Source organism: Microcebus murinus, chromosome 4, assembly GCF_040939455.1.
Source record: "Microcebus murinus isolate Inina chromosome 4, M.murinus_Inina_mat1.0, whole genome shotgun sequence".
Taxonomy (NCBI): domain Eukaryota; kingdom Metazoa; phylum Chordata; class Mammalia; order Primates; family Cheirogaleidae; genus Microcebus; species Microcebus murinus.
Window position 1 is genome coordinate 57,145,961 of NC_134107.1, and position 60,948 is coordinate 57,206,908.

At 41.3% G+C, this 60,948-nt stretch overlaps 4 protein-coding genes across 4 annotated transcripts; 2 read left to right on the top strand and 2 right to left on the bottom strand.

Annotated features, from left to right (window-relative positions):
• Positions 1-5,029: 5,029 nt before the first annotated feature.
• LOC105871389 (olfactory receptor 52K1-like) lies at positions 5,030-5,974 on the bottom strand. Its single transcript, XM_012764691.3, has one exon. The coding sequence runs from the start codon at positions 5,972-5,974 to the stop codon at positions 5,030-5,032; it is 945 nt and encodes a 314-aa protein (XP_012620145.2).
• A 19,327-nt stretch (positions 5,975-25,301) lies between these two features.
• Positions 25,302-26,249, top strand: LOC105871378 (olfactory receptor 52P1-like). The gene has a single exon (XM_012764682.2). The coding sequence runs from the start codon at positions 25,302-25,304 to the stop codon at positions 26,247-26,249; it is 948 nt and encodes a 315-aa protein (XP_012620136.2).
• A 9,015-nt stretch (positions 26,250-35,264) lies between these two features.
• LOC105871381 (olfactory receptor 51A4-like) lies at positions 35,265-36,218 on the bottom strand. Its single transcript, XM_012764685.2, has one exon. The coding sequence runs from the start codon at positions 36,216-36,218 to the stop codon at positions 35,265-35,267; it is 954 nt and encodes a 317-aa protein (XP_012620139.1).
• A 13,911-nt stretch (positions 36,219-50,129) lies between these two features.
• Positions 50,130-57,770, top strand: TRIM21 (tripartite motif containing 21). The gene is made up of 7 exons (XM_012764680.3): positions 50,130-50,211; positions 51,208-51,656; positions 51,942-52,037; positions 53,274-53,504; positions 55,562-55,584; positions 56,261-56,361; positions 56,714-57,770. Exons 2-7 carry the CDS (start codon positions 51,246-51,248, stop codon positions 57,280-57,282), a joined length of 1,431 nt encoding a protein of 476 aa, XP_012620134.2. The 5' UTR covers positions 50,130-50,211; positions 51,208-51,245; the 3' UTR covers positions 57,283-57,770.
• Positions 57,771-60,948: the final 3,178 nt, after the last annotated feature.

The following is a 60,948-nucleotide window of genomic DNA, read 5'->3' on the forward strand; positions in this document are numbered from 1 at the left end:
ACCCAACAAGAAAAGATGGTCACTTAACCAAGATGCTTCAAGACTCTGGTTCTGGTAGAAAAACATAAAAGAAATGTATTTCTGACCTTTCCCTGCTATCTTTCTAGCTCGGACCTCTTATTTTTTCCCTCCTGTCTAATGCAGAAGCCTTTTAACTGGGGTGAGCACACTGGTAGGAGTTAGGGAAAGCACTGACAGGAGGTGAGAAGTGACAGGATTCCACCTGGAGTAATCAGCTAAGACTTCCTGGAGATGGCCCAGGGTGTCTGGCATAGAAAGGGGGGAGGCATCCGTGGTGGTGGGAGCAGGTATGAGATTGATGCAGGAGGCAGTAGGTGGGACTATAAATGCTCTGCTCCCATGATCAAAGGGCAAAGAAAGGCAATACAGGGTTTGAACAGAGAACAGGGAGCTGATGTATAAGATCAGAACTGGCTGTGGGAAGTAGCTGAGGGTGCCCCACCTTTCACGCTCACCACAGCTGTGTTACCTCTGCCTATTCCCCTGAGTCCTGGCTCTGTCCACAGTCTTCAGTCTGTGAAGTACAATTCTGGGCCCCTTCCATGAGCTTTATCCTGCTGCAGTGTAGCCTTCCTCTCCAAGCAAAGGAGTTTAGGAAGGAGGGACCTAGGAGGTTGTAGCTGGCTTTATACTCACAAACCTCTGCCCTTCTCCCAAAAGGATGTAAAAGCAGACACTTGCACTTCAGGGCAGTCCTTGGGGATTCATGGAAGGCTTTGGCTTCATCTCTTGGGGTTGATTTAAAAAAAAACAAACAAACAAACAAAAAAACAACCCTGACCCAGGGGTTGCATGCCAAGTTTTCCTATAGTCCATACCCTCGCTGTTTTGGGGCACTAAGTCATGCCTCCCAGGGGTGGTGCCTTATGTTCCAGAGGCTGTGAGCCCTTCAGGTGGAGACGGCTTGTGTTTGGTCTTTGTTGTGCATCTCCTACACTTACCATCGTTCTTGCAATGTCTAAGACAGACAGCCCCATTACAACTTGTAGACTGCAGCCTACTCCTGTGAGTGTGACTTGGAAGGGCAGAAGTTCCAGACTAAATAAGCCAAGGTCATCGATTAGGTGTCTTATTTGCATTTATATTACATATTGGCCTGAGTTATGCATTAACATCTACTTGTGACCTTGGTATGGCACATCTAATTCTTATCTCTAAAGTAGAATAATCTTCACAATTTTTCCAAAAAAGTATTGGATGGGGGAATATCTAAGTACATAATTGAGAGGCCCCTGTGAATGTGATTACTTATTGATAATTACCAATCATCTATAAATAAGGGCAATCTCTCTACCTACAATTGACTTTAATGGTAGCTGTTTTCAAGGACATAAAAAGGAAGCTACTTTTCACCAGGGTTCCCCATGGATTTTGCATGCCCCAATTCCCTATAATACTATTAAAAAGTAATCATAGACCCCTGTGTCTCAGTCCCACTTCCTTCCCACAGAGAGATCCTGGACCTAAAATCAACTTCCCTAACTGTTGGCCCTCAGAGGTGTGCACTCAGCCCTTTCCCATGGTAAGGCTGAACTGCTGAGCTGCTGGGATGCATGGAATTCCTACAAATAGTACCTTTAAAGTTGCAGCCTAAATTAACCATGCATAGCCACACCAAAAGAAAACAATCTATTCAAAAAGCACCTCGCCAAAACCTCAAGCGGCCAAAGTTGGCATCAGGAGCAAAAACAAACAAGACAGAGAAAAATCGGCCTTAGATGGAAGGAAGCCTATGATGGAATAGAGGATACTTCAGTGATACAGGCTGGATGAGTGCATACAGCTTGGAGTCAAAGAACCCCAGACAGAAGCCAGATGCAGCAGCAGGAATCAAAGCGCCTTCCTTTGCCCCCAACTCCATCCTGAGGGGATACAGCTAATGCCATGGGAGCAGGGATGAAAGAACATGGTGTGGCCAGTGCCCATGGCCCAGACGGCTGATAACTGTTGGGATTTTAGACACTTCAGTTTTGTTTGTCCTTGACACCCCCTACATACCATCTTTCCATTTCTTTTTATACAGTCAATATTTTATATTTACATATTTACCTTCTCTGGTATTCATTCCTTCCTACTTTTCCATGTTTTTATCTGGATGATTGTCTTTCTGCCTAAAGGACTATTTTTATTTTTTTTTTTTTATTTTAGCATATTATGGGGGTACTAGTGTTAAGGTCACATATATTGCCCATGCCCCACCTCCCCCCTTGAGTAAGAGCTTCAAGCGTGTCCATCCACCAAACGTTGCACATCTTACTCGTTTCGTTGTATATACCCATCCCCTCTTCCCCACCCCACCCTCCTGACACCCGATAAATGTTACTCCTATATGTCCACTTAGGTGTTGATCCGTTATTTTAGCTTTGCTTTTATTGCAGGGCTAATAGTGACACATTCCATAAATATTTGACTGTTTTAGTCATTTCCATTTGTGAAATATTTTCATTAGGAGTAGAATTCTAGATAGTCATTTTCTTTCAATATTTAAACATATTCCATTTCATCCTATCTTCCCTTCTGCTGAAGTAAGCTGTAAGTCTAACCTGTGGTCCCTTAAGGGTAATGTGTCCCTGCCCCCAATGTGGGCTGCTGGAAAGATTTTTTTCTTTCACTTTTGCACTTTTACTATTTGTCTAGGTATAGTCCTGTTTATGTTCATACTGCTTGGGGCTAGCTGAGGCTCTTGATCACACAGGCCCTTGTAGACCATTGTTAAAAACTTTGCAAGGTTCCTTGTTCCTCTCAGAGTAAAAACTCAAGTTTTGAGCAACGAAGTAAAATAATTTGACATTTTTAAAAGTTCTTTGGCTTCCATGAAAACATTTACACAAAGAGGTTGAGGGTAAAAGAGGAGGAAAGATTAAAGAGTCTATTGGATTAGTGCAAAGAAGGGAGAATAGTGTCACTGACTCAAGATGGTAGCAGAGTAGAAGTGAGAGTGATCAGTTTTTGCATTTATTTTTAAAAGGTGTCAGTGGGTTTCTCATAAGAGTATATACAGGGTGTGAGAGAAAAGATTCAAAGAAAACAAGACTTCTGGCTTGAGCAACAGTCCTAGGAAGGTGTTGTGGGGCTCACTAAGTAGAACATGATCCTACACTCAAGCACTGTTCCTGCTCCTTCATAGATGACATGCAGCTATGTGTCCTAGCTTGCAATATTGGGATGTCCTAGTTATTGGATGCTTAGAAATACTGGAGCCAAGCCAAGCCTACTGAACCAAGTGTTCTGTATTCTAATTTTGTGTTTTTGTATGAGGGTAAAATTCTATATGCCTATAGGCTATTCGTATTTCTTGCTTTGTGTACCAAACTCAAATGAGCTAATGGGGACAATAAATTTCACTTTGTTTGTGACTAATCCTTGTGCTGATGTTAGATACCTTGCCTGTCTATAGGATCTTTGTAGTGCTAAACTTGTACTGGGATCAAAACTATTTCTTCACTGGGGGATAGTTACAACCTGAGGATGTCATTCCTTGTGTAAGTCAACAGAAGAATAATCAGATCTCTTGTTAGAAATAGCTTCGCTTAATGCAAGCTATTCTGTAAGGGTTAGTATCTAATGTTATTATTTTAGCTTCCTGCCTTCCCTAGCTATGCTCAGAGGAAACGATCAAGGTATTCACTACATTGGAACTAAACTTAGTACATCATTTCTCTTGTATTTGTTTTTGTGTCAGAGGGATTTATGGGAGCATAGGTCAAAAATAAGGTGAATTAGGACTCTGGAGTTTTGCTACACACTCCACTCTTAGACAATTTCCAACCTTCTACACCCCACCTGACACAGGCTTGGAGATTTTCTCACAAAGCAAAGTACTGTAGATAGACTGATAAATAGCAACAGAAAATAGACAGGTATAGAAATAGAAATGGAAATATACAATTTCTCAACATTTCTAAGGAGGTAAGGGGGTCATAAGATAAAAGTCGGAAAAATGCATTTTGGATGATGCATTTGTATTAAGTGTGTGAGGCCTTGTCTGAGAAGTCCGGTTGTGTTATCAGATTAACAGGGAGTTATCTAGCATGTAAGTTTGCATGGGTCAAGGCAAACGAGTAAGAAATACAAATCACTAATCTCACCTCTTATTTGCTTTGTTCTTGCTCATATTTCTTCCACTATGGTGGGCCTTGGGATGGGGAGTTCAGAGAACAGAATCTATCATCATTATTCTCTCCTTTGTCTTAGGACTATGTTTAGGCATAAGTTGGGTATCTCTACCTTAACAATATATGTATCCCCAGCCACTATCACAGACTTGGCTGAATTACTAAATAAATGAGTAATTCACATACTTATTGTAAACATAAGCTACGTCTATGCACAAAAAAATTGTGTGTTGTATAAAGAAAAGTCAGAAGACGTGTCCCATTCAAATTGTGTAATGAGAGGAATTGACTTTGAGGATGGATTGGCAAAAAGTCAATATATAGACTGGCTTAGTCAGAAAAAATTAGGGTAATCAGATCTGTCTCACATGGAACCAGCAGCCCTGGAATGTTGCAAACTACTCAACTCTTGAGAGTGTTTAATCAGAAGCTGGACACTACCTTTCAGAATGACTGAGGAAAGATTCCTACGTTAAACGTACTATCCGTCCTCACATGGGTCCTGAGTGGGATAGTTCACCAAAATCCCAATGACTTAGGATAGAAACTCAGATTTTTCAGTCTTGTCTTTAGCAAATGAACTTGGAGCAGTTTAGTGTCTTTAGGTGAAGTCACCAGGAGGCCAGTGGATCCAAGACTGTGTCAAATTACTGCTAGAAGTTGAGAAATCTGTGAAGGGTTGGTAAAATCAGCACTGCGTCTAGAGGCTATCAGAAGACAGACGCATGAATTCTAAATACATTAGTGGCACTGAGTTTCAGAACATCATTATTTTTTTCATTATGCCAGGAAAAACCTAAACATGGAGATTCTCGTAGCCCGTCACTGCCTCATACCCTACCCAAACTGCAGCATGCAACCCACCCAGTTCTTTCTCCACCCATCCCTGTCTCTTACACATCCTTTCTCAGGAACAGTTCTAAGACTCGCTCACGAATCTGCTTGGTCTTGACACCGTAGATGATGGGATTGATCATAGGTGGGAAGAGCATATAGAAATTGGCAAGAAGAATGTGGACATGTGGAGCAGCCCGGCGGGCCACACGGTGCATGACTGAGGAGATGACCACAGGTGTATAGAAGGCTAAGATGGCACCGATGTGAGACACACATGTCCCAAATGCTTTGTAGCGTGCTTCCTGAGAGGCAAGCTGTAGAACTGCCCGAAGGATAAACACATAAGACAGGATAACAAAGAGCAGGTCCAACACTCCAATAAACATGGCCACAGCAATGCCATAGATGTTGTTGAAGCGAGTGTCCCCACATGCCAGTCTCACCACTGCCATGTGTTCACAGTAGCAGTGGGCAATCGCTGAACCTCGGCAGTAGTGGAAGCGTCTCAGCAGAAAGGGAAGTGGAGTCATTAGTGTCACGGCCCTGGCCACAGCAGCCATGCCAATCTTGGTGATCAGGGGCCCGGTCAGGACCGTGGTGTAGTGCAGTGGCTTGCAGATGGCCACGTAGCGGTCAAAGGCCATGGCCAGTAGCACTGCTGACTCCATGATGGAGAAGGAGTGAAGAAAGAACATCTGGACCAGACAGGCATAGAAGTTGATCTCTTGATCTTTGAACCAGAATAAAGCAAGCATTTTGGGCACTGTTGAAGAGGAAAGGACCAGGTCAATGGTTGCCAGCATGGCCAGAAAGAGGTACATGGGCTCATGGAGAGCTGCATCAGCCTGAATGATGAAGAGAAGGGTGCAGTTTCCAAGCAGGGCCAATGTATAGGCTGAGCAGAAGGGGATAGAGATCCAGAGGTGCAGGTGCTCCAGGCCCGGGATCCCCATCAACAAGAAGAACGCTGGATGGGTGGCGGTGATGTTGACAGCTGACATGGCCACTAGGAGTTCTCTTTCTCCTTATCTGCTTCCACAGGACCCTTCCAGAGCATATCCAGTATCAAAATTACACTGCTGAAATGTGGGAAGATTAGCCCTTCCCAGCCCTTCTTTTAGACCTTAAAAGAAATTGGAGAATAATCCTAATGTGCATGATAAAACATTATGTGTGGTCCTTGCCTTCAAAGTGCTGGTAAAATCACTGGATTGGCAGGACATTTAATACCAACAGAGCAGCCTTATTTGAGGAATCAAGTAGAGGAAGATCTGTGATCTGCATATGGTCAAGGCAGCTTTGTAATAGACGTAGATTCCTGCTTAATTCAAATCTTACCCCAAAACATTCACTATTTTTTATTGCTTCCTATTTTCCCCCAACTCAACCTACACTAATTATGAAAGGAGAATTTCTGTCCTGAAATGTGAAACTTGGCTATAGGAAAAATAAGTACAGTTAACATGTTCTAATAATTTACGCCCTACAATATAGATATTTTTCTAGTGGGGGGGGGGTCCTTTGACACTCAGAAATCTCTCCAACTAAAGCCTTAAGTCCAGCTAACTTGAGAACAATGAAAATCCCTTTTGTTGCTCCCCTTCACCTAACTTCAGTTTAACTTCTAGCCCCACGTGCTGCTCCTTTCACCCACTCTCCTCCCCAGCCTTCAAGACATGCAGAAGAAGGGATGGTCCCACCCCTTCTTTTTTACAAGACTGACCTCTGCCTTAATTCTATTCTTTTTTCTCCCTATCATTGTCATTTCCACTGAAAATATTTAAACATTTGTTTCCCAAAATTTTGACTTGTGCCCATTCTCCCTGTTTTCTCACTTCCTGCCTAAAATGTTTCTTTTGAGAATTTTGAGATTTTTTTGAAACACTTAGCACAAATGTGAAACTGCATAGGAAATGCCCAGAAAATGTGGATGCTTTTTAAAAATTAAAGTGAAAGATTAAGTGCCTTAGTGACAATCACAATGGTTGAAAAATATCAAAATTTAAACTTCAATCTTGAGAACTCTAGTTTCTTGCTTTCAGGTCCAATGTCTTAAATCACTATTCTGCTTCTTTTGTTGCTCCATAAACAGTTTAAATCCAACGTATTCAAATTACAGAAATATAACTCAAACTCATTACCAAGGTATAGGGAAAAGTTTTAGAATCTAAAGTCTTGGGTTTTTTTTTTTTTTTTTTTTTTTTTTGAGACAGAGTCTCGCTTTGTTGTTCAGGCTAGAGTGAGTGTCGTGGCGTCAGCCTAGCTCACAGCAACCTCACACTCCTGGGCTCGAGCGATCCTCCTGCCTCAGCCTCCCGAGTAGCTGGGACTACAAGCATGCGCCACCATGCCCGGCTAATTTTTTATATACATATCAGTTGGCCAATTAATTTCTTTCTATTTATAGTAGAGACGGGGTCTCACTCTTGCTCAGGCTGGTTTTGAACTCCTGACCTTGAGCAATCCGCCCGCCTTGGCCTCCCAAGAGCTAGGATTACAGGCATGAGCCACCGTGCCCGGCCTAAAGTCTTGGGTTTTAAGTAATGATTGTGCCATTCTACCCGCAGGAACTAATATTAATCACTGATATTTTTAAGGTTTTAACTTCCTCACCCATAGATAATAAACCTCCTATGATCTTCTTTCTGAGTTTGTGAGGAAAGATAAAGTAATACATGAGAATAGTCCTCATAAACTATAAAGCATCATAAAAATACTATTTATGATCTTGTCTCCCACACAAATCTGCCCCCTTTTTCTAAAATGTTTATCTTGACTAACATCAGCACAATCCTGCATTTCTCAGACTTATCTCTTTCCATCTAATACCCCTCAAATCTGAGTCATTCTCTAATTCATCTGTTAATTTTCAATCCCTTCCAATCAAGCTTCCATCTCAACTGTTCCCCTTTATGCTGCTCTTGTCATTGCTTCTTTATTCCCCTCTTTCTCCTTTTTCTCTCCTTTTATTCTCATTTTTCTCTAGGTGCTCTTTGATTTCTCTTAGGATTTTAAGCATCTATGTTCAGAGAATTCTCAAATGTATAGCTTCTACTGAAGTAGCACATCCTGCTTATTGGATATCTCTACTTAGACATCTCACAAGTGTCTCAAAATACAGCCAAAACAAATCTTATCTCCCCATAAACTGTTTCTTCTCCATGCCTTGCCCAGCTGGGTATCTATTACTACCACCCATCCCATAGCTAGGTCAGAAACCCAGGGGTAATCCTTGATTAAGTCTCTTTCCTTTTTCTTCATATCTAATTTAAAAGGGAAAGTGTGGTCAATGTACAATCCCTGCTCTTCTCTTTTCACCCTGGAAGCACTCTTATTTAAATCACTGTCTATTATCTAGACCACACAAGACTCCTAACTAATCTCTGGGGTATGAATCTTGGACCCTCTGTAATAATCCATTTTCTGAATTGCAGCCAAAGATGACTTAAAAAGGCAAATTCTATCATTGTAGGCCATGGCTAAACCTTCATGGGTGACCATTGCACTTAGCATGGAATCCGCACTCTACCTCCACCTTACAAGGCCCTTGAGAGAGGAGAGACCACCCACTTTTCAGCCTCAACTTCTTCCATGTCTCCCTCCATTATGCTTCTGACAGACGCTGGAGCTTACAGAGCGCTCTCCTACTCAGTGATGGTAGTCTCGATCCTGTGCCTGAACTCTCTCTCCCATTCTCTTCTCCTCTACATGCCCTGTGTCTCCCCTAGTTTATGTCTTTGTCTCTTTCTCTCTTTCCGATGTCACTATAAAGACGTGCTCACCCCATCCACATATTGTGGCTAACCACACATTTTATTTCCCTGCTGAAAAGCACTTAAGGGATATCATTGCTACAAGAAAAATAAAAACCACTAAACACACTTTCAAACTACTTCCTGCCTGAACTGTTGGCCTCACTCCTTCCATTCCCCTAAATAATCATCCTAGGTTCAATCACATTGGATTATCTGACATTTCCTGAAAGAGTCATGCTTACAGCTTATACCACTTACCCAGAATGCTTTCCTCTGCCCCTTGTCTTACCTGGCCAAGATCCTGCCACCTTCCTGGGGACGTCTTCTCAGACTCCTGCAGGCAAATTTTCTCAGTCATTTCAACAAAGACTTGATAATACACTGAACCAAGTAACACAATGAGAGTATGATCTGCAGTGTCTTTGCATGTGGCTGTCCATTCACTGGGATATGAGTGCTTTGAATACAGGACTGTGACTTACTCCTTTCTATATTTACAGACTCTTTTGAACAAGGTTGGTGCTCAGTAAGAATTTTTTTAAATGAATGCATGAAAGACTTCTTTCCTGGAAAAATTTTCCCTTCCCCTGCCATTGTATAATACATCATATCCAAACTAAGACTTACCTCTACAGATTGAAATTCTATGGAATCCCCCATTGATTTTTTTTTTTTTTACTACCTAGAACAGAATAAAAGCCCTATTTCTATTAGAAACCTTGCCTCAAAGTCCTAATGTATATCAGTGTATTTTCCCCACTATGACTTATATTTGGGATAGACAATGTAGAAGCCCCAGGACAAAAAAGCTGTTTACTATTTACTGCCACTATATCCATGATTCCTATATAGGTACCTGGGAGCTACTTCTTGATAGAATGAAAGAATGGCCACTTGTACATGTTGTTGCCCTATCCTAAGTGAATATCCCAGGGAGGCTACTCCTCCCTGAGTAGCCACCTCTCTCCCTCACTTCCTTTGTGCTCAGTTGGCCACTTGATGTTCCAGTATATTTGCCCTCAATCTCACATCTTGCCTATTCTGTTTAAAATGCCTGATAATCGTATCAGCAAAGAGTGAGAGTTTGATCTCTTCTGCCCCTATTTGGATGCCCTTAATTCCACTCTCTTGTCTGATTGCTATAGCAAGGACTTCTAGCACTATGTTGAATAGAAGTAGAGATAGTGAGAAACCTTGCCTTAATCCAGTTCTAAGTGGGAATGCTTTCAATTGTTCCTCATTCAGTATGATGGTGGCTGTGGATTTGTCATATATGGCTTGTATCATTTTTAGGTAAACCCTGTCTATGCCTATTTTGTTAAGCATTCTTATCATAAAAGGGTGTTGAATTTTGTCAAATGCTTTTTCTGTGGATATTTGAGAGGATCATATGGTCTTTGTTTTTGCTTCTGTTTATGTGGTGAATTACATTTATAGATTTGTGTATGTTGAATCATCCCTGCATCTCTGGGATGAAGCCCACTTGGTGGTCATGGATTATTTCTTGATAAGCACCTGGATTCGGTTAGCTAGGATTATGTTGAGAATTTTTGCATCTATATTCATAAGGGATATTGGTCTGTCGTTTTCTTTTTTTATTGCATCCTTTCCTGGTTTTGGTATTAGGGTGTTATGTTGGCTTCATAAAATTCATCCTTCTCGATGTTGTGGAATAATTTCTGCAGAATAGGCACCAGTTCTTTGTAGATGTGGTAAAATTTGGGTGTGAAACCATCTGGTCCAGGACTTTTCTTTTTAGGAAGGATTTTGTTGCTGTTTCAATTTCAGTACTTGATATTGGTCTGTTCAGGAATTCTATTTCTACCTGGTTGAGCCTAGCTGTGTTTCTAAGAATTTGTCCATTTCCTCCATATTTTCCAGTTTGTGTGCATAGATGTTTTTGTTTTTGTAGTATTCATAAATTACATCTTGTATCTCTGGCATCAGTTGTAATTTCTCCTTTATTGTTCCTGATGGAGCTTATTAGGGATTTTTATCTAGAAAACTCTAAGGATTCAACCAAGGGATTCCCTGAATTGATAAATGAATTCAGTAAAGTCTCCAGATACAAAATCAATACACACAAATCAGAGGCATTCATATATGCCAATAACAGTAAAAGTGATAACCAAATCAGACTCAATTCCCTTCAAATAGCAACAAAGAAAATAAAGTACCTAGGAATATATTTAAGGAGGTGAAAGGACCTCTACAGGGAGAACTGTGAAACACTGAGAAAGGAAATGGCAGAGGACGTAAACAGGTAGAAGACCAGATCATACTCATGGGTCAGCAGAATCAACATTGTTACAATGTCTATGCTACCCAAAGTGATCTACAGAGTCAATGCAATCCCTATTAAAATGCCATTATTTTTTACAGATACAGAAAAAATAATTTTATGCTACGTATGGAACCAGGGAAGACTCTGTATAGCAGCAAAAGCAATCCTAGGCAATAAAAACAAAATGGGAGGTATCAATTTACCAGATTTCAAACTATACTATAAGGCTATAGTAATTAAAACAGCTTTTGACTGGCACGAGAACAGGGACACTGACCAGTGGAACAGAGAACCCAGACATAAAACCATCCTCATATACCTATCTAATCTTTGACAAAGCAGACAAAAACATACACTGGAGAAAAGAATCCTTATTCAATAAATGGGAAAACTGGATAGCCACATGTGGAAGACTGAAACAGGATCCACACCTTTCACCTCACAAATCAACTCACGCTGGGTGTAACAGACTTGAACCTTAGGTGTGAAACTATTAGAATTCTAGAGGAAAATGTTGGAAATACTCTTCTTAGACATTGGCCTAGGCAAAAAATTTATGAAGAAGACCCCAAAGGCAATCACAGCAGCAACAAAAATAAATAAATGGGACCTGATCAAATTAAAAAGCTTCTACACAGCCAGAGAAACTGTCATGAGAGCAAACAGACAACATACAGAATGGGAGAAATTTTTCACAAGCTACACATTTGATAAAGTGCTGATAACTAGAATCAATTTAGAACTCAGGAAAATCAGCAAGGAAAAATCAACCCTATCAAAAAGTGGGCAAAGGACATGAACAGAAATTTTTCAAAAGACAGAATAATGGCCAACAAACATATGAAAAAATGTTTAATATCGCTAATCATCAGAGAAATCAAAACCACAATGAGATATCACTTATCTCCAGTGAGAATGGCCTTTATTAAAAATTCCCCAAACAATAAATGTTGTCATGAAGAGAGATAAGAACACTCCTACATTGCTGGTGGGACTGCAAACTAGTTCAACCTCTGTGGAAAGCAATATGGAGATACCTTAAAGCAATACAAGTAGATCTACCATTTGATCTAGTAATCCCATTACTGGGCATATACCCAAAAGAACAAAAGTCACTCTATAAAAAAGACACCTGCACTCAAATATTTACAGCCGCACATTCACAATTGTAAAGATATGGAAACTGAAGTGCCCATCAATACATGAGTGGCTAATAAAATGGGTATATGTATACCATGGAGTACTATTCATCTCTAAGAAACAATGGTGATATAGCACCTCTTGTATTTTCCTGGATAGAGCTGGAACCCATACTACTAAGTGAAGTATCCCAAGAATGGAAAAATAAGACCACGTGTACTCACTAGCAAACTGGCATTAACTGATCAACACCTAAGTGGACATATAGGAATAACATTTATCAGGCATTGGGCAGATGGGAGAGGGGAGAAGGGGATGAGTATACACATACATAATGAGTACAATAAGCACCATCTGGGAAATGGACATGCTTAAAAGCTCTGACTCCGATGGGGGGTTGAAGGGGTGGAAAGGCGACACATGTAACCTAAACATTTGTACCCCCATAATCTGAAATTAAAAAAAAAAAACTGATAACCAACCTTCCCTCTTTCCAGCTTCATCTGAAACATACTTCTGGTTCCATTCACAATATTACTCTGCTTATCTGGTCTTCTGCCCAACACCCTTACCTGCTTGGCATGAGTGCATTGTCCAGTTTTCACATGTCATTGTCCTGTATTTTCTCCTGCCAAGATGTCAGAAAATAACAAAAGGAAACCCAAGTTATTCTTTGTCTTCCCCAAAAGTTCATGGGGCTCCATACCTAGAAAGTATGTAGTCAGTGCTTTTATCTATGTGACATGGTATACCTTAGTCCTGAGAAGACCTTACAATGATGTTTGGGAAACTGAGTCCCCAAATGGTCATGGAGGAAGTAAGCAGCAGATCTAAGGCTATTTCATATCTTCTGACTCCTCCAGGATTCCAGGATTTTTTCTATAAGACCATGCTGCAAAAATATAGCTAATTGTTGCCAAAATCTTTAGTAAGGAGTGGGTAGGACAGGTGCATTTTTGCTAATTTCAGCTTTCTGGGTTTTTTTCCTGGACTATTACAGCAGCTACAACAGAGCTATGGCCGTAAGTGGGGTAGGAAGGCAATGAATAGCATGGGCAAGAGGAGGGATGTGATTAATATGGCCTGGGGTTATTTAAGGTTTTCTAATATATTACACAAAAGGGAGCACAGGCCTGAGAGAGAGGAAAGGGTTTTTTTGTTTTGTTTTTTCTAATGGTGGCAGGGGAGGATCTGAAGCTTGTGGAAGATAAAGTATCCAAGGAAGAGAGAAAGGTCTCCTGTTAGGAGGCAGATAAGCATGAGAGTGATAGAGAAGGGGAAGGCTAGGTGGCCCTGAGATGAGGGTATGTTGCCTGGGCATGAGAGGTACACAAGAGCTGGACTCTGCTCTGTGCACTCTGTAGCCCGTCCCCGACCCAGCCTAATTCCTTCAAACACTAAACCCTCTTCTCCCATCTGGTCTCTGCTCAGCCTTTGAGCAGTACCTCCAGTGATTGTTTTCAGTCTGATTTCTCCCATTACCCTGGTTACTATTTTTTCTGCTTGTCCAGCTCATGTGCCCTGCCCTGAACTGTGCTCCCAGGAGCCACCATATCAGCACAAGACTCCTCCCTGGTCTGCTGACCACTCATCCATCTGTGCCAGCTGCCTTACTGTGCCCTCTGCCTCCTGGTTTTCCCCTTCTGCCACTGGCCCACTGCTCTCACCCCTCCAGGTAAGGCTCAATTCATTTTCTGTTGGATTCAGGAAAAATCAGTGCAGTTCCCCTCTTAGTGAGAGGAGGCTGGGAGGGAGGGAGTTGGCAAGGGAGGGTCTGGCTATCTCCTCATAATCAGCTACTCTTTTCCCTGAAGGAAAAGGAAACAGCACACTCTGTCCCTAAGGAATATCCCAAATGGGCCCCACTCTGGGCCTGGTCTCTTCTCTGGGGATAAAGTTAGGGGCCTTCTCTGCCCCAGCCTGCAGTCCTTTGGGTTTCCTCATCTGGCTTCCTACAGACCCTATTCCCTCACCACTCTGTGGCATTCAATCATGCTTCCCTCAAGGCAAGGCATATTCTTACTCTGGTAGTCACTGTGCCCTTCCTCACCCTCACCTTCCCGCCCTGCAGTGCCTACTGAGAAATAGAGCCCCCTCAGAATAGCAAATGGCTGCCTACAACAAGAGCTCTCCGTGCCTTAGAAAGGGTGGAATTTGGTCATAACTTGGTCAAGGTTATCTGTTTTCTTTTTGTTAGCTTGATTTGGCTCAGAGTTTGTATGTTCCATTTTATGGACACAGCCGTGGGTTAAGGTAATGGTGAGAGAGCTAGGTTTGAGTCTTAGACTGTGACCTTGATAAGGAACTTAACCTCTGTTTTCTGGGTTGTCTCTTACAATACCCAACCTGCCCACCTCACAGGATGGGGATGATCCAGTGAGATAATTGAGAAATGATTACCAATGCTATTAATTATTGATCAATTATTAATCATTAATAATATCATAGAATTAATGTCTTCCTATCACTTTTCTTAGTTTGCCATTTTGCCATGTTCCTGAGAGAAGTTGTTGCACAGGAGCTTCTATGTCCTTCAATCTGAAATAAATCTCCATGAGACATTCCCACCAGCTCCTATTGAGGCTGTATCCTGCTCACATCTCCTCTCTTCCCTCAGATACACAGATCCCCCATCAGATGTCCTAACTCTTGTCCCTCTGAGATAAGGACTCACCTCTTTCACTTAGTCTCCAGAACACATTGAGTTGAGGCAGCGCTTCTACACAGGGCTTACATTGTTAAAGTCAGAGTTAGGCTTAGGAAACATACTACATAGAGGTATTGATCCTAACTTGAGATTCACAAACTGATATTAGAAGCACTCAATGTGGAAGATGCCCAGGCTAGGTTAGAGGAAGATCATGGCAATTTTATGTTTGTTTTTTGATGAACTACCCTACCATTTTCCCCAGCAGCTATACCATTTTTATATTCCCACCAGTAATATACAGAGTTCCAATTTTACCACATTGTCCTTAACACTTAGTGTTTTCTGGGCTTTGATAATAGCCATGTTAGTGGATGTGAAATAGCATCTTAATGTGCTTCAATTTGCATTCCTTAATGATTAGTGATATTAACATCTTTTCTTTTTGGTCATTTGTATATTCTTTGGAGAAATGTCTATTCAAGTCCTTTGCCCTTTTTTGAATTGGATTGTTCAGGGGGTGGGGGTGTCATTGCTCAGTTGTAGGAGTTCTTTATTCTGGACAGTAATACTTTATTTGATGTATGACTTACAAATACTTTCTCTCATTCTATAGGTTGCCTTTCCACTCTTGTGACAAGAATCCTTTCATAAACAAGTTTTTAATTATGAAGTTCAATTTACCTATTTTTCTCTTGCTTATACTTCTATGTCATATCTAAGAATCACTGCCAAATCCAAAGTCAAGAAACTTTTCCCCTATGTTGTCTTCTAAGTTTTATCATTTCAGATCTTTGATCTTTTAGATTTACTTATTATATATGGTAGGGTCCAACTTTGTCCTTTTACATTTGAATATCCAGTTTTCTCAGCATGATTTGTTGAAAACACAATAATTAATTCTTAAACTCCTTGCTGTCCAATGCCATGGCAACATCTGGCACTTGAGCACTTCCCCACCCCCTGGTTTCCTGAACAACACTCTCTGCAGGTTTTCTTCCTACCACATCAGTGTCATCTTATACCAGCTAGATATTCTTCCCCACTTACCCTGCCCCTGAGTCTCTTTGCTATCTATACTCATTTTTAGGTGAGTTCAACATTTTTCATGGCTTTAACTGTCAGTTCTTTGATGATTTCCAAATGTGTACCCTCAACTCAGATATTACTCTGAACTTCAAATTGGCAAACATAACTTTCCTACTTAACATCTATTCTTGAGTGTCTAATATGCATTTCCAAGATTACATGTCTAAAATTGAACTCTGATCCCTCTTTCTCCACCCGTATAAACCTACTTTTTTCTCAGTGTTTCCCATTGTAGTGAAAAGCCCTTCTATTGACTGAGTTCCTCAGGCTAGAGCCTGCCTTAAAGCCCATCATATTTTCATAAACCCACATTCAGTCAGTCCATCAACAAATCCTATCCACTGTATCTTGGTGTATCCCAAGTGTAATCACTTCTCATTGCTTCTACTGCCCTCACTCTGGTCTAAGCCACCATCATTTCATGTTTTGGCTTATAACAATGAATTTTGTACTAGCTCCCCTTTTCCACCTTTTCCTCCCTATGTAAAACCCAGAGTAGGCCTTTTAAAGTTTAAATCACTGTGCAATAGAACCGTGTTCAAAATCTTTTAATAGCTTTCCACCACAGTTCAAATAAAATCCAGTCTTCACCATGGCTTACAATAACCTTTATTAGATGCACATTGGCTACTTCTCTAAATTTATCTCCTACCATCTTCTCTGTCACTCCACTCCAGCAACTGGCTTGATGTCTCTCAAATTTACCCAAGTACATTCCAGATGTCAAGGCCTGTATGTCTGCTGTTCCTGTCATCTGGAGCACTGACCTTGGTACAGCTGCAACCATTGTTCACTCACTCCATCAAGATCCCTACTCAATTGGTAGGTTGTCTATTTGCTCTATTGTTTGTTTCCTTGGCTGTGTAGAAGCTTTTTAATTTAATCAGGGCCCATTTATTTTTGTTGTTGCTGTGATTGCCTTTGAGGTCATCTTCATAAATTCTTTGCCTAAGCTGATATCTATGAGTTTATCTGTTGGAGAATTATGATTGAGGAATTGAGACGTGGCTCATAAGATCATTATTATATTGTATTGCCCAATATTGCTATATTAAAGACGGAAACAGGAGCTTGCAAGGTTTTGCCCTGAAGGAATATGTGAATTCATTATTTCTCTTATCAGGGGCTGACCCCGCCTTGGGAGGACTCTCAAGGCTCTGGTAAGGATGTTTTCCAGGAGGCTTCCCAGTTATCTCATCTGTGGAGCCTTCTTGTTTTTGAAAGGCAAAACAGGTTAAATATCTGGCTCACAGGATGGGAACTGGAGACAATGAGTGGCCTTGCCCAGAGATGCATCCCTGTGGTTATGAACAATTTGTTTTGTAGAGATGGGCTTCCTGCTCTCTCCTGATTGTCTACCTTAAATCCACAATAACTAGATCAAAGAAATATAGAGTGACTATACCCCTTTTATTATTCCTCTGTTAATTGGTAACTATCTTAGAACTTAGAAGTTAGTCCTTGACTTTCTGTACCTGTTTGTTCACCTTAGATAGATTAGAAAATGTTAGAAGCCATTTAAAAGGACTTTTGACCCTAACCCACTACCTGTTACTATGTAATCCTGTTCCCATAGCAACTGAACTGAACTATCTGATATATAAATGTGCTACCCTGGCAACTGGTAATTGATTTCTGTGATTATAAAAGCCTATGTAAATCTAACTTCAGGGCTGAACCACTTATGGAGATATGGGCTAGACTCCTGAGTTACCCCCACTGTTATTCTGATCTTCTTATATAAAACTATAAAATATACCTTAGTCTCTGTGTATTCTTTTATTCTATTTCCTATCAATTTTCTTATCCTCTGTGGTGACTTCTATCTAAGGGACCTGGCTGTGTGGGGAGAAGTAGCCAATCTCCTTGCAGCCCTGCTCTCCCTGCATTTATCAAACCTCTTCTAGAATTCTTAGTTTCATGACTTAGATTTAAGTCTGTTATCCATTGTGAATTTTTGTGAGCAATGAGAAGTGTGGATCCTGTTTCAGTCTTTTACATGTGGCTATCGAATTTTCCCAATGCCATTTATTGAATTAGGGGTTCTTTTCCCCAATATGTTTTTATCTGCTTTGTCAAAGATCGAATGGCAATGAGAAGATGGTTTTATTTCTGTATTCTCTGTTCTGATACATAGGTCTATGTCTGTTTTTGTGTCAGTATTATGCTGTTTGGGTTACTATAGCCTGTAGTATAGCTTGAAGTCTGGTAAAGTGATGCCTTCTGATTTGTTCTTATGCTATACATCTGCTAAAGGGCTAATAACCAGAATCTACAAAGAACTCAAGCAAATCAACAAGAAAGTATCAAACAACCCCACTAAAAAGTGGGCAAAAGGCATGAGAACATAAGCTTTTCAAAAGAAGATAGACTAATGGCCAATAAACATAAAAAATGCTCAACATCTCTAGCCATCAGAGATGCAAATCAAAACCACAATGAGATATCACATAACTTCAGTGAAAATTGCTTTTATCAAAGTCCCAAAACAATAGATGTTGGCATGGATGTGGATAGAAAAGAACACTTATACATTGTTTGTGGTACTTCAAATTAGTACAACCTCTATGTAAAGTAGTATGGAGATACCTCAAAGAACTCTGAATATACCTACCATTTGATCCAGCAATCCCACTAATGGATATTTATCCAAGGGAAAAAAACATTCTATAATAAAGATACCTGCATTCAAATGTTTATAGCAGCACAATTCAATTTCAAAGATGTGGAAACAACCCAATTACCCATCAATACATGAGTGGATTAATAAAATGTGGCATATGTATACTATGGAGAACTACTCAGCCATAAAAAATGAACTAATACCCTTTCTAACAACCTGGATGGAATTGGAGACCATTCTTCTAAGCGAAGTATCACAAGAATGGAAAAATACTGCATGTACTCACTATTAAACTAGAACTAATTGATCACACTCATGTGTACATGTGGTAGTAAAACTCAGTGGAAACCAAGAAAGTGGGAGAGGGGAGGAAGGGACAGGATAAATAAATTCACACCTAATTGGGTATAATGCATGCTATCTTGGTAATGGGTGGTCTTATAACTTTGACTCAAATGGCACAAAAGCAATTCATGTAACCAAAATGTATCCTGTAATACTATGAAATTTAAAAATGAAAAAAAAAATAAAACTCAAATTCACCTTCTCAGAAAAGCCTATCATAGCCACCTATCTAAAACTGTGCTCCCTGTACTTTTTTATATTGTTTTTATAGCACTTCTTACAATGTTTTAATTGTGTATATTTATAACATATTTTGAAATATGTAAACACTAGAATGGCTAAATTGAGATAATTGTATGTGTTACCTCATATTTTTTGTGTATGGTGAGAACATTTAAAATCTATTTAAAAGTTTTAATTGTCATTAACTATAGTCACCATCTGATAAAATAGATCTCTTGATCTTATTCTAACTGAAATTTTGTATCCTTTCACCAACATCTCTCCAACTCACTCCCTCAGCCCCTGGTAACCTCCATTATACTCTCTACTTCTAAATTCACCTTTTTTCAATTTTACATGGAAGTGAGATCATGTATTTTCCTATGCCTGACTTATTTAACTTAATGTTCTCCTGGTTGATCCATGTTGGAGCAAATTACAGGATTTCCTTTTTTAATACTGATTAGTATTCCATTGTGCACATATACTACATTTTCTTTATCTGTGCATCCTTTAATGGACACCTAAATTGATTCCATATCTTTACTATTGTGAGTAATGCTGCAATGAACGTTGGAGTGCAGATATCTCTTTGAAATAACGATTTCATTTCCTTTGGAAATACACCCACTACTGGGAATTCTGGATCCTATGGTAGCTTTATATTTAATTTTTTGATAAGCCTTTATACTGTTTTTCATACTTGCTGTACTAATTTACAACCCCACCAACTATGTGTAGGTATCCTTTTGGTATAATAATTTATTTTCCTTTGGGTAGATAACAAGTAGTGGGTTGCTGGATCAAATGGTAGATCTATTTTTAGTTATTTCAGAAACCTCCATACTGTTTTTCATACAGATTTTACTAATTTACATATCTAGCAACAGTGTATAAGCATTCCCTTTTTTTTATTTGCATCCTCACTAACATGTTTTTTGTCTAATAGTCATTCTGACTGCTATAAGATGATCTCATTGTGCTTTTAATTTGCATTTCCCTGATTAGTGCTGTTGAGCATTTTTCATATGCTGCTTTACTATTTTTATGCCATCTTTTGCTTTTGAAAATGTCTATTCATGTCCTTTGAACACTCTAGTAATGGTGGTGTTGGAGTTCCTTGTAAATTCTAGATATCAGTCCCCTATTAGATGCATAATTTATAAATATTTTCTCCTGTTTTGCAGGTTGCCTGTTCACTCTGATCATTTATTTTACTATGTAGAAGCTTTTTAGTTTAAGGTCCATTCATCTATTTTTTGTTGTTGCTTGAGCTTTTGAAGCCTTAGTCATGAATTCTTTACCTAGACCGAAGTCCAGAAGAGTTTTCTCTACGTTTTCTTGTATTTTTATAGCTTCATGTCCTACATTTAAGTCCTTAAGACATCTTGAATTAGGCTTCTGTCTATGGTGAGAGATGGGGGCCCAGTTTTATTCTTCTGCATATCACAATCTAATTTTCCCAGCACCATTTATTGAAAAGGGTGTCCTTTTCCCAGTGTGTGCTATTGTAAACTTTGTCAATGATAAGTTGGATGTACATATATGGGTTTATTTCCCAGTTCTCTATTCCATTGATGTATGTGTCTATTTTTATACCAGTACCATGCTGTTTGAGTATTATAGCCTTGTCAAAGTCAGGTAATGTAATGCATCTAGCTTTCTCTTTGCTTAGGATTGCTTTGGCTATTTGGGCTCTTTTTTGCTTCCACATAAATTTTAGGATTGTTTATTTTCTGCCAAAAATAATGTTGGTATTTTAACAGGGATGAATTGAACCTGTAGATTGCTTTTGGCAATATGGTCATTTTAATGATATTCTTCTGATCTGTAAGCATGAAATGCTTTTCCATTTGTGTCATCTACAATTTCTTTCATCGGTGTTTTGCAGTTTTCCTTGAGCTTTTTCATCTCCTTAATTAAATGTACTTCTAAGTGTCGTCTTTGCAATTATTGTAAATGGGATTGCCTTCTTGGTTTGGTTTTCAACTAGATTGTAATTGGTGTATAAAATGCTACTGATTTTTTGTTTTTTAAATTCTGAAACTTAATTCATTTATCAAATCTAATATGTTTTTGGTGGAGTCTTTATTGTTTATAAGATCATATCATCAGGAAATAAGGATAATTTGGCTTCTTTTCCAGTTTGGATGTCTTTTAGTTCTTTCTCTTGCCTGATTGCTCTAGCTAGGACTTCCAGTGCTATGTTAAATAGAATGATGAGAGACCACTATGAACAATGATATGCTCACAAACTACAAAATCTAGAAGAAATGGATAAATTCCTGGAAATATACAATATCCCAAGGTTGAACCAGGAAGAAATAGAAAACCTGAACAGACAAATAAGTAGTGAAACTGAGCAATAATTAAAAATTTTCCCAGCAAAGAAAATCCCAAGACAAGATGGATTTACAGCTGGATTCTACCAAATATACAAAGAACTAATACCAATCTTCCTGAAACTGTTCAAAAAAGTCAAAGAAGGAATTCTCCCTGACTTAGTCTGAGACCAGTATCACCCCGATACCAAAACTAGACAAGGACACAACAAAAAACTATACTGATATCTCTGACAAACAGATTCCATTTGCTAGTATTATTTAGGATTTTTCTAACAGCACATCAAAAAGATAATATACCATGATCAAGTGGGTTTTACCCAAGGGATGCAAGTATGATTCAACATATGCAAATCAATAAATGGGATATATTAACAGTTAAGAATAAAAATATGAGCATCTCAACACAGAAAATACATTTTATAAAACTCATCATCCCTTTATAATACCCCTTAGTAGGCATAGAAGAAACATACCTCAAAATAATAAAGGCCACATAACCCATAGCCAATGCCCTACTGAATGGAAAAAAGTTGAAAATATTTCTAAGAACTAATATTTTGTTTTATATCATCTAACTTAATCTTCACTGCTTCCCTGCTTCATAGACAAAGAACTAACATAAGTAACTCATCCAAAAGAAACACTGAGAAGCAAATATTTAGGATAAAAGGAGTAACAGAAAAAATAAAATTAGTAAAATATTCTAGAATGTTTCTATGCCAAATAGCCTTTAAAAATTATCTGTGCTCAAGGACCTTCGCATCTACCCACACAACTCTCAGGATAGATCTTTTTGGTCCTATCCTCTCTCCTCTCCCATCAAGGCCCATTTTGCTTCAATTTTCTGCCTCTTTCGCATCCCAGGGGTCTTTTTACTGTCTTCCTCCCCATGGCATCACTACTCTCAGGGCCCTAGTAACAGGATAAATATTCCATCTCTTTTACTCCCCATACTCTAAGCCCTGCAGGACCTGACACACCAATACTACTCCCTGCCCCAGACCTGGTAAGTTTGTCTGTATATTTAACCCTGCAATAGGCACACTGCGAGAAAACCAAAGACCTGACTGCTAAGATAATTTTCTCAATGAGAAAATTAAATTACTTCAGATTAAAGGGATTTATAGATGAATCCACACTTTCTGACCACTGCTTTGTGCCATGTAGTGTAATTGGCTCTCCAGTCACAAATAGGGAAGCAGGTTTAAAGAGTGTATTTGACTGAGATCACAAAGTTGGTGAGTTGTAAAGTTGGGAGTTAAATCAGGCTGCCCTAGGTCTTCCATTGGTGAGTGCTGAATCTTGGGCAGGTAGCCTCCAGATGTTCATGAGTACCTCCAAGATAAAGAACTTTCTCCTTTCCTCATGAGACAGCCTTGTTCCTGGCCCTGGGGTTCCTAGTCTTACATATTTTATGTAGGACCTTTCTTATACCAAATACCAAAATAATCCAGAACAGAGTGGAGCGGCGAGAGGCATGAAGTAGAGTTGTTGCTCTGGAGAGTTATCTGGAGGAGGGAGGCTAGGAGTCTTTCCTTGCCTAATCTCAGGAGGCAGATGAATCAGAAGTAACACGAGTATAGGCAGAAAGAGGGTTCGTACATGAGAGTAGAAACCTGTAAGAATCTCTAGCCAGTCGTCTTCACCTTGGAAAGGGTTCTACAGCCATGCCCACACCCCCAGCCTAGACATCAATGAATCGTATGTAATTGGGAATCGCTCCTTTGAACATAGTGATGGAAACCCCTCTCCTGCCTTGCATCATTTCCCAGTGCTCTACAATCTTATCCTGTGTTTTTTTGTGTGTGTGTGAGATCTAACTCAAAGATGAGTGGACATCCATAAGTGAGGGCCCAAAGGCCCTCACCTCTACCTTGATCACTCTCTTGGAATCCACACACATTATGCTCAGCACATATTCTTCCAACTTCATTTCCCCATCTGTACAAATGGAGCAGAGACAGAGGAGCTATAGTCGTCATGCTGTGTAGGCCCCAGAGCAAGGATGGAGTAAATCCAGCAGTTCAGGGGCTGAGAAAACATTCAATTACTAAAAGGCTGAGGTGGAAGAAAACAAGGGAGGGAAAGAAAGTAGGGCCATCCCGTTCATCAACTGAATTTTCTCCACACCAGAGAAAGGGCACTGAAGCATGGACACCCCAAAAACAATGTCTTACATAAATGTATGTACCTACGTCTCAGTACAGCCTTGCCCATGCATTTTGCACAGCAACAGACACAATCACATGTCAGCCAAATACATAGTGTGCTGATTTATCAAGTGAAACAGTTTTATAAACACCATTTCACAAGGTCCCCCCACACTGACTTCTGTCCTTGACCCTTCAGCCACCACAAACACTGAATGAAATATTCTCTGGGGATGAGATCACAGAAAAAAAAGGAGATACATGGAGGAAAAGATGAGAAGACAGAAAGGGGACAAGATTTTTCTCAATAACAGAGTAACAGCTATAGTTGACACTGAGAAGGCAGTTCCTTCCTACAGATTATGTTAGGAGACCTTGCCCTTTTTCTTTCTGCCCTTCTCCCCAAAACAGTCTCCTGTGATCTTTGGATATGGGTAGCTGATGCTAGGGATTCTAAAGGAGTATTGCAGCTTACGGTTAGGGGTGCAAATAGGCCATTTCTAGAGGGTCCAGTTGGTTCCACTGTTTCAATTAGCAAGCAGAACACAGTCATATCCCATTGTACTAGAAGCTCTTTTGAGAAAGGACTTTTCTCTTCCTCTACTTTTTTCTTCTATGTCTATTTCTGGTTCTTGAGCTCATTGTTTGTTCATCTCTCTCCCTCTACTGTCCCCTTTCCTGCATTTTTGCTTTAATCTCTCTTCTCTCTCAAATTCTCAATTACTGGCTGGATAGTATACAAGGAAAAAATGAGAAGACATGTGCAGGTGAGGGAAGATAGTAGAGAAAGAGTGTGAGCATGGATGAAAGAGATGGGGAGATGTGTAGAAGCTCAGTATGTCATTTTGATCAAACGTGGGAATCCATATTTGCTTTTAGAGAATAATTCTATGTTCCCAATGATTAAAATACACTTCTCATTCCCTTTATTTCTTCATGTACCTTTGATTTTTGAGATAATGTACTTTGTACACAATCATTTCTCAATTTATCATATATTATGGCCAAATCAGTCTGACACCCACCACTGACCAGTTGTTTACACCAGCCTGATTACACCTGTTTCTACCAGCATCCAGGTAGGACACCTGAGGCAAGCACAGGATCCTTGTACTAAACATGAGCCAGGCAATCTTATGGTTGTAGCAACTTACCAGAGACTCAGCCCCTCATCTGTGTTTTGCTGTTCCTGGTCAGAACCTAGGTTACGAGCTTCATCCATGAGTTTATTATGGGCTCAATGGCTTGAAAAATCCATCTGGGATTTCCCTGCCTTTCTTTCAGTCCTGATCTTTCCCATCTTGAAAAGTAACCACATTTGTGTCTTCCATTGGATCTGCCTATTTATCATTAACATTACCTTTATATTGTCATATAGGCAGATGAATCGGAAGAAAATACTAGAGTATAGGCAAAGAGTCGAAAGCTGTAAGAGCCTCTAGCCACATACTTTCACCATGGAGAGAGTTTTACAGTGCCCACAACCTAGAAATCATTGGATCAGATGGAAGTGGGAAGGGTTCCTTTAAACCTTGGTGATGGTAACCTACCTCCTGCCTTGCATTATCTTCTCATCCTGGATGTTTTTCATGAAGTCTAACTCGAATATTTTCTGCTGCCATTCAGCACAACATAAATATGAATCCCAGCTGTTTCATTTCTTATGGCTTCTTAAGGTTCAGAGCAAGACAGTGAGGTCTTCTCTACTCACCCTACTTTGGCTTGGCCATGAAATTCACAAACCACAGTCAACAGAACCCAACCTCCTTCCTGCTCGTGGGAATTCCTGGCCTGGAGGCAGCCCACTTTTGGATTGCTTTTCCCTTCTGTTCCATGTATGTCCTGGCAGTACTTGGCAACATGGCAGTGCTCCTGGTGGTACGTTCAGAGCCTGCCCTGCATCAGCCCATGTACCTCTTCCTATGCATGTTGTCCACTATTGACCTGGTGCTCTGCACCTCCACTGTGCCCAAGCTCCTTGCACTTTTTTGGGCAAATGCTGCTGAGATTGCCATTGGGGCCTGTGCTGCCCAGATGTTCTTTATCCATGGCTTCTCGGCTGTGGAATCCGGTGTCCTGCTAGCAATGGCCTTTGACCGCTACTTAGCCATCTGCCAGCCACTGCATTATGGGTCATTGCTGCCCCCAGAGTCTGTGGGCAAGCTGGGAGCTGCAGCTGTGCTTCGTGGCTTGGGACTCATGACCCCACTCACCTGCTTACTGGCAAGACTGAGCTACTGCAGCCGAGTGGTGGCCCACTCCTACTGTGAGCACATGGCTGTGGTGAAGCTGGCTTGTGGGGACACCCAGCCAAACAACATCTATGGCATCACTGCTGCCACACTGGTGGTAGGCACAGACTCCATCTGTATCACTGTCTCTTATGCACTCATCCTCCGGGCTGTGTTAGGCCTCTCCTCCAAGGAGGCGAGAGCTAAGGCTTTTGGCACTTGTGGCTCCCACCTGGGTGTCATCCTTCTCTTCTACACACCAGGACTCTTCTCATTCTACACGCAGCGCTTTGGCCAGCATGTGCCCCGACACGTTCACATCCTCCTGGCTGACCTCTACCTGGTCGTGCCACCCATGCTCAACCCCATCATTTATGGCATGAAGACCAAGCAGATCAGGGATGGGGTCTTCCGACTGCTAAAGTGGGGCCCGGCTCAGTCATAAGTTTTCAATCCCACCTTGGAACTGTCTTCTCCTTAGTCATTGGTCAATGTTTAAAAAGACCAATGACTCCTAGCTTTAGAAGACAAGCCCACACTCAGTGGTATCCTGACTTTGATAAGGAGGCATAGCATAAGTCAGATGATGGAAGAATGATGAGGTATTTCCTACCTATGATGTAGATGCAGTTACAAAGTTCAGAGAGCCTCTGTCTAATGGGAACTATGGCTACCAAACTGATAATAGCCTCCCAGGGAATCCAGTTCTAACATTGTTTCTACCTTCCAAAAGACCTTAATAAAATAAGATAGGGCTGCATGTCTGACAAGCAGAAATAACCATCATCCACCAGCAGGTGTTCCTACTCTGATAGGAATACAGAGATACCTCGTGAGCTCTAAGTCTCACCGGGGAGAAATGCATACACACACTCATGCAGAGAATCAGAGAGGTGGAGACAGAGCACTCAGCAATTGGCCATAGGCACAATAATGAAAGAATAATCATGGGCAAAGGTCCAAGGCAGGAGAAGGACCAGGGCCCTTTTCTGGGGAAAAAATAGGGAATTCTGCCCTGTTCGACTTCCTGAGCAAGTTTATAAAAATGAAAGTTATGGCAGCCACTAGAAGGGCCCCGTAGGTTCCAAAGTTCTCAAGGGGTCTGGTTCTGACATCCTGCCCAGAATCTATAGGCAGAGGTGTCTCAATTGGTATTTAGTTCTTGGGTAAAGCATTTTAATAAGCTTAGAAAGAGCTTACACAGGAGAACAACTCTAGCAGGCTCAGGATGACGTAGGCCCCAGAATTTCACCAGTAGCAACATGAATTAGTTCAACACTCTGCAGTGCAGCAAGAGGACAGGCATTGTCTTACTGTAGTCTCATAACCATCTGAAGAGGAGCATATAATTCATTACCCACAATTTACAGATCCAGAGAAAGAAGATTAGGAAGGCAGTTACTTTTACAAGAAGGCAAATAAATGCCCAGCCAGAATTCAACTCAAATATTTCTACTTCCAAATTCTGTGCTTTTTACCAGGTGAGTTTCTAGAAATATAGGCCCTGGGATTAAGAATGTAATAGTCTGATCCAGAGGTGAGAGGATCATTGTTTTCCAATCATCACTAACATTGCTGAGAACATGCAATACACCAAACACTATTCTAGGTGTCGGAATGATGATTCAGGAAGATAAATCCTTGGTGACAGCTCTAATATGGGACTTCAGCAAAATTCTCCCATGTATTCTCAATGGCTTCTGTTTTTACTCAACCTGAAGCCATCCAAATAGTTCTTCCTTCACTCCAGGTCTCAGCACACCAGAGATCAGCAGTCTAGTAGTCTTAATTTGCACACAGACACCCCACATTGCCAATCAGAAGCCACAGACTGGCCAATAAATTCTCCCCAGGATCCTTAACTCGAGCTGTTTAGGAAGTTAAGAAAACTGGCTCAATTCTATTTAGGACTATATTAGCTATGGTTGAACTTATGTTCCCCAAGCCTTTTTATAATGAGGTATAATTTACATAAAATGCACATATTAAGTGTACAGTTTAATCTCTGACAAATATTTACAACAGTATAACCACCTCTCAATCAAGATACAAAGTATTTTCATAACTCCAGAAGGTTCCCTTGTGCTCCTTCTAAGTAATGCCCTTACTCTCCCATGGAGAAAACTACTATTTGATTTCTGATCACCTTTCATTAAATTAACTGTTCTCGAAGTTCCTATAAATCAAATTGTACAATATGTATTCTTTATTTCCAATTTATTTGATTTTACATAATGTTTTTGAGATTCATGCTGTTGTGGTGTTAATTTCCTTTCATTGCTAAGGAAGTTTCAATTGTATGAATATTCCAAAGTTTAACTATCTTTACATTTAGACACTTGGATTGTTTCCCACTTTTTGGCTATTATGAATAAAGCTGCTATGAATATTTTTTAACCTAGAAGTGGAATTACTAGGTCAGAGGGTAAGTATTTGCTAAACTTTAATAGAACCTTTTCCAAATACTTGTGATATTTTATAAACTCACTAGTGATATATAGCATTTCCCAGCTGTTCTACATCCTGGCCAATCCTTGATTTTTGTCATTCCTTTTTTCATTTTAGACATTCTAATGAGTACAAGTTAGTAATTCATTGTGGTTTTCATTTGCATTTTCTGATAACCAATGTCAACCAACTTCTCATGTGTTTACTATTCATGAATATGCCTTCTGTGAAATGTTTAGTAAAGTCTTTTGACCATTTTTAACGAGATTTTTGGTTTTGTTATTGATATATACTAGCTGTTCATATATTCTGCATACAAGGCATTTGCGAGATATTGAAAATATTTTGTCTAATTTTGTGGCTTGTCTTTTGATTTCCTTAATATTTGGTAAAAAGAAATTTTTAGTTATGACTTCCAAATAACCAATTTTATTCATGGTCAGTTCTTTTCATAGATTTAGCTTTTAATTTAGGTCTATGATCCAACACAAAAAACTGGGTATGATGTGAAGTACAGGTTAAGATTTTTTTTTTTTACATATAGATATCCAGTTTGTTTCAGCTTTATGTGTTAAAAAAAATTCTTTTCCATATAGAATTGCCTTGGCAACTTTGTCAAATCAGTCAACTGTTTATGTGAGTATATATTTCTGGATTTTTCTTTTTCATTAATTGTCTATGCATATGTCAATCCTACACTGTCTTAATACTAATGGCATTACAGTAAGTTTCAACATGAAGTAGTTAAGTCCCCCAACATTGTACTTTTAGCTATAGCTGTGGCCCTAGCTATTCTAGGTGGTGTTCCCATATATATTTTAGAATCAATGTGTTCATGTCCATAAAAATTACTAGAGTTTTGATTGTATGATATATATTGTACTGGCCAGGACCTCCAACACAGTGTTGAATTAGTAAGGCATCCTTGCTTTGCTTCTGATCTTTGTTTTTCTTTTTTTAAGCACCATTATTGAGATAATTCAAATGCTATACAATTCACTCATTTAAGGTGTATGGTTCAGTGGTTTTTAGTGTATCTACAGATGCATGCTACTATCACTATAGTCAATTTTAGAACATTTTCATCACATCTAAAATCCTATATCCTTTAGTTACTACCTTCATATCCTCCCATCCCCCATAATCCCTAAGCAACCACTAATCTTTCTTTCTCTATAGATTTTCCTATTCCAGACTTTCATATGAAAAACATATAATATGTGGTATTTTGTGACTGACTTCTTTCACTTAATGTTAACATATTCTAGGTTCATCCATGTTGTAGCATACATGAGTACGTTATTCCTTTATATTCTTTTATACTAATATTCCATTATATGTATATATCACATTTTGTTTATCCATTCATCAGCTGATGGATATTTGGGTTGTTTCCACCTTTTATTATGAATAATGTGACTGTTCCATTTGTGTAAAAGTTTGTGTTGACATGCATTCATTTCTCTTGAGTATGTACCTAGGTGTGGAATTACTGATCATATAACCTTTTATTTAACCACTTGAACTGCCAAAGCTTTTCTAGAGCAGCTGTGCCAATTTGCACTCCTACCAGCAGTGTATGAGGGTTCCAGTATGTCTTTCTATGCCTGCTGTGGTCTCTTATTTTTAACAGCTTTATTGAGGGATAATTGATATGCAAACAACTGCACACATTAATATTTAATGTATACCGTTTGAGTTTGGACGTATGCGTACATGTATGGCCTTGTTTTTGATTTTAGGAGGAAAGTATTCATTCTTTCATGAAGTATAATGTTAATTGTAGATTTCTCATAGATGCCTTTTACAGATTGAGAAAGTACATTTCTATTGAAAGTTGTTGAAAATTTTCATCCCGAATGCTGTTGAATTTGGTCAAATTATTTTTCTTCACATGGTTAGGTAATCGCCCAATTTTTCTCCTTTTATGCTGTTGATACACAGTGTACAATACTTATTTTTAAATGTTAAGCCACCTTGTATTCCTGGAATAAGCCCCACTTGATCATGATGCATTATTATATTCACATATTGCTGTATTCAGTTTGCTAATATTTTGATAAGGATAATTACGTCTATGTCAATGATAGATATTGCTCTCATAATTTTCTTTCTTGTAATTTCCTTTTTAGGCTTTTATATCAGGGTTTTGTTTGCCTCATAAACTGTATTGGAAAGTAATCCCTTATACTTTATTTTCTGAAAATGTTCAATGTAACATTTGTTTTATTAAGTATTTGATAGAATTCTGCAAGAAAGAAATCTGGATATGATGGGTTTGGTGGTTTTTATTTCACATTCAATTTTTAATGAATATAGAGCTATTCATATCTTCTATTTTATAATTTTTCCATTTCCTTTAAATATAACTGTCAAAATAATATACCAATATAGACATAAAATTGTTCATAATATCCCCTTTATTATCTTTTCATATCTGTAGGACTTTTACCTCTTTTATTTCTGCTATTGGTTATTTGTGTGTGCTGTGTTCCTTTCTGTTGTGCTGGTGCAGGAGGGAGGTGTATTCATTTAATTCATTTTTAGAACCAAATTGTAGCTTTTTACATTTTTTTCAACTGCTTGTATTTTTCTTGATTTTTGCTTTTATCTTTTTAAAATTCTTTCCTCTTTAATTTTCTCTTCTATTTCTAGCTTCTTAAGATGGAAACTTAGATCATTGGTCTAGAAACAATGAAGAGTGACAAAGTGGATCTTAAACAGGAAAATTATTGCAATACTTTGTGTTAGGTCATTGTGTGATTTCTAAGCAAAAATTGTTCTCTTCTGGCATGGGAAAGATGGTACTTCTGCAAGCCTGAAAAGTTGAAGAAAAAAATAGAAGGCCCAATAGTTTTAGGTTCATGCACTCAAGTGTCTCATTTCTAGCTCTTAGAGTCCCATACTTTCTCTATTATAGAATTTACTTTGACATAGATAACCTATTAAGACTTCACATTCAGTTGTCTTTGTATTTGTTACCCTTAAAATCATATCCTAGAATTTTAGAACCCTGGGAACAAAGAAATTATAGAATTTCTAGTATGAAATGACAAGTTCCATCTGATGACGCATCAAGAATTAGAAAATGAGAGCTGGGCATGGTGGTGCGCACCCTAGTCCCAGCAACTTGGGAGACTGAGGCAGGAGAATCGCTTGAACGCAGGAGTTTAAGATTACAATGAACTCTGACCAGGACACTGCACTCCAGCCTGGGTGACAAAGAAAGATCCTGTCTCTAAAAAGAACAGATATAGAAGAAATTTTAAAAATCAGAAATTAGAAAATCATCATCATGGGCAACATTGTATTTTTAAAAAATTGGAAAATCAGTTATCTACAGCAACATGAAAGAGAGGCAATAGCAGTACCTGCCTCCTATGGTATGAGATGATTAAATGTTATTTCTATAAAGTACTTGGAAAATATAGACTGGTATTCAAATTAAGTCTAATCATATTGTGAACTTGTTTGTATCTGAGGTTGGGATATTGAGGAATTAGATGGCTCTCAAACCTGTACTTAAAGCTAGGAGATGTCCCTTAAGGTTCCTAGAGTTGGTGAATGATGACTGAGCTGATGAAGAATGATTAAACGAGGTACCTGGTCTAGGTCTGAGGAGGTTGTGTTGGCAGAGAACCAGGCACGGTGACTGTATCAGATGTTTGAAGTCCAGAGTACCTCTCATATTAATAAGTTATACATTATTACATTTTGTTGCATTTCTTGATGTTCTAGATATTTTGTCCCATTTAATCATCACACCTTTATGGGGCAAAGGCTGTTATCTCCATTTTAGAGATGGGGGAACTGAGCATAGAAATGAATTGCTCAAAGTTAGAGAAGTAGTTGGAAGCAGAGCTGGAATTTGAAAACTAAGCTACATTTCAGATGCCTGAAAACTACAGATATCTGCTTAACATAGTTTTTAAAACAAAAGCAAAACAAAAAATTGTAGCATTTCTTAACACCATATTAAAAGCAAGACAACTCCCTAAAAAAGTCACCACAGAGTGGTAAAATCCAGGAATAAAATCAACATTTTCCATTCTGTCCTTTTTCCCTTTCATGCTCCTTCCTATGTCAAACATGTAGTTAACCTATTTCTCTATCTTCCTCAAAGTGTTCTTATACTGGTTCATGGGAAGAGGTCAAAGGATTTCAGAAGGGCATTTCCCAAAGGCCATTTTTCCTTATATTCTAATCCACAAAGAAGCATTACGACATAAATTTTGCATTCATCATGACTTCACATCACTCTAATTTACAGCAATTGCTCACCAGATCAACCACTGTAGGCTTCCTGTTCCCTTCCTTGTATAGGTTAAAACAACTCTTTTCCTTACAGAGGGCTATTAGGAAATCATTTGCTCCATGGCCAATCCATGAACAACGTATATTAATCTCCTTGGAAAGGCTTGGCTTTGAAGAACTTGGGATATGCTCTTGGTTTCCGTAAGCCTTCTCCTCTTGTGTGGGATCATCCCCACCCAATTCCTTGGTTGCTAGTAGCCAGGCCCATCATAAGGGTGTGTATAAATTTCTTACTTGATCTAAAAATGTACAGGTGAGTCAGTCACTCCTTCCCCAGTCACCAAGAGCCCCATTCAGCTTGAGAGTATCACAGACTCGGTATATTGTTCAATTAACCTGGGACATGCCTTGGTAACTGGCATTATATACACAGATATCATTTAGACAAGGCTTAGATCACCCCTTTGGAACATAAAGTCCTTGAGAGGTTTAGTTATGAATTAATAAACCCAGGGTTTCTATGAAGCAGTGCAACCTTGAACAAAATTTTTGCATTTGCAACAAACCAATGCTTGGCTTTCCCCTCCCAAAGTCAATATACAAATTATATGATATTAATGATAAATGTTTCCATCTATTGAGCTCATTTAAATTATACAATCAGTTGCATTTACCATTTGTCAGGAATTTTCTATTCATTATTCATTCACTCATTTAACACATACAGGGCTTACAATATCCTAGGCCATGTTAAGCACCACTGTTAGACGAGTCAGGAAAAACCAATGCCTTCATGGTGCTTGCAATGTATAGGGGAGACAGGCATTAATCAAATCATACAAATACACAAAATGGGTTCTCTGCTTCTGGATTTAGTGCTTTATGTATACTATGTAGTTAAATCCTCTCAGCATCTCTGTGAAGTAGGTACCCCACTTTATAATGATGAGGAAATGGAGATTTGGAGAGGTGAAATAACTAGCTTAAAGTTATATAACTATTACAAACCAGAGCTGAGTGATTTTACTTAGTTTTTCTGCATGGGTGGATGACATTCTGGTTGGCATAAAGATTAAGAGCAGGAGCTTTAGATTCATGATGGCTACACACTGAAAATATGATGTTGTAGAGGCATAGAGCCCCAGATCCCTCCCAGCACTTGACAGCAGTGCAGCCATGAAATGGCCAGGTACAAAGATGGCCGTGCTATGGTGATAGAGATAAAAGGTGGAAGAAGTCTCTAAGCCCAGAGCACTGGTGATAAGATAAACATGACAAAGACAAGGAATCCCTGCATCTTGGCTTAAATCAGATTCTAATAGACAAGCTTTATTCTGTTAACCCTCTGAATAGAAATTTTGCAGCCTCAAGGCTCTGTGTACAATGTTTTGTTTTATCTGCCAAGGATGCTTGTGGTCCTGAATACCATCATGCCAGCCTAGGGTTTCTGATAGATTGGGACCCTCCACAAGATGGACACTCTGTACCCATGATCAGAACCTTCTTGTTATTGGGGTGGTATGTGAAGCGCACAGAAGGGCCTGAATAACATGGTTGCTTGTTGGGCCCAAGGCATGTGCCCCTGATAGGGAACCCTGCCGTGTACCACAATCTATCTTTTCAAATGACTCCCTTTTCCAAAGTGTGTCAAACTGATTTACTGAACCTTTTAGTTGGCTACCACTAGACATAATATTCCAAAATGGTAACTCAAAACTCATGATTGTTATTCTTTCTTTCTTGAGCTCTATGGGCAGGATCTATGATCTTCAGACACAGTGTGGGCAATGGCTTTCTGGTCACTGATAGTCACAGGGTTCCGAGTTCCTTGGAATCCATGATACAATGGTAATATAAATACAATCCAGCAGGGAAAACAGCCTTCCCAACCAGAACTGCTTATACAGGATTCAGATCCCCACCCTGCCTTCCTGCCTTGAGTTCCTCATTCTCTCTTATCCTGATTCATGAAAATTACACATAAATGATGGCAACTGTTAAATTCCCAATGGCCTGGATGACCATAGATACAAAGCATTTTCTACTAGCTCTATCGTGGCTGCTTCTATTAGATTTGATTGTCTTCCTCCAGAAATATCCCTATTTCAATTCTTCACAAATGTACGGGTATTTTAGGACTGAGCAGGCCAAGGGCAATGATAGTGAATGAGGGAGATAGCCTTCAGTTCCTGGGTAAACTTCCTCCTAGGAGTTTGGAAGTAGCTTTGGAAAAAGCTCCACAATAAATTTAGCCCCTCTCTGGGCTGCACCTTTAGAAACAGCCTTCTTACCATGTGTTATAGGGAGAATCAGACCTGTCCCCAAGGTCTGTGACACTTGTTTTCCCTTCATTCCACTTTATCAACTGTTATCACCATAGACTTCAGACATTTTGATCTCTCAGTCCTCCCCCTTCCTGAGGATTGGCTGTCAGAGCTCTTTTGCTCCTTCATCTTCTCTACTCATTTATTCAACAATATGAGCACCTACTATAAGATAGTGTTCCTAGAGCTAGGGATACATCAGTGAACAATGTCATAGTATAAATGAGTCCAAGATAGTTTAACTCTAATAAAACAATGAGAGGATTATCAAGGTGATAATTCAATGGATTTTAAAATGTTCATCTCTTAAAAACTATAACAGTATGAGATGAATTGTTCAGAAACCTCAAAAGTTAACTCTCCACCACTCCTCCCCCCCCCCAAGGCCCAGGGTGACCCACTGGAGTCATGTGCCACTGGGTCCTTCTGCTGTTCTAGGAAACATCAACCCTCTTTGGCTGGAAGCGCTTTAGTAGGCCCTGACGGATCTGCTTAGACTTGATACAGTACACAATGGGGTTCATGAAGGGAGGGACCAGGAAGTGCAGGTTGGCCATGAGCACTGCCAGAGCAGGGTAGCTGTGCTTCTCTACTCGGTGCAGCACAGACAGCCCCAGCTTGGGCAAATAAAAGATGAGAACAATGCAGAGGTGTGAGACACATGTGTTGAGTGCCTTGAGCTGTTCCCCGGGTGAAGCAATGCGCAGCACAGTCCGCAGGATCAGGGTGTACGAGAGCATGATGAGGGAGGAGTCAAGGCACAGTGAGAGGAGGATGGAGACCAAGCCAACCAAGCTGTTGATCCGGGTGTCTGAGCAGGCCAGCCCCACAAGGTCACAGTGCAGGCAGTAGCAGTGAGAGAGTACACTGATCTGGGGAAAGAGCAGACGCCGCAAGAGGATGGGTGCTGGGAGGTTAAGCAGGACAGCCCTCACCAGAATGGCAGTTCCCACTTTGGCCATGGCTGAGGGGGTAAGGATGGTGGCATAGTGCAGAGGGTCCCGGATGGCAATAAAGCGGTCGAAGGCCATGGCTAGCAGTACGCCAGATTCCACGTAGGTGAAGGCATGGATGAAGAACATCTGTGCTGCGCAGAGATCAAAGGGCAGCTCACGAGCTCCCAGCCAGAAGAGCTGCACCATGGTGGGGAAAGTGGAGGCACAGAGACCTAGATCAGAGGCTGCCAGAATGGACAGGAAGATGTACATGGGCTCATGTAAGGCTGGGTCTGTGCGGATCAGGAAGAGGATGATACTGTTACCCAGGATGGAAACCACACAGATGAGGTTGATGGGGATGGAAACCCAATGATGAGAGGCTTCCAGGCCTGGGAAGCCAGTGAGCAGGAAAGTAGAGTGACCAGAGGTGCTGGTGTTGCAGGAGGACATAGTGATTCCAGGAGGCAGTTGTCCACCCTAGGAGTAAGAGGCATTTGTTCATTTGATCATTACTTATAAATTCCCTACTAAGCGTGGGCTGGGAAGAAAGAGCCACCCCATCACACTTTCTTAGGCCATGAAATAAACCCATTCCTCTTAGGAGCTCCATTCCCCTCCACTTCACTGGTTACTTAAAGCTTGCCTATTTTCTTCTGATCCTACCTTCAAAACAGTCCCGTGGTTGTGGACTCAATTAGAAAAACTTTCCTCTAAAATATCTCTTCTTCAGCCACCTTACTATAAAAGAGCCAAGCACTTTGAAGTTCTCCCCAGCTGCGGGCAGAAGGCAGTGGCTGACAGGTCTTGAGGGGCATAACCTGAAGAGCCAGGCAGAGCAGGATGAGCTTCCGGAACCCCAGGGTTAAGAAATGCTATACCAAGGAGCCCAGAGTGTGTGTGTAAGCTCATCTGTTTTCATACCCTCACCATAGCATTTTAAGCTACACCTTTACATCATATCCTTTTAAGCTACACGTTCGCCCCCAAACTTCTCTCCTCAGGACTCATCTCCATCTGTCTACCAAGCACGTCACACTGGTTTGCATTGTAGATTGAATGTTCTGCAGAACCACAAGCTCTAAATTCTCCACTCTCTCCACAAAGCTTACTAACCAGTATTTGTTGGTGAGTGCCTCCCTTTCTTTCCTATTATCCATGAAATACCTAGGGAAAGAATAAAACGTTGTATGTCCTTTCACTTTGTAACATAGTCTCCAAATCTATCTTTAAACTCTCCTCTCCTTTCAGATCCCAATAAAACTAATCTAACTGAATCATCATTTCCCTGCATATTATAACAGCCTCACTGTCCCACTTTTCTTCTTTCTGAATTCTGATTCCTCTTCCAATTCCATTAGAATTATAATCTAAATGTTTATGAAAACACAAATATGAACACTTAAATTTATGTATGTGTAGAGAAAAAATTGTGATCAAATCTCTATTAGGAAGATATTTTCTATCACAACTGTGTTTCGTGATCATCAATGGTTCCCTGATACCTGCAGGATCAGGTCTAAGCAAGATCTATATACTGAATCCAGAAGAGGAAAGATCTTGTCCATCCTACATCCCTAGTCATTTCAATCACCTCTAGGTATTGTAAACTTTTAGGACATTTTTCTATTCACCAAATTTACCATATTTTATCATTTTAAAAATTTTATTAAAATATATACACAGAAAGGTATGCATATCATAAATGTAAATCTTGATGAATTTTCACAAAGTGAAAAACCACACCCATGTAATAAACACCCAGATCAAGAACCAGAATATTGTCAGCACCCCCAAAACACCCTGTGAACTTTCCTAGACATTCCATCTCTTAGTGATAGCCACTATCCTGATGTCTACCACAGATGAATTTTGCCTAGTTTTGAAATTTATATAATTAGAATCATATAGTATGTATTTGTTTATATCGTTCACTCAACTTTACATCTGTGAGATTCATCCATATTGCTTGATGCAGTTGTATAGTGTTCATTCTCATTGCTGCACAATTTTCCTTGTGTGAATAGACTACAATATATTCATCCATTCTATTATTGATAGACATTTGGATAATTTCAAGGGTGGAGCTATTATAAATAGTGCTGCCATAAACACTCTAATACAATTCTTTTGTGAATGCATGCATGCATTTATGTTTGGTGTATACCTACGAGAGGAATTATGTCACAGGCTAGGCATAGAGTCAGCTTTCCTAGATTCTTCCAAACAGTTTTTGAAAGTTATTATACCAATTTACACCCACACCAACACTGCAGGAGAGTTCAATTGTTCCACGTGTTCATCAATGCTTTGTTGTTGGCATTTTTAATTATAGTTATTCTGGGAGTGTGTAGTGGTATTGCTTTGTTGTTGTAAGCATATTTCTCTGATTTCTAAAAAAGTGAGCACCTTATATATTTTCTGGCTATTTGAATATCTCCTTTTGTGAAATTCTTAAGTCTTTTACTCAATTTTCTATTGGGATTCCTGAATTTTTCATGTTGTTTTGTATGAGTTCTTTAGATTGATTACCTACTGTGCGTTTTTATATTTTTAAGTGGTTGAGCCATTTTCTAATTGCAATTCTTATGACACTTATTTATTCTTGACAGGCTTCTATTTCCTGGGTCTGTTTTCAATATCTTCACACATGAACCAGCTAAAGCCTATAGTCAGATGCCTCACACAATACCTAAAACACTGCACATTCTTCACAATGTTAGTTAACTATGCTTTCCTATTCAGTAAATATTTATGACTCCTTTAAGCCACTCCTTTATAATAAAAACTGAGAAAGATAAGTCCTTGGATAATATCAAATTTCCACCATTCCTTCTTTTGCCTCTGTTCGTCTACGTGTCTCTTTAGTGAACTGAGATAAAACTGCGGAAAGGTTCATAAGAGGAGTCATTTCCCTTGTCTGAATCCTCTCAGCAGTGTCCGCAGGTTGAGTTCTGCACATGCTGCCTTCATCAACAAGTCACACCACAGTCTATTTATAATGCATCTGAGCAATGGTCAGGGTCAGGGCCATGCTGCACAACTGCAGGGGGCGCCATACACATTCTAGTCTGTGTGAATGGCCCTCCTGGAGTTGTGGCTCTCAGCCTGTGCTGTCATAGAGGATGGCCCTGACCATGAGCCAGAAACTACATTGCTGACTCCCCCCCACACACACTGGTGGGAACATGGATATCAGACCCTGACAATGGTGGGAGAGAGCATGGAGTATGAAGGTGCACTGGGAGAAGAGATCAAGGGAGGCTACTCAGTTCAAGGAGGAAACACTTGTGTCCTGAACCAGAAAATGTTTGTCTTCCTTATCACTGTAAACCTAATCCTCTTCTGGATTCAGTATGAAGATCTTGCTTAGACCTGATCCTGCAGGTATCAGGGAACCACTGATGATCATGAAACACAGTTGTGATAGAAGATATCTTCCTAATAGAGATTTGATCACAATTTTTTCTCTACACATATACTAATTTAAGTGTCCATACTTGTATTTTCATAAATAGTGCCCAGGATAGTGCCACATAGGTTTGTAACAACCTTCTGTCCACAGCAGGCCAGAGCGAAAATTACATGTCCACCATGCCAGCTGAAGAAGAGTCAGAGAGCCACCTTCCCGGGCACATGCTGACTTGGATGCCCCATCTCCCTGTGCTTCCTAGGATCCATACATCACTGTGGTAGCGTCAAAGCTACCTGATTGTCCCATTTTTTTTTCCTTTTTGACATGTTTCTTGCTTTCTGATACTTCCTCACAGTCCTAAGTTTATTAAATAATAGTAAGAATCAGAAAGTAACATGCCTGTCTTTTATACATGCACTTTACATGCATTACTTAATTTTCTAGCCCTGTGGGATATTTTTCCATTTTCTGATGAGAAAATCATGGCTCGGGAAGTCTAAGTAACTTTCCCAAGGTCATGCAGCTAGGTGGTAGAGCCAGGACTTAAATCCAAGTTGGCCTAAAGAGAAAGCCTATTTGCTTAATTCCTTCATATAAAGAAAGAACAATTCTGACTCTGGACACTTCAGCTGTTATCAGATTTTTTGTCCACAGGATAATTGAAAGGCAAAGTTTTTATTGTCCCATCTTTTTAACTCCATTTCCCTTTACAGCAGAGGTTTGAGATGGGAATAAGGTCACCCACAAAGAGAAGCAGACTTCAGAACAATCCAACCAGGCTTCCCTGCCTCCCATCACTCCCAGTTTTTCCAACCTTCCCACACAGGTTGTGGCCCATCTTCTGGATGCAGGGCCAAAGTTATCCCTGACATCCCAACTGTACCCAAGATCCAAGAATCCAGCAGTGTCTGACACAAGGAGGGCTGCATCCTCCTCCTCCTGCTCCAATGCTGTGTGGGTGACAAAGGAGTTCACCAAAAAGCTGTGTCCTTGTCATGTAAAAAAAAAAAAAAAAGACAATGACTCTAACCTCACAGAGTGGTTATGAACATGGGAAAGACTACAATTTGTCACAGGCATTTATTAAAATGTAAAGATAACCAGACACCGCCCTAGGGTTTCACAGCTAGTGTCTCTTGAAGTCTCCCTTCTTTCAAAGGCTGTATATGGCATTATTCCTTTTCTAGAGAAGAGGAAATAGAGTCTGAGAGTTGAGCAAACCTGCCAATGACCACATTAAGAGTAAGCAGAGGGACCAGCTTCAAGTGCATGTTACTTGACTTCAAAGATGGTGCATCTGTCTGTTCCTCAGCATTTTCATCTCTAAATTTTTTTTAAATATTTTTCTCTTGATATAAGTACTGTGTTATGCTTCTTCTTTCTGTTATGATCATTATTAGCATGTTATTGCTGAAAATATCCATCTGCAAAGATGAAACAGGATGGCATACTCATGGGACCCCCTCAAATACCACCCTTGCCTCCTTCCTGACCGCTTACATGCATCAACCCTTGAGAGTCTCCATGGAAAAGTCCTAAGACCAAAGGGGCTGTGTGCTTATTGACTGTCCCTGTGTTACGTACTGTGTGAGTTTAATTACAGGCTCATAGCTTAGGAAGAAAAATTTTCTTCCTCAAGCAGCAATCTCCTGAGTAATGGAGAAACATGATAAAACTATATGTGGAAAAAATAAAGATGGTAGTAGAAAGATGGAGACAGATGATAAATGATGGATAGATAGGTAGGTGGGCTGAGAGGGAGTCAATGCAAACAAGACCCTCTGGAAGAGGTGGAATAAAATTAAACTACAGTCTCTGCCCTTCTACCCTCTTACTCATCCAGGTTCTAGAAGACAACGAATAGTGCAAAGACTGTTTCTTTCTCTAATCAAGGAAGTCTATCTTCAAAAGCCAATCTGTGAGTCACGGAAAGGAGATGGCTCAGCTTAGAGAAGGTTGGAGACTCCTCCACCAAGGTTTCTGTGGCAACAAGGCATCAGTCTTTAGCACTCCAGGGAATGTGAGGTGTTAAGCCTCTGGCTTCACCAGCTGAGTCCTGGGGCTGCAGAAGCCCCAGGCTTGGAGGCAAGAGAGAAGTTTCAGAAAAATAGGCCCTGAGACTACATCCCTAGCCTAGTAAAGACTGTCAGGAGCCAGGAACCTAAGTCTTCCCCAAGCCTATGATGCTGTTGTGCTTTAGCCAAAATTAGGTCTAATAATGCTCTGCTCTGCTCTGAAATAAGCTTTGCATAAACCTGTCTAGGCCAAGCACCTGTAACTGGGGAGTCACAAATTGTCTGCAGGTCTCCTAGCTCCCTTGAAACAACTCAGACCCCCTCCATCCCTAGTGCTCTCCAGCTGTTTGGAGCTTTTATTATATTATAGGGTTGAATGGAGGATGTGTGGGGAGAGGTCCTTCTCTCCATGACTCCTTCCTCCCCCATACCAATTACAAACTGGGAGACACTCAGAGGCTACTGCTAAGCATTATCAAAGAACTTAGATCCTGAAAGTTATTGATGAAATTGCAGTGGGATCTGATTAAAGGAATAAAATTAGAGTTTCTCAAAATGTTTTAGTTTGCTTATAGATTTGGGATGCATATAGAAAAAAATCATTAACAAAATCTGATACTAGGAGTCTTTTTTTCTATCCTTTATTTAATCACTTTAAATATTTTTAAATAGGAGATTCTCTTCATATCTGATCACATAAGTGTTGCCTCATTTTGAAAGTTGGTTATCAAAATCTTTGATTAAATTTAAGTGGTGTATCCAGGGTATGGAATGGGTCAAGAATATCTCTAGTATTAAAGATGTTAAATTTTAAATGATAAGTAGATGGACAAACAACCTAGTGCAGAGACCTTTTGCATAAATCACTGGCATCTGTGAATATTGTGTAACATGGCTTTCTGTGATCTTCCCTCCAGGATTAACACAGATAAATCTGTGAGGCTATCTGCTAGCTGCTGAGCTATCTGAAAATAACGATCTCTTTAACTTCCTTCAATGTCTTTAACAGCATAAATACTGTGTGTTCCATTATAAGCATGTATCTTATATTGGCATTTCAGAGGCTGAGACAGTTTGGCATATTACATATATCCTAGGTAGAGAGCACAGGGTTAGAATTGTATGCTCAAGATCCAGACTGTGTTTAAATGTTGTCTTTACTACTTCATTAAACCATGGACAACTTTCTTAACCCCTCTGTCCTACACACTCTCATTTGTTAAAAAGAAATAACAAGAGAACTCTGTTATTGAGTGGTGGTGAGGTTAAATAAAGAAAGTTAAATAAAGAAATCATCAGCCCATCATAAGTAGTAACTGCAATCAGCTGTTACCCAGGTGCTAGTCTACACAACCCGAGTCAGCCTAGAATGAGATGGAGTGACTCCCCTCTGCCCCTGCTCAAGCTAGTCAGAATGTGTCATGTAAGGGAAGGTTTAATTGAGCATCTAGACCCCAGATTGATCCACAGTTGATACTCTAGGCCTGCCTTTGTCCCACAAGCAAAAGTCCCACAGTAGGATGCAGGACACCTGTCACATTCAGCCCATGTTAGGAGTAGCCACTGCAGATGAACCTGCAGGACCATCAGTAAATTGCTTTTTCCAGATTTGACCAATTGATTGAGAATTGAAGAGGAACAGAGTTTCCTTTCATCATGAAGTGACCGTATTCCTCGGCCAGATCATTAAGGAATATCAAACTCAGAGTAATGATGTGATAAGAATTCATCACAGATGCCCACTCAAACTCACTATGTTACAAGAGGGAGGATCAACAAAGACCATAACGCCATTCTCACCTGGAATGGAAAGACCTGGAGGGAAGTTGCCTCCCCTCAACAGATACCATCCAGTGCTGCCTAGTACTGCCAGGCCTTGGCGCCCAGGTCACAGCCCAGACCCCAGCTCTGACACCCTAGTCCCTGTACTCACCACAACTCCGGAGCTTGTCTCCTCTCATCTGTCTCTCTTGTTGGAAAATCATTTCTTGCCATGTCCATAAAGGCCAGGACTTTATAATCCTCTTGGTGGAGGTAGGGAAATAACAGGTCTGCTGGGATTCAGGTGCAAATCCAAGAGATTTCCATAGTTGAACTTCCTGAGCCCCCTGAGTTCTGGGCCAGGCAGCTCTGGGACTTGGAAGTGTCAGGTAGTGCATCCTGATGCTTTTTCTTATGGGCCACCAGAGGGATTCTAAGATGTCCCATACTGAGCCACCTGCTCTTTCTAAAGAGCCAGGCTATGAATTTCCTGGTGGCAGATGGAAGCAGGTGGGGAGAAAAGAGGATAGCTAGAGACTGGGACACAGTCTGTCCTTCTGGGACAACAGAGGCCATCAGGAATTCCCATTTCTGAAAAGAATGAGCACAGGCTCTTTCCAAATTCTGCCAAAGGGATATCAGGCAGTCTAACCAAAGGGATATGCATGAGTGCTTTAGGCATGGGAGCATGCTAAAGAGGAGAAAAGAGGTTCTCTAACTTTATGCCGGTACCTAGGGAATGAAGGTGACTGAAAATAAAGCTATGCTGATGAAGCAATCCCTCTCTCTTCCAGCAATACCACTGGAGATCATCAAGCATGATGTAGTAGAAAAGCTATGATCTATTTCTGGGTCTGTCACTTACTGTGTGATAATGAGCAAATTACTTTATCTCCTTGAGGTACTTAGGCTTTATTTGTAAACTGGGAATAATGGTTATTTCTTGAGATCATCATTAGAATATATTAATATGAAGGCACTCAGAAGAACTGGCAAACTCCACATGTGCCACCTTTCCTTTTCTTTTTTTTTAATCCTTTTTTTAATTACCTCATATTATGGGGGTACAAATATTGTTAGGGTTACATATCTTGCCCCTGCCCCCCTCTCCCACCCCACTATGCCAGAGCTTCAAGCATGTCCAGCCTCCAGGTGATGCACACAGCACCCACCATGTAAGTACATACCATCCCCCTCCTCCCCCCTTCCACCTGCCCACCTCCTGATAACAGATTATTTTTAGACATTTAGGTTACAGTATATCTTTTCCTCTCCCTAAGAAGGGATAGAGGTTATCCCTTCCCCCCAACAATTTTTAAAAAAATCTTAAGGATGTGGGTCTCCCCCCCCAAAATCCCTGTTGAACACTACCATTTTTTGAGCACCATAGTTTTAGTCAGTCAGTACCAATTTGATGGTGAGTAGATATGTAGCCCATTTTGAGAACTTGTTTCAGTAACCTATCTGGACTCCTCTACATCCAGCATGTTACAATAACCTTTCCCTACCACTCATGGTCAGGGTTTGTTTGTTTGTTTTTAATAAACTTTTTAGTTTGCATGTACAGAAAAGTTGCAAAGATAGTTTCTATATATCCTTCACCCATTTTTTTTTTTTTTTTTTTTTTAGAGGCAAGGTCTTGCTCTGTCACCCAGGCTAAAGTGCAGTGGCCTGGTCAGAGCTCACTGCAGCCTCAAACTCCTGGGCTCAGGTGACCCTCCCTTGTCAGCCTTCCAAGTAGCTAGGACTACAGTGTATGCCACCAATGCCTGCAGGAAATGGCAGAGTCTGCAGTGATATGAAGCAGAGTCATTTTCGGAGTGTTTGCAAATTCAGATACAGTTGTCTCCTTCAATCTTCTTTCACTCTGTTTTCATTCTGCTTTCTGGGCCTTTTTATGTGCCCCATCTAACTAATTGTTTTTAATTTTTTTGGTTTCCTTAATGTTAACATCTTACATAGCATGGTACATTAGTCAAAACCAAGGTATTAATTATTGGTACATTACTATTAGTTCAAGTCTAGACTTTATTTGGATCTCATCAGTTTTTCCACTAATGCCTTTTTTCTATTCCAGGATCCATTCCAAGGTACCACATTGCATTTAGTCATTATTTCTCCTTAGTTTCTCAATCTTTCCTTGGTTTCCATGACCTTGAGAGTTTTGAACACTTGCTAGGTATTTTGCAGAAGGTCAGAATTTTTAATTCCCCAACTTCAGCCATTTCCTCTTCCTTTCTTTCCAGCATGGAAAAGAAGACAATTTAGAGGTGACAGACTACCTGCTACCAATGTCCTGGCTCCTCTTTGTTCCACTGTAGGCCCCAGTGTGTCTTGGAGATTAGAGAACAGGATGTTTCAAAGTTCAGTCTGCTTGATGCCATTAGCAGTCCCTGAGATCCTCCAAGTGGTTCTTCCAACCTGGAAACGAACCTCTGTCCTCCCAGGCTACAGCCCAATATAGGCCTTCCCATACCTATCACACATCCTATTTTTATGCATTGAAATTTAAGTTAGAAATTTCAGGTTCTTACAGATGGACAGTAAACTGAGGCTTAGAGAAACAGGCACCTAGCTAGTAAATAGCAGAGTCAGCACTAAATCCACATTTGCCTTATCATGAGACCCCATGTTCTTTTCTACCCCTCCCAACAATGGTTTAGTCAATGCCTGCAGGAAACAACAGAGTCCGCAGTGATGTGAAGCAGAGTCATTTTCTGAGTGTCTGCAAATTCAAATACAGTTGTCTCCTTCAATTTTGTTTTCACTCTTTTCTGCTTTCTGGGCTTGTTTATGTGCCTGGGATCAAATCTGAGTACAGAAGCACAATGTACACATTAGATATCAACTGATATAGCCTTTTGCTGAGCAAAAATTCTCTTAAAAACAACTAGAAATTTCAAAGAATGAAGTCTTTTTAGGTTTCTTAAATCTATAAGAAATACCAAAGTTCAACTGATTTTTTTTTTACCTTAAGTTATAAGGTACAAAAATAAACAGACAAGATGGCTGAATTGGAATGAATGGAGAACTCTAGCCTCACCAACCTTTCTCTTTTCTCCTCTACATTTTAAGGCCACACACCTACTAGCTGCCCTGCAGCTTCTGTTTGGACAGGATAGTCTGTTTACTCTGAGATATCACTAAAATGAGAGTCTTCCCTGGACCTTTCACTCTTGAGCACTTGTGCTTACTTGGCTCAAGCCAGTGTTTCGCTCCTTTCAGCCTCAGTGTCCCCACCTGTGATGTAAAGATAATAACCCCTAAGTCACCAAATTGTTGTGGCTTAAATAAAACCAGACATAGCATTATTCACAATAACCAAAAGGTGGAAGAAACACAGGTGTCCATCAAGAGATGAATGGATAAACAAGATATGGTATACATCAATGGAATATTTATTATTCAGTCTTAAAAAGAAAGGAAATTCTGACACATGCTACATGCATGGATCTTAAGGACATTATGCTAAGTGAAATTAGCCAGTCATAAAAGGACAAATACTTTATGGTTCCATTTATATCAGGTACCTGGAAAAGTCAAAGTCATAGAGAAAGAAAAAAGATTTTTCTTATATAGACCTTTCATCTCTTTAGTTAGATTGATTCCTAGGTATATTATACTTTTTGTAGCTATTATAAATGGGATTGCTTGCTTGACCTTTTTTCAGATTGTTCACTGTTGGCATATATAAATGCTACTGATTTTTGTATGCTGATTTTGTATCCAGAAACTTTACTGAATTCATTTATCAGCTCCAATAGTTGTCTGGATGGGTCTTTAGGTTTTTCTAGGTATAAGATCATGCCATCTACAAACATGGCTAACTGGACTTCTTCCTTTCCAATTTGGATGCCCTTTATTTTCCTTGCCTAATTATTCTGGCCAGGACTTACAGTATGATGTTGAATAAAAGTGGTGAGAATGGATATCCTTGTTTTGTTCCTATCCCTAAAAGAAAGGCCTTCAGTTTTTCCCCATTCAACATGTTGGCTGTGGGTTTATCATATGTGGCCTTAATTATTTTGATGTATGTTGCTTCTATACTCACTTTGATGTTTTGATGAGGTTTTTTTTTAATCATAAAACTGTGTTGAATTTTATCAAATGCTTTTTCAGCATTTATTGACATAATTGTATGGTTTTTGTTCTTGATTCTGTTAATTATTCATAATATTTAGATGCTTTTTAAAGATACAGGAAATCAGTTGGATATCCTAATGAGGAAGGTTAGAAGGAGAAGGAAAGAGGGCCCAGAATACAGCTGTGAGCCTTTCCAACACTAATAGTGGAGGGAAAGAGGCCAGCAAAGAAGATTCAGAAGTGGCCAGACAGAAAGGGAAGAAAAAAAATTCAAAAACAGTTTTTTTGGTATTATGAGAAAAGACAGAACAATACTCAAAAACTATAAAATAAAACTCTGAAGAAATTGAAGAGGACACAAAAAAAATGGAAATACATTCCATGCTCATGGATTGGAAGAATTATGTTAAAATGACAATACTACCCAAAGCAATTTATAGATTCAATGCAATCTGTATTAAAATAACAATGACATTCTTCAAAGAAATAGAAAAAAATTCTAATATTTATGTGGAACCACAAAAGACTCTGAATAGCCAAAGCAATCCTGAGCAAAAAGAACAAAACTATCTGACTTCAAAATTTACTACAAAGCTATAGTAACCAAAAGTGTATGGTACTATCATAAAAACAGATACATGGACCAACAGAACATAATAAAAAAACCCAGATATAAATCCACATATCTATAACCAATTTATCTTTGACAAAGGCACCAAGAGCATACAGTGGGGAAAGGACAATTTCTTCAATAAATGGTGCTGGGAAAACCGGATAACTGTACACAGAATGAAACTAAACCCCTATCTCTCACCATACACAAAAATAAAATCAAAATGGATTAAAGACTTAAACCATGAAACTACTTGGACAAAAACATTGGAGAAATGCTTCAAGACGTTAGTCTGGGCAAAGATTTTTTGTGTAAGACCTCAAAAGCACAGGCAACCAAAGCAAAAATAGACAAATAGGGTTACATCAAACTGAAAACTTTCTGCACAGCAAAGAAAGCCATCAAAAAAGCCAAGAGATAGCCTACAGAATGGAAGAAAATATTTGCAAGCTATCCATCTTACAAGTGATTAAATATTTTCAAGTTAGCCATCTGACAAGGATCAATAGCCAGAGTATATAAAGAATTCAAAGAACTCAATAAAACCCAAATCTGCCTTAAAAATGGGAAAAGAATAGACAGTTCTCAAAAGAATACACACAAATGGCCAAGAGGTATATGACAAAAATGTTCAACATCACTAATCATCAGAGAAATGCAAACCAAAACTAAATGATATCAAAAAGATATCATCTTACCTCAGTTAAAATGGTTTATATAAAAAAGACAGGCAATAACAGATACTGGGAGGATGTGGAAAAAAGGGTAATCCTCATACATTGTTGGTGAGACTGTAAATTAGTATAGCCACTAGGCAAAACAGTATGGGAGCTCCTCAAAAAACTAAAAATGGACCTACCATATGATCCAGCAATTCCACTATTGGGCATATATTCAAAAGAAAGGAAATCAATATATTGAAGGGATATCTGCACTCCTGTTTATTGCACCACTATTCATAATGATCAAAATATGGAATCAACCTCAGTACCCATCAATGAATGGATAGAGAAAATATGGTATATATACACATTGGAATATTATTCAGCCACAAAAAAAATGAAAGCCTGTCATTTGCAGCAACATGGACAGAACTAGAGTCAATTATGTTAAGTGAAATAAGCCTAGCACAGAAAGACAAATATTGTATCATCTCACTTATATGTGGGATTAAAAAAAAGGTGGATCTCAAAGATAGAGAGTAGAATGGTGGCTACCAGAGGCTGGGGAAGGGCTGGGGGGAGGAGAGGAAGAAGGGAAAAAAATATGTGTGTCGTTATTATCACTGAATTGTACATGTAAAATGGTAAAGATGGTAAATTTTTATGTATATTTTACCTCAATAAAGTACAAAAAAATATATTCACAACTAATATCAAGTAAATGTCTTAGGTGGGTAGTGGAGAATACACTTAAAATATGTGAAGAAACGATCATCTAGAAGTATCTGTGATTGTCATATTTTTTCTTGATAAACATCCTCATAGTGGAGGGAGTATATCATAGAAAATACAATTTACATTCTCCTCTCTTATTATATTCTACCACTCCCAATCCTTGCCTTGCTTTTGCATAGAGTTCTTTCACTCAGCCAGTAAAAATGTATGCTTTGAAAATAAAGTCTGGTTTTTTTATATGTTAAAAAAAAAATGTTTTTGCTGCATGTAAAGGTGTTAAATAAAAAAAAAAATGTTGCTGGGGAGTGGAGGTGGGGTGGGGGAGAGTGGGGAATCATTGTTTAATGAGCACAGAGTTTCAGTATGGGGTGATGACATTCTGGAAATGGATGGCAATGGTCACACAATATGAGTGCACTCTTTGCCACTTAACTGTACACTTAAAAATGGTTAAGATGGTAAATGCTCTGTGTATTTTACCACAATTTAAAAATAAAGATAATATAACCTGAGCATATCCCTAGCTCAATGGCAAGAACACAGCTGCTTCTCAATGAATACCTGTTCCCTTCTTCCCACTCACTGACGTGACACCTGCCTTGGGGTCATGCAGTGTAAATCTCTCACACCCAAGTATTACAAGAGTACCAGTCACGTGAAAGAGAATTCCCTTCTGGAAGTAGGAAGCAAATGGTGGCACTTGAGGGAGAGCACTAGACACTCTTCTTTGCATCCACACCTCCTTAAAAGCAACTTCCACACGTGGACATAGCATCTAGGTGTGGGGTGATGACCAGTGTCAGAGAAAAAACTCCTCCTGTAGATAGAATATCCTACAGGATCAGATCATGAAGACTGGAGGCGTGCGCCCTGAACAGGGGACGGTGACACGGGCTGAGCTGCTCTCGCTGGGTCCCAGCTTCCTAAAGCCTTGACAGCTACGGTGCCCAGCTCTGTCCCCTGCACTCCCTCCGTCCCTCCCACTCGCTCCCCTGCCCCCCTCCCGCTCCGCCACGCTCTCCTGCCCCTCCCCACGCCCGCGTCACTCCGCCCCGCCCCTGGCCCCGCCCACTCTCCGCCCCGCCCCTTTCCTTCGAGTCCTGCGGGTGAGCGGAAAATGAAAGTGAAATAGGGAGCCGGCCTTCTGGACTCTGCTGATCTGGTGAGTGAACCCGCTAGACCCAGGGACCCCTGCCCTCCCTAGGAGACCCCTCTCCTCCTCCGCGCACTCCAGCGGAGAAGAGCCCCCTCCGACCGACCTGTCCCCACCGCTGGAGCCTGCCCCATTTGCCCCTTCTCGGCTGCCGGGCTCCCTCCGCCCAAGCGCCGCAGTTGTTTCCGCGATGGCCCTTCTTCCCGGGAGGGGGCTGGGAGGTGACTGTGGCTTGGGAGTCATCCCGCAGTGGCTGGAGCTGCCCCGAGACCGGCACCTGAGCTGGGGGGTGGGGCAGATGGAGCTGTGAGAACCGGGACTAACCCCGCCCGGTGTGGAGGAGGTCTGCAATGTTTGAGACTCCCATAGCCAAAGTTTCCCCCATCCCACCCAGGAGAGAGAGGGGCAGGCTGTTTAGGGCCTTCAACTAGAAATGTGTGTGCTTTGAAGACTGCTCTATGCCCGAGAGTACATGAAGACAGGAAGTCGGTTTGGAGCAGGTGAGAGAAGAAAGAGCCCAGGGAGTGCTCTCAACACCTGTGTGCATGATTGTAATGATCAGTGAAGATGTAGGCAAAGCAGTAGCATCTCTGGCACGTGGGAGGTGCTGGGCAATGGCCACTGTTCCTGTGATAATAATGCTCCGTTATAATCTGCATCATATCAGCAACACGGGGCCTGCTGGCTTACGATGGGAGAAGATGGGTGGGAAACACCTGGGCACCGAGGGTTTGAGCAGGGATGGACATGATGAAAAAACTGTCAACAGCTTTAGCTCTGAGGTTCCCACCAATTTTCCCTGCCTGTTTGGGAGATGCAGTTTCTCCTTCTGACTGATCAGATCAGTGGACCAGACTATGGAGGAGAAGTTCTTGTTCAGGTTGATGTTCTTATGTTTTCTTGTTTCCATCCTTCCAGTTCACTCTTCCTCTGTTTTCCCTTGCATTGTTTTCTCATGCAAACTTCCTCTTGTCTTCTCTTTTCCCTTTTTTCTCTCCCTACCAGGTCTCCCCAGTGTTGCTTAACTGGAACTTGTCACCCCCATGGCCTCAGCAATGCCCCTGGCAATGATGTGGGAGGAGGTCACGTGCCCTATCTGCCTGGATTCCTTTGTGGATCCTGTGAGCATCGACTGTGGCCACAGCTTCTGCCGGGAATGCATCTCTGAGATTGGGAGAGACAGGCGCAGCATCTGTCCTGTGTGTCGGCAACGCTTTCAGCTCAAGAACCTACGACCCAACCGGCAGGTAGCCAACATGATGGAAAACCTGAGAAAAATGAGCCAGGATGCCACCAAGCAGGGCACACCGGGGATGCAGTGTGCAGTGCATGGAGAGAAACTTCACCTGTTCTGTGAGGACGATGGGAATGTCCTTTGCTGGGTGTGTGCCCAATCTCGTAAACACCGTGACCACTCCAGGCTCCCTATCGAGGAGGCTGCTCAGGAGTACCAGGTGAGGCCTTAACACAGAGACACCAACAGGAAGAAAGAAGGTGGGCCCTGATAAGTGCTTTGCTCCCCAGAAGTGGGGATGGGAAAGAGTCACCTCTGGAGTTGAGGAGATGGGGAAAGGAGGGGCGTTCTTCCTTCCATGCCTAATGTAAGGGGATAATTGCAGGCTAAACACAACCTTCTCATTCCCTAGGAGCAGGGGCTATGTTATAGGACAGTGCTTCAAGGATCACCCCAGCCTACTACTCGGTCTGGTTTGGGACTAATCTGTTATCTTCTTCTGCAGGAGAAGCTCCAGGTGGCATTGGAAAAACTGAGGAGAAAACAGGAGGCAGCTGAGCATTTAGAAGTGGAAGTTGCAGTGAAGAGAGCAGACTGGAAGGCAAGAATCTTGTCCTGAAGGCTGGGTAGGGCCCAGGGTCCTGGACTCACAGCCTTAACCATAGCCATCTCTGTCTGAGGAATGAGATATAGACCTCTAGATCTCCAGAGAGAGGGGATAAACAGAATGGAGGCTCAAAGGAGAGCTCCCCATAAAGGCATAAAGATCAAGAATCATGGAAGAAGGTTCTGAGAGGGTTGAGCTATACCCTAAAGCCCACTGCTCCTCTGAGCCCAGTCTTGGCAGCAAACAGCATCAGTACCTTGTTGTCTGGGACAGAGGTACCCTCGGATAGAAGTCCAACTGATAGGTCTTTCAGGAACTACCAAGGACTGTGAGGAATAGACTTCAGGAAACCATCAAGGCCTGAGGTAGAAAAAGTCATCTGACTAGTTAGTTGCTTGAATGTATCCAAGTCGTTGATCCACAATAATAATGGAGAACCAAAGTTCATTCCGCACTGGTGATTTGTTAGTAGAGGTGGGGCATGTCAGGCATTAGAGAGGAGTAGAATGGACAGTGTATTCCAGAAGAGGAAGATTTGGGATTGAGGAGGGTGAGGCAGGCTGCAGTGGCAAAAGGAATCATCCTGTGTCACTGGGTAGCCTTCCAGCTCCTGGCAGGAAAGGGAGAGCAAAGAAGGTCCCAAAGCTACCCTTTCCCAGGACTTAGGGATGGTAGATGATATTGTGAACCTGACTTTGTGAGGTTATTGGGAGTAAAAACAGGTGTTCCCCTCTTGGTAACTCACTGAGACATGAAGACAAAGCAACACATTTGAGTGGTGACTGGGTTTTGGAAGAAAGGTTGAAAAATGTCTCTGATGCAACAGGTTCGTCCAGCTATGGTGGTAGGCCAGCAACAATGGGCTCTCTACCAATCCCGTTCGTTCCCCTCTCAGTCCCAGAAGCCTCACCCACCTACCTCCCCAGCGTGAGTGAGTGAGTGAGTGAGTGAGTGAGTGAGTGAGTGAGTGAGTCTACAGGGACTAGAGATAGGTACTGATACTCCCATTCCCAAAGCCTGGGAGAGTTTAATAAAAACCATCTCTCTCTCTCTCTCTCTCTCTCTCTCTCTCTCTCTCTCTCTCCTCTCCCCCTCCTCTCCCCCTCCTCTCCCCCTCCTCTCCCCCTCCTCTCCCCCTCCTCTCCCCCTCCTCTCCCCCTCCTCTCCCCCTCCTCTCCCCCTCCTCTCCCCCTCCTCTCTCTCTCTCTCCTCTTTCCCTTGACACCAAAGAGGAAGGTTGAGACACAAAAATCTACGATTCATGCAGAGTTTGCAAAGCAAAAAATCTTCCTCGACAAAGAGGAAGAGAGGCAGCTGCAAGAGCTTGAGAAAGATGAGAGGGAACAGCTGAGACGTCTGGGGGAGAAAGAGGCTGAGCTGGCCCAGCAGAGCCAGGCCCTGCAGGAGCTGATCTCAGAGCTGGAGCGGAGAAGCCACAGCTCAGCACTGGAGCTGCTGCAGGTAAGAGGAGGATGGAGGCCCCCTCTGAATTGCAAGAAGTAACTGAAAAAAGCCAGAGCTGTCTGGAGCTACCGTTAGAACAAACAGAAACCTGGTCCCTGGGCTATTCTTACACAAACTGGAATTCAGACCCATGAGTGGTTTGCATTCAAGGCACAGAAGAGTACAGATTAGGAGGGAATATTCCATTCAAAAATTAACAGAAATGGCCATCCCTGGTAAGTGTTGCTCTAACACATACCAAGTGTAGGACCTTGATCTTTCTGATCAAGGTCCAGTTTCTCACATGTTAAATCAACATTCTAATATTACAGGTCTCAAAGGATTTTATGAGGATTAAATTAGAAAATATAGTAAGGTTCTTTGAGTGTCTGGCCATGAAAAGATTTTTAAAGTAAATGTAACATAACTAAAAACACCAAACTGAAAATTAGGAGGCAGTAGCCAAGCCCCAGCCCTGCCACCGATTCTCTCCATAACTCTAGGTTAAGTCATTTTCCTTTCCTGGACCTAATTTCTGCATTTGTGAAACAAGAGAGGGAATGGACTAAATAACAAGGGTTGCCAAACTTTAGTCATAAATGTCTTATCTTTACATTTTCTGCTACTTTTGTGAACTATCTATATTATTTTAACATGTTATTTTTCTTTAAATTGTCTTATCCTTTTCCCTGAATAAATTAAGTTTAAAAGGAAATGTTTCCAAAGCAGTAGGAGCTGGGAAATCATGTGTTTATGTGTTACTGGTGTTTCTTATTTTATAACAATAATATTAACTGCAATTTTTTTTTGAGACAGTTTCACTCTGTTGCCCAGGCTAGAGTGCCATGGCATCAGCCTAGCTCACACCAACCTCAAATTCCTGGACTCAAGCAATCCTTCTGCCTCAGCCTCCCGAGTAGCTGAGACTACAGGCATGCACCACCGTCCCCGGCTAATATTTTCTATATATTAGAGACGGAGTCTCGCTCTCACTCAGGCTGGTTCCGAACTCCTGACCTTGAGTGATCCTCCCGCCTCAGTCTCCCAGAGTGCTTGCAAATTCTTAAATAGCCCATATTTCCTGTCAGGCATTCAGGTGGTGCTGCTATTATCTCTGTTTCATAGATGGGAAGACCAAGATCCAGAGATGTTGAAACTTAGTGAGAGACTAAAGCTATATAACTTGAACAGGTTTACCCAAACAATAAGATGTAGAGTTAAGATTAAAATAAATATATAACTTTTTTTAGAAAAACCATCACTATATGTTCTACTTAAAATCACCTCACTTCCATCAGTGATATGTTTGCCTCACTTTGGGAAACTATGAACTAGATGGTCTCAGAAGTCCCTTCTGCTCTAATATCCTGTAGTTCTTCTTTTTCCCATACCTTTTCACTGTCTCTGTCAGATGTGGTCATGAAGCCATTTCTTTCTGGTTTGTGCAAAAAAAAAGCTGATTGTATTCAACTTTCTTCTGCCCAGCCTTGAACCAGGCTTTCTAAAGCACTTTGGACTGGGCCTTGGAGCCTGCCAGCTCCCATGTAAGGATGTCCAGCCCCTGCAACAGAATATTCTCAGATGATTTTATCTCCTGTACAGGAGGGGGAACATTAACTATAGCACAGGACAGAGCTCTAACTAGCCAACCCTTCCTCCCCAAACAACACAAGCCCTCAAGTGAAATAGAGCAGGTTCTGGGCATCCTACTTGGCCATTTTCTCTGTGTGACTGTCCCTGGACTTCAGCCAGGCTGGACTCTTTGCCCTCTTCCACCCTCCTCCCTCCTCTCCCCTGCCCCCAAGAACCTGGTCTTTCTGAGTCAGAGTCCTTAAGCTGATGATCTTTACCTAGCCATAAGTCACACCCACACACCACACCCTGGTGATTCCACAAACATCCACACATCCTTTCTGCTCTAAGCTGGTCAGAATCATCTTTTGGGCCTCAGTCCAGAGGAAGGGGAAGGGCAGTGCCCCAGGGACCACAAGAAGGTATCACATCGCCCACAGGACTGAAATCTCAGTGGTGAAACAGAAACTCCAGAACTTACTCTCTGTCTCTTTTCTCCTCAGGATGTGAAAATTGTCCTGGAAAGGTAAGGAGAAGTTTTCTTTGTTAGAAGAGGGGATAGCAGGAAGCATATATCACTATGAAAAAAGTTATCATGTTATAAATACCTGCACTGAAGTTTTCTCCATCCACCTCCCTATTTTCAAAGATCTGATGCTCTATAAAATAGTTTTTTGGTCTCAGAAGGCTAACACATGGACACCTCAGTTGGTGAATTCCCCAAAGTAATTGGATTATAATATCTGCACCCAGTAAAGGCCTGCCAAACAGGGAAATTCTGGGAAGTTCTAGGACTACAGATTGCTGGGATTTCCTCTTTAAATGGAATATAATCAATTACAAACCTCTCAGAAAGGCCATGATAAGACCCACAGCATGGGCAAGACTCCTTGAGTTTCTTTACAAAAGTAATTCAGCCTATATCAGATGCTTTGCCTGTAAAATTAAATAGAATGTGATGATATATGCTGACCTCAGGCTTGGAGAAGAGATAGGCTGTCCACATGCCGCAGAGCCTCATATAACCAGAAACTCCTGTGTAGGAACTAAATCCTACATTTTTACCTCTCACCTCCTCTCTCAGAGACCTGAATACAAGAGTTGTTTGTGAAATTGAGTTGAATTATCAGAAGTTGTAGCATAACAGTTTGACATAGGAGGTAGGAGTGGAAGAAAGGAGTCTCAAACTCTCTTTTCCCCAGGAGTGAGTCCTGCAACGTGAAGAACCTGGACGTTGTCTCCCCAAACCTGAGTAGTGTGTGCTGTGTGCCGGGGCTGAAGGACGTGCTGAGGATGTGTGGAGGTGAGGCGAGCTCCAGGAGCTGTGGGGCTGGAGCTGCAGGGGATACCGAGGGTGCAGAGTGGGTCCCGGGGTAAGGGGGAAGAAGAATGGACAGCAGCTCCGAGGCAGGCCGGAGCAGGTGGGGCAGAGAGAGAGGTAGGGAAGAGACGGAGGTAGGGAAGAGACGGAGGTAGGGAAGATGGTTGTCTCAAAGGTCAGGGCAAAGGCCGGACTAGCTGAGGGTCACTTCCTTATAGGTTGAGGTTCAGGGTCACCCTCATCCTCGCCCTGGAGTTTACACAAATCCCCCCACCATAGGCACAGGTTACTGATTTCCCCCACAGGAGACCTGACTGTGGTCCTCTCTCTACAGTCCACGTCACTCTGGATCCAGACACAGCCAACCCCTGGCTCCTCCTTTCAGAGGATCGAAGACAAGTGAGGCTTGGACTCTCTCGGCAGGAGGTACCTGAGAATGAAGAGAGATTTGACAATTATCCCATGGTCCTGGGTGCTCAGCGCTTCAACTCTGGAAAATTTTACTGGGAGGTAGATGTGACGGGAAAGGAGGCCTGGGACCTGGGGGTTTGCAGGGACACGGTACGGAGGAAGGGTATTTTTTCTCCCAGCTCCGAGAATGGCTTCTGGACAATTTGGTTGTGGAGTAAACAAAAATATGAGGCTAGCACCTACCCTCAGACTCCCCTCCACCTTCGAGTGCCTCCACGCCAAGTCGGGATTTTCCTAGACTATGAGGCTGGCACTGTCTCCTTTTACAACATCACTGACAACGGCTCCCTCATCTACCTCTTCTCTGAATGTGACTTCACTGGACCTCTGCGGCCCTTCTTCAGTACTGGTTTCAATGACACAGGAGGAAACGCAGCCCCTCTGACCCTTCGTCTGCTGAAGACGAGACATAAGGGACCCACCGACTGTTGATGGCACTCTGGGTGCTGAAACCCTCCCTGTTGAGACACCCCTTCTCAGCCACAGACCCTGTGTCTTTTCCCATGAACTCTGTGCCACCTCTGTCTCTCAGAGAGAGATCACCTGATGTCTCACAGAGGCATCAGGATCCCAGCCAGCAGGCTTTAGCGGCAAGATCACCTCAACAGCAATATTCCTGCACTAGATTGCTTTATGATTCTCCCCACGGAAGTGAACTCTTTATATTTGGCCCAAACTAATCTGGATCAACAAAAATGTGATTCTGTCGTCTTTATGTGACTGAAGTTTTTTGGTTTTTTTTTCTCCTTTCTGTCTCTAGGTTGTTGCCTTTGGTCACATCTCTATTATATTTTACATGGTTTGCAAAAGGACTTTCAAAAAAAAGTTGTACCTTAATCTATCCCATTCAGTTCTTCTTTAATCTTGAAATACTTGACAGATCTGAATATAATTAATAATGATATATCTATTACATTGTTCATGTTTTTCTTGCCTTGAGTGTTCTCTCCCCCCATATTTGGAATATTTGGCTTGGACTGAAGACTCAGGTCAAGAGTGTCTTGTGTAACTCCCCACAGCAGCCACTGTGATAACAAGACCATGTGAGGCTCTGAACACTCCCTGAGGGGGTGCTACCTCCTCACTATGAGAGAACTCCTTGTTTTGAAAGATAAAGTTCTTCTGGGACCAGTATAGCTCTCTGGATCTCTGACCCTTACAGACCTAAGACACCTTCTGACCATGTTCTTAGTCCTAGGGTGTGGAGAGCTAGTGCACATGGGTCTTGATAAAGACTTCTCCAAAGACTAGGATAGAAGTTTCTTTACTTTTCCGTGGGTGGAAAAAGGGCCAACACAGAACTGAAGGAAGTAAAGGGATGTTGGCAGAAAGAACCAGGTACTCAGGCTTTTTATTTAGGAGGTGAAGAAGGTTTATAGCTGTAGCCAGATTAATAGGGTACTGCTGCATCCACTCAGTTCTTTCTTCCTGGCAGAGAGCTAATAAAAAAGAAACTGAAACTGCAGCACGATGTCGAAGTCCAAGAGTTGGCTCTCCTGCCTTTCCTTGAAGAAGGGATTATCGTAAGAGATGTCACTCTGCCCTCAAGATATGGCTGAGGCCTGAATCTCAGACCCTGCTGTTCACTCAGGAACTCTAAAAACAGATCCTCAAAAGAAATTCTAAGAAAGAGTTACATCACTTTTCTGTCTGTTGAGCTCTTTTCAGAAGTGTAAAACAGAACTCCCAAGGGTGCCTGTTAGTGAAAGAACTCATAGGATTGATCTTTAACTGTTACTAGGAAACTGCAGGATTTGATATTTTCCTGTTAATTTTGCAAGGCTGTCCCTTTACTTAGTAGTTGACCAGTGACAAAATCCAAGTTCCTGGAGCTCTCTGCCCCTGGAGGGTCAAGGTTGGGGTGTCCCCTGCTCTCAGTGTTCTCCTTGACAACTGGTAAATTCCTATGCCCCTCGACACATGCAATTTTAATATCATTCTTCTCTGAAATGCTTGCTCTTGGGCAAAGTTTTCTGACTTCTCCAGAAGAGTAAATGTTGCGTTCACTATGGGATCCCAAAGAAGAGGTGTGCATGAAGTGGATGTGACCATGTCCCCAATCATAAGGGTTTTGGAGCCTGGAGAAATGTGTGTCTGTCAGCGTGTGTTCCAAGGCAGCTTTAAAGCCATGAGCACTAGGAAGAAAGAGCCCAGTTTGTCCTCCACGTGCTCCCACTGCAGAGGATGAAGTGTCCTGTCAGCCAAGGTGAGAGGAGAACATGAGAGAAAGCGTGGTAGTGAAGGTGGTTTCATCTCCTTCCTGTCTGGGTGACCAGGTTACCTGCTCTTGCCCTTGGCAGGGACAGGCACCGGACAGCTTCTGCAGACAGAGACCCAAGAGGGTGGTGTGGTCTCTGGGGTCAGAAGTAAATGGTGGGACATGGACTCCCTCTGCAGTGTCCCGATAAGTGGGTTGTGGCAACTTCCTTCCCTCCCTTCTCTCTTCTCAAACCCTAAGTACCCCTCACTGTTTCCATCTCCTCAGTTCTCTCTGATGGAAGAAACTTCCTTTTTCCTTCCAGATTCAGACCCCGCAGCCCTGGATGGTTCTGCCTCATTCCACCCACATCCACCCTCTCTTCCTCTGAAAAGGTCTCCAACCGGTGCATCCTTTGAGCTCCTCCCCAACACACACACACACACACACACACACACACACACACACACACACACACATCCTTGTTCTCCAGCCAGTGCATCCTTTGAGCTCCTCCCCAACACACACACACACACACACACACACATCCTTGTTCTCCAGCCAGTGCATCCTTAGAGCTCCTCCTCAACACACACACACACACGCACGCACGCACGCACACACGCACGCGTGTTTCTCACTCGACCTGGTTCTTGGCCTCACCTTTGACCTGGACCTCTGATGGCTGCCACAGGATAACGGCCAGAGCCTGGAGACCTGTGGGGCTGGGCTCCCTGGGTCTCCTGCAGGAATTGCCCCAGCCTGGTGAGGGATTGCAGGTGGGGAGGGTCTAAGGTGTGGAAGGGGCTAGAGGGAGTTAATGTCTGCTCAGGGGAGTGTGAGTCACTGCAGCATGAGGCTCTGAGTGCTTTGTTGATGAAATTTCCTCCCTACTACAGTTCCTGAAACCCAGGATTTGGGGCTGAAGCTCTCCCCAACCACAGCCTGGTTAATAGTGATAAAAGAGCATCAGATAACACAGGCCTGTCATAGTGTGAAACACACTTGCCCAGAGATATAGAATGTGGCCACATCCTCTCTCAGCCTCCTGATTCTGCCTTGGGAACCATTTTGATAGAAGTATTGAGCCCACAGCCTTCTCCAGGCTGCACTGTCTGTAGGGTCAGCCAACAACAAGGAGCAGCAGCTGCAGGTAGAGCCATTCCGCCCTAGGGAGAGAAAAGAAGGGATCCCAAGTCCTGTGGTAATGTCTGAGAAAGGTGTGGCTGCTGGAGCTTGGCCATTGCATCCCCTGTTCCTAACACAGTGCCAGGGGCAAAGCAGGTTCTCAGGAAATAGTTGCTGGAATGCATCCTGGGAGTCCAGCTGAAAATTACACTCAGATTGAAGATGAGGGAGTATCTTACCTCAGATTGCATGAGGCTAAACATTTACACTTCCAGGACAAGTGACTAATATGCCAGTCAAAAGGCATTTCTCACTGTTTACAAAATGTGCCGGTCCCCACCTCCCTCCCTACTTTTGGACTCTAGAAGCCCTCAAGTTTCTTTAGAAATTCAAAAGAAAGTAGGAGCTCCAAGAGGGAGTGCCAGTAGTGCTGTACTGGTTTTCTTGATGATCTAGCAAATGTTGGTGTTTCTTTTACATTTTATATTGACATAAATGTGCATTCAGAAAAGTGCAAATCAATAATTTTTGTAACAAAATAAATATACCCCTGTAATAGAATCCATATCCAGAACGTTACCAGCACCCCAGCAGATCCAGCTGAGGTCCCTCCAAGTCACAGCCCACAAAGGCAATCACCATCACACATACAGCATAGATTTATTTTATCTTTTGAATCATATATGAATGTAATTATACAGCACCCATTCTTTTATGCCTAGCTTCATTTTAGCTTCCTAATGTTCATAACACTACATATGTAAGATTCATCC

Coding starts and splice junctions, on each gene's coding strand:
- LOC105871389 (XM_012764691.3), bottom strand. CDS start 5,974: ATGTCAGCTGTCAACATCACCGCCACCCATCCAGCGTTCTTCTTGTTG.
- LOC105871378 (XM_012764682.2), top strand. CDS start 25,302: ATGAAATTCACAAACCACAGTCAACAGAACCCAACCTCCTTCCTGCTC.
- LOC105871381 (XM_012764685.2), bottom strand. CDS start 36,218: ATGTCCTCCTGCAACACCAGCACCTCTGGTCACTCTACTTTCCTGCTC.
- TRIM21 (XM_012764680.3), top strand. CDS start 51,246: ATGGCCTCAGCAATGCCCCTGGCAATGATGTGGGAGGAGGTCACGTGC. Junction 52,038..53,273: donor TGAAGAGAGCAGACTGGAAG/GCAAGAATCTTG, acceptor TTGACACCAAAG/AGGAAGGTTGAGACACAAAA. Junction 53,505..55,561: donor CAGCACTGGAGCTGCTGCAG/GTAAGAGGAGGA, acceptor TTTTCTCCTCAG/GATGTGAAAATTGTCCTGGA.